Here is a 72,089-nt window from a genome sequence, read left to right on the forward strand (position 1 = left end):
GAGGATATTTGGAGCGTTTTGAGGCCTATGCTGGAAAAGGAAATATCTTCACATAAAAACTAGACAGAAGCATTCTCAGAAACTTCTGTGTGATGAGTGCATTCAACTCACAGACTTGAACGTTTCTCTCGAAAGAGCAGTTTTGAAACACTCCTTTTGTAGAATCTGCAATTGTTTATTTGGAGCGCTTTGAGGCCTATGTTGGAAAAGGAAATATCTTCACATAAAAACTAGACAGAAGCATTCTCCGAAACTTCTTTGTGATGAGTGCATTCTACTCACAGTGTTGAAGCTTGCTTTTGATAGAGCAGTTTTGAAACACTCTTTTGGTAGAATCTGCAAGTGGATATTTGGAGGGCTTTGAGGCCTATGCTGGAAAAGGAAATGTCTTCACATAAAAACTAGACAGAAGCATTCCAGGAAACTTCTGTATGATAAGTGCATTCAACTCACAGACTTGAACGTTCCTTTTGATAGAACTCTTTTGAAACACTCCTTTTGTGGAATTTGCAAGTGTTTATTTGGAGCACTTTGAGGCCTAAGCTGGAAAAGGAAATATCTTCACGTAAGAACTAGACAGAAGCATTCTCAGAAACTTCTTTCTGATGAGTGCATTCAACACACAGACTTGAACCTTGCTTTTGAAAGAGCAGCTTTGAAACACTCTTTTCGTAGAATCTGCAAGTGGATATTTGGAGCGCTTTGAGGCCTATGCTGGGAAATGACATCTCTTCACCTAAAAACTAGACAGAAGCATTCTGAGAAACTTCTGTGTGATGAGTGCATTCAACTCACAGACTTGAACGTTCCCTTTGATAGAACAGTTTTGAAACACTCCTTTTGTGGAATCTGCAAGTGTTTATTCGGAGCACCTTGAGGCCTATGTTGGAAAAGGAAATATCTTCACATAAAAACTAGAGAGAAGGATTCTCAGAAACTTCTTTGTGATGAGTTCATTCAACTCACAGAGTTGAACCTACCAATTGATAGAGAAGTTTGGAAACACTCTTTTTGTAGAATCTGCAAGTGGATCTTTGGAGCCGTTTGAGGCCTATGCTGGAAAAGGAAATATCTTCACATAAAAACTGAACAGAAGCATTCTCAGAAACTTCTTTGTGTTGAGTGCATTCAACTCACAGACTTGAACTTACCTATAGAAAGAGCAGTTTTGAAACACTCTTTTGGTAAAATCTGCAAGTGGTTATTTGGAGCACTTCGAGGCCTGTGCTGGGATATGGAATATCTTCACCTAAAAACTACAGAGAAGCATTCTCAGAAAGTTCTTCACGATGCATTCGCTCAACTCACAGAGTTGAACCTTCCTTTTGATAGAACAGTTTTGAAACACTCTTTTTGTAGAATCTGCAAGAGGATATTTGGAGCGTTTTGAGGCCTATGCTGGAAAAGGAAATATCTTCACATAAAAACTAGACAGAAGCATTCTCAGAAACTTCTGTGTGATGAGTGCATTCAACTCACAGACTTGAACGTTCCTCTCGAAAGAGCAGTTTTGAAACACTCCTTTTGTAGAATCTGCAAGTGTTTATTTGGAGCGCTTTGAGGCCTATGTTGGAAAAGGAAATATCTTCACATACAAACTAGACAGAAGCATTCTCCGAAACTTCTTTGTGATGAGTGCATTCTACTCACAGTGTTGAAGCTTGCTTTTGATAGAGCAGTTTTGAAACACTCTTTTGGTAGAATCTGCAAGTGGATATTTGGAGGGCTTTGAGGCCTATGCTGGAAAAGGAAATGTCTTCACATAAAAACTAGACAGAAGCATTCCAGGAAACTTCTGTATGATAAGTGCATTCAACTCACAGACTTGAACGTTCCTTTTGATAGAACTCTTTTGAAACACTCCTTTTGTGGAATTTGCAAGTGTTTATTTGGAGCGCTTTGAGGCCTAAGCTGGAAAAGGAAATATCTTCACGTAAGAACTAGACAGAAGCATTCTCAGAAACTTCTTTCTGATGAGTGCATTCAACACACAGACTTGAACACTGCTTTTGAAAGAGCAGCTTTGAAACACTCTTTTCGTAGAATCTGCAAGTGGATATTTGGAGCGCTTTGAGGCCTATGCTGGGAAATGAAATCTCTTCACCTAAAAACTAGACAGAAGCATTCTGAGAAACTTCTGTGTGATGAGTGCATTCAACTCACAGACTTGAACGTTCCCTTTGATAGAACAGTTTTGAAACACTCCTTTTGTAGAATCTGCAAGTGTTTATTCGGAGCACCTTGAGGCCTATGTTGGAAAAGGAAATATCTTCACATAAAAACTAGACAGAAGCATTCTCAGAAACTTCTTTGTGATGAGTTCATTCAACTCACAGAGTTGAACCTACCAATTGATAGAGAAGTTTGGAAACACTCTTTTTGTAGAATCTGGAAGTGGATATTTGGAGCCGTTTGAGGCCTATGCTGGAAAAGGAAATATCTTCACATAAAAACTGAACAGAAGCATTCTCAGAAACTTCTTTGTGTTGAGTGCATTCAACTCACAGACTTGAACTTACCTATAGAAAGAGAAGTTTTGAAACACTCTTTTGGTAAAATCTGCAAGTGGTTATTTGGAGCACTTCGAGGCCTGTGCTGGGATATGGAATATCTTCACCTAAAAACTACAGAGAAGCATTCTCAGAAAGTTCTTCACGATGCATTCATTCAACTCACAGAGTTGAACCTTCCTTTTGATAGAACAGTTTTGAAACACTCCTTTTGTAGAATTTGCAAGTGTTTATTTGGAGCGCTTTGAGGCCTAAGCTGGAAAAGGAAATATCTTCACGTAAGAACTAGACAGAAGCATTCTCAGAAACTTCTTTCTGATGAGTACATTCAACACACAGACTTGAACCTTGCTTTTGAAAGAGCAGCTTTGAAACACTCTTTTCGTAGAATCTGCAAGTGGATATTTGGAGCGCTTTGAGGCCTATGCTGGGAAATGAAATCTCTTCACCTAAAAACTAGACAGAAGCATTCTGAGAAACTTCTGTGTGATGAGTGCATTCAACTCACAGACTTGAACGTTCCCTTTGATAGAACAGTTTTGAAACACTCCTTTTGTAGAATCTGCAAGTGTTTATTCGGAGCACCTTGAGGCCTATGTTGGAAAAGGAAATATATTCACATAAAAACTAGAGAGAAGGATTCTCAGAAACTTCTTTGTGATGAGTTCATTCAACTCACAGAGTTGAACCTACCCATTGATAGAGAAGTTTGGAAACACTCTTTTTGTAGAATCTGCAAGTGGATATTTGGAGCCGTTTGAGGCCTATGCTGGAAAAAGAAATATCTTCACATAAAAACTGAACAGAAGCATTCTCAGAAACTTCTTTGTGTTGAGTGCATTCAACTCACAGACTTGAACTTACCTATAGAAAGAGAAGTTTTGAAACACTCTTTTGGTAAAATCTGCAAGTGGTTATTTGGAGCACTTCGAGGCCTGTGCTGGGATATGGAATATCTTCACCTAAAAACTACAGAGAAGCATTCTCAGAAAGTTCTTCACGATGCATTCATTCAACTCACAGAGTTGAACCTTCCTTTTGATAGAACAGTTTTGAAACACTCTTTTTGTAGAATCTGCAAGAGGATATTTGGAGCGTTTTGAGGCCTATGCTGGAAAAGGAAATATCTTCACATAAAAACTAGACAGAAGCATTCTCAGAAACTTCTGTGTGATGAGTGCATTCAACTCACAGACTTGAACGTTCCTCTCGAAAGAGCAGTTTTGAAACACTCCTTTTGTAGAATCTGCAAGTGTTTATTTGGAGCGCTTTGAGGCCTATGTTGGAAAAGGAAATATCTTCACATAAAAACTAGACAGAAGCATTCTCCGAAACTTCTTTGTGATGAGTGCATTCTACTCACAGTGTTGAAGCTTGCTTTTGATAGAGCAGTTTTGAAACACTCTTTTGGTAGAATCTGCAAGTGGATATTTGGAGGGCTTTGAGGCCTATGCTGGAAAAGGAAATGTCTTCACATAAAAACTAGACAGAAGCATTCCAGGAAACTTCTGTATGATAAGTGCATTCAACTCACAGACTTGAACGTTCCTTTTGATAGAACTCTTTTGAAACACTCCTTTTGTGGAATTTGCAAGTGTTTATTTGGAGCGCTTTGAGGCCTAAGCTGGAAAAGGAAATATCTTCACGTAAGAACTAGACAGAAGCATTCTCAGAAACTTCTTTCTGATGAGTGCATTCAACACACAGACTTGAACATTGCTTTTGAAAGAGCAGCTTTGAAACACTCTTTTCGTAGAATCTGCAAGTGGATATTTGGAGCACTTTGAGGCCTATGCTGGGAAATGAAATCTCTTCACCTAAAAACTAGACAGAAGCATTCTGAGAAACTTCTGTGTGATGAGTGCATTCAACTCACAGACTTGAACGTTCCCTTTGATAGAACAGTTTTGAAACATTCCTTTTGTAGAATCTGCAAGTGTTTATTCGGAGCACCTTGAGGCCTATGTTGGAAAAGGAAATATCTTCACATAAAAACTAGACAGAAGCATTCTCAGAAACTTCTTTGTGATGAGTTCATTCAACTCACAGAGTTGAACCTACCAATTGATAGAGAAGTTTGGAAACACTCTTTTTGTAGAATCTGCAAGTGGATATTTGGAGCCGTTTGAGGCCTATGCTGGAAAAGGAAATATCTTCACATAAAAACTGAACAGAAGCATTCTCAGAAACTTCTTTGTGTTGAGTGCATTCAACTCACAGACTTGAACTTACCTATAGAAAGAGAAGTTTTGAAACACTCTTTTGGTAAAATCTGCAAGTGGTTATTTGGAGCACTTCGAGGCCTGTGCTGGGATATGGAATATCTTCACCTAAAAACTACAGAGAAGCATTCTCAGAAAGTTCTTCATGATGCATTCGTTCAACTCACAGAGTTGAACCTTCCTTTTGATAGAACAGTTTTGAAACACTCTTTTTGTAGAATCTGCAAGAGGATATTTGGAGCGTTTTGAGGCCTATGCTGGAAAAGGAAATATCTTCACATAAAAACTAGACAGAAGCATTCTCAGAAACTTCTGTGTGATGAGTGCATTCAACTCACAGACTTGAACGTTTCTCTCGAAAGAGCAGTTTTGAAACACTCCTTTTGTAGAATCTGCAATTGTTTATTTGGAGCGCTTTGAGGCCTATGTTGGAAAAGGAAATATCTTCACATAAAAACTAGACAGAAGCATTCTCCGAAACTTCTTTGTGATGAGTGCATTCTACTCACAGTGTTGAAGCTTGCTTTTGATAGAGCAGTTTTGAAACACTCTTTTGGTAGAATCTGCAAGTGGATATTTGGAGGGCTTTGAGGCCTATGCTGGAAAAGGAAATGTCTTCACATAAAAACTAGACAGAAGCATTCCAGGAAACTTCTGTATGATAAGTGCATTCAACTCACAGACTTGAACGTTCCTTTTGATAGAACTCTTTTGAAACACTCCTTTTGTGGAATTTGCAAGTGTTTATTTGGAGCACTTTGAGGCCTAAGCTGGAAAAGGAAATATCTTCACGTAAGAACTAGACAGAAGCATTCTCAGAAACTTCTTTCTGATGAGTGCATTCAACACACAGACTTGAACCTTGCTTTTGAAAGAGCAGCTTTGAAACACTCTTTTCGTAGAATCTGCAAGTGGATATTTGGAGCGCTTTGAGGCCTATGCTGGGAAATGACATCTCTTCACCTAAAAACTAGACAGAAGCATTCTGAGAAACTTCTGTGTGATGAGTGCATTCAACTCACAGACTTGAACGTTCCCTTTGATAGAACAGTTTTGAAACACTCCTTTTGTGGAATCTGCAAGTGTTTATTCGGAGCACCTTGAGGCCTATGTTGGAAAAGGAAATATCTTCACATAAAAACTAGAGAGAAGGATTCTCAGAAACTTCTTTGTGATGAGTTCATTCAACTCACAGAGTTGAACCTACCAATTGATAGAGAAGTTTGGAAACACTCTTTTTGTAGAATCTGCAAGTGGATCTTTGGAGCCGTTTGAGGCCTATGCTGGAAAAGGAAATATCTTCACATAAAAACTGAACAGAAGCATTCTCAGAAACTTCTTTGTGTTGAGTGCATTCAACTCACAGACTTGAACTTACCTATAGAAAGAGCAGTTTTGAAACACTCTTTTGGTAAAATCTGCAAGTGGTTATTTGGAGCACTTCGAGGCCTGTGCTGGGATATGGAATATCTTCACCTAAAAACTACAGAGAAGCATTCTCAGAAAGTTCTTCACGATGCATTCGCTCAACTCACAGAGTTGAACCTTCCTTTTGATAGAACAGTTTTGAAACACTCTTTTTGTAGAATCTGCAAGAGGATATTTGGAGCGTTTTGAGGCCTATGCTGGAAAAGGAAATATCTTCACATAAAAACTAGACAGAAGCATTCTCAGAAACTTCTGTGTGATGAGTGCATTCAACTCACAGACTTGAACGTTCCTCTCGAAAGAGCAGTTTTGAAACACTCCTTTTGTAGAATCTGCAAGTGTTTATTTGGAGCGCTTTGAGGCCTATGTTGGAAAAGGAAATATCTTCACATACAAACTAGACAGAAGCATTCTCCGAAACTTCTTTGTGATGAGTGCATTCTACTCACAGTGTTGAAGCTTGCTTTTGATAGAGCAGTTTTGAAACACTCTTTTGGTAGAATCTGCAAGTGGATATTTGGAGGGCTTTGAGGCCTATGCTGGAAAAGGAAATGTCTTCACATAAAAACTAGACAGAAGCATTCCAGGAAACTTCTGTATGATAAGTGCATTCAACTCACAGACTTGAACGTTCCTTTTGATAGAACTCTTTTGAAACACTCCTTTTGTGGAATTTGCAAGTGTTTATTTGGAGCGCTTTGAGGCCTAAGCTGGAAAAGGAAATATCTTCACGTAAGAACTAGACAGAAGCATTCTCAGAAACTTCTTTCTGATGAGTGCATTCAACACACAGACTTGAACACTGCTTTTGAAAGAGCAGCTTTGAAACACTCTTTTCGTAGAATCTGCAAGTGGATATTTGGAGCGCTTTGAGGCCTATGCTGGGAAATGAAATCTCTTCACCTAAAAACTAGACAGAAGCATTCTGAGAAACTTCTGTGTGATGAGTGCATTCAACTCACAGACTTGAACGTTCCCTTTGATAGAACAGTTTTGAAACACTCCTTTTGTAGAATCTGCAAGTGTTTATTCGGAGCACCTTGAGGCCTATGTTGGAAAAGGAAATATCTTCACATAAAAACTAGACAGAAGCATTCTCAGAAACTTCTTTGTGATGAGTTCATTCAACTCACAGAGTTGAACCTACCAATTGATAGAGAAGTTTGGAAACACTCTTTTTGTAGAATCTGCAAGTGGATATTTGGAGCCGTTTGAGGCCTATGCTGGAAAAGGAAATATCTTCACATAAAAACTGAACAGAAGCATTCTCAGAAACTTCTTTGTGTTGAGTGCATTCAACTCACAGACTTGAACTTACCTATAGAAAGAGAAGTTTTGAAACACTCTTTTGGTAAAATCTGCAAGTGGTTATTTGGAGCACTTCGAGGCCAGTGCTGGGATATGGAATATCTTCACCTAAAAACTACAGAGAAGCATTCTCAGAAAGTTCTTCACGATGCATTCATTCAACTCACAGAGTTGAACCTTCCTTTTGATAGAACAGTTTTGAAACACTCTTTTTGTAGAATCTGCAAGAGGATATTTGGAGCGTTTTGAGGCCTATGCTGGAAAAGGAAATATCTTCACATAAAAACTAGACAGAAGCATTCTCAGAAACTTCTGTGTGATGAGTGCATTCAACTCACAGACTTGAACGTTCCTCTCGAAAGAGCAGTTTTGAAACACTCCTTTTGTAGAATCTGCAAGTGTTTATTTGGAGCGCTTTGAGGCCTATGTTGGAAAAGGAAATATCTTCACATACAAACTAGACAGAAGCATTCTCCGAAACTTCTTTGTGATGAGTGCATTCTACTCACAGTGTTGAAGCTTGCTTTTGATAGAGCAGTTTTGAAACACTCTTTTGGTAGAATCTGCAAGTGGATATTTGGAGGGCTTTGAGGCCTATGCTGGAAAAGGAAATGTCTTCACATAAAAACTAGACAGAAGCATTCCAGGAAACTTCTGTATGATAAGTGCATTCAACTCACAGACTTGAACGTTCCTTTTGATAGAACTCTTTTGAAACACTCCTTTTGTGGAATTTGCAAGTGTTTATTTGGAGCGCTTTGAGGCCTAAGCTGGAAAAGGAAATATCTTCACGTAAGAACTAGACAAAAGCATTCTCAGAAACTTCTTTCTGATGAGTGCATTCAACACACAGACTTGAACATTGCTTTTGAAAGAGCAGCTTTGTAACACTCTTTTCGTAGAATCTGCAAGTGGATATTTGGAGCGCTTTGAGGCCTATGCTGGGAAATGAAATCTCTTCACCTAAAAACTAGACAGAAGCATTCTGAGAAACTTCTGTGTGATGAGTGCATTCAACTCACCGACTTGAACGTTCCCTTTGATAGAACAGTTTTGAAACATTCCTTTTGTAGAATCTGCAAGTGTTTATTCGGAGCACCTTGAGGCCTATGTTGGAAAAGGAAATATCTTCACATAAAAACTAGACAGAAGCATTCTCAGAAACTTCTTTGTGATGAGTTCATTCAACTCACAGAGTTGAACCTACCAATTGATAGAGAAGTTTGGAAACACTCTTTTTGTAGAATCTGGAAGTGGATATTTGGAGCCGTTTGAGGCCTATGCTGGAAAAGGAAATATCTTCACATAAAAACTGAACAGAAGCATTCTCAGAAACTTCTTTGTGTTGAGTGCATTCAACTCACAGACTTGAACTTACCTATAGAAAGAGAAGTTTTGAAACACTCTTTTGGTAAAATCTGCAAGTGGTTATTTGGAGCACTTCGAGGCCTGTGCTGGGATATGGAATATCTTCACCTAAAAACTACAGAGAAGCATTCTCAGAAAGTTCTTCACGATGCATTCATTCAACTCACAGAGTTGAACCTTCCTTTTGATAGAACAGTTTTGAAACACTCCTTTTGTAGAATTTGCAAGTGTTTATTTGGAGCGCTTTGAGGCCTAAGCTGGAAAAGGAAATATCTTCACGTAAGAACTAGACAGAAGCATTCTCAGAAACTTCTTTCTGATGAGTACATTCAACACACAGACTTGAACCTTGCTTTTGAAAGAGCAGCTTTGAAACACTCTTTTCGTAGAATCTGCAAGTGGATATTTGGAGCGCTTTGAGGCCTATGCTGGGAAATGAAATCTCTTCACCTAAAAACTAGACAGAAGCATTCTGAGAAACTTCTGTGTGATGAGTGCATTCAACTCACAGACTTGAACGTTCCCTTTGATAGAACAGTTTTGAAACACTCCTTTTGTAGAATCTGCAAGTGTTTATTCGGAGCACCTTGAGGCCTATGTTGGAAAAGGAAATATATTCACATAAAAACTAGAGAGAAGGATTCTCAGAAACATCTTTGTGATGAGTTCATTCAACTCACAGAGTTGAACCTACCCATTGATAGAGAAGTTTGGAAACACTCTTTTTGTAGAATCTGCAAGTGGATATTTGGAGCCGTTTGAGGCCTATGCTGGAAAAGGAAATATCTTCACATAAAAACTGAACAGAAGCATTCTCAGAAACTTCTTTGTGTTGAGTGCATTCAACTCACAGACTTGAACTTACCTATAGAAAGAGCAGTTTTGAAACACTCTTTTGGTAAAATCTGCAAGTGGTTATTTGGAGCACTTCGAGGCCTGTGCTGGGATATGGAATATCTTCACCTAAAAACTACAGAGAAGCATTCTCAGAAAGTTCTTCACGATGCATTCGTTCAACTCACAGAGTTGAACCTTCCTTTTGATAGAACAGTTTTGAAACACTCTTTTTGTAGAATCTGCAAGAGGATATTTGGGCGTTTTGAGGCCTATGCTGGAAAAGGAAATATCTTCACATAAAAACTAGACAGAAGCATTCTCAGAAACTTCTGTGTGATGAGTGCATTCAACTCACAGACTTCAACGTTCCTCTCGAAAGAGCAGTTTTGAAACACTCCTTTTGTAGAATCTGCAAGTGTTTATTTGGAGCGCTTTGAGGCCTATGATGGAAAAGGAAATATCTTCACATAAAAACTAGACAGAAGCATTCTCAGAAACTTCTGTGTGATGAGTGCATTCAACTCACAGACTTGAACGTTTCTCTCGAAAGAGCAGTTTTGAAACACTCCTTTTGTAGAATCTGCAAGTGTTTATTTGGAGCGCTTTGAGGCCTATGTTGGAAAAGGAAATATCTTCACATAAAAACTAGACAGAAGCATTCTCCGAAACTTCTTTGTGATGAGTGCATTCTACTCACAGTGTTGAAGCTTGCTTTTGATAGAGCAGTTTTGAAACACTCTTTTGGTAGAATCTGCAAGTGGATATTTGGAGGGCTTTGAGGCCTATGCTGGAAAAGGAAATGTCTTCACATAAAAACTAGACAGAAGCATTCCAGGAAACTTCTGTATGATAAGTGCATTCAACTCACAGACTTGAACGTTCCTTTTGATAGAACTCTTTTGAAACACTCCTTTTGTGGAATTTGCAAGTGTTTATTTGGAGCACTTTGAGGCCTAAGCTGGAAAAGGAAATATCTTCACGTAAGAACTAGACAGAAGCATTCTCAGAAACTTCTTTCTGATGAGTGCATTCAACACACAGACTTGAACCTTGCTTTTGAAAGAGCAGCTTTGAAACACTCTTTTCGTAGAATCTGCAAGTGGATATTTGGAGCGCTTTGAGGCCTATGCTGGGAAATGACATCTCTTCACCTAAAAACTAGACAGAAGCATTCTGAGAAACTTCTGTGTGATGAGTGCATTCAACTCACAGACTTGAACGTTCCCTTTGATAGAACAGTTTTGAAACACTCCTTTTGTGGAATCTGCAAGTGTTTATTCGGAGCACCTTGAGGCCTATGTTGGAAAAGGAAATATCTTCACATAAAAACTAGAGAGAAGGATTCTCAGAAACTTCTTTGTGATGAGTTCATTCAACTCACAGAGTTGAACCTACCAATTGATAGAGAAGTTTGGAAACACTCTTTTTGTAGAATCTGCAAGTGGATCTTTGGAGCCGTTTGAGGCCTATGCTGGAAAAGGAAATATCTTCACATAAAAACTGAACAGAAGCATTCTCAGAAACTTCTTTGTGTTGAGTGCATTCAACTCACAGACTTGAACTTACCTATAGAAAGAGCAGTTTTGAAACACTCTTTTGGTAAAATCTGCAAGTGGTTATTTGGAGCACTTCGAGGCCTGTGCTGGGATATGGAATATCTTCACCTAAAAACTACAGAGAAGCATTCTCAGAAAGTTCTTCACGATGCATTCGCTCAACTCACAGAGTTGAACCTTCCTTTTGATAGAACAGTTTTGAACCACTCTTTTTGTAGAATCTGCAAGAGGATATTTGGAGCGTTTTGAGGCCTATGCTGGAAAAGGAAATATCTTCACATAAAAACTAGACAGAAGCATTCTCAGAAACTTCTGTGTGATGAGTGCATTCAACTCACAGACTTGAACGTTCCTCTCGAAAGAGCAGTTTTGAAACACTCCTTTTGTAGAATCTGCAAGTGTTTATTTGGAGCGCTTTGAGGCCTATGTTGGAAAAGGAAATATCTTCACATACAAACTAGACAGAAGCATTCTCCGAAACTTCTTTGTGATGAGTGCATTCTACTCACAGTGTTGAAGCTTGCTTTTGATAGAGCAGTTTTGAAACACTCTTTTGGTAGAATCTGCAAGTGGATATTTGGAGGGCTTTGAGGCCTATGCTGGAAAAGGAAATGTCTTCACATAAAAACCAGACAGAAGCATTCCAGGAAACTTCTGTATGATAAGTGCATTCAACTCACAGACTTGAACGTTCCTTTTGATAGAACTCTTTTGAAACACTCCTTTTGTGGAATTTGCAAGTGTTTATTTGGAGCGCTTTGAGGCCTAAGCTGGAAAAGGAAATATCTTCACGTAAGAACTAGACAGAAGCATTCTCAGAAACTTCTTTCTGATGAGTGCATTCAACACACAGACTTGAACACTGCTTTTGAAAGAGCAGCTTTGAAACACTCTTTTCGTAGAATCTGCAAGTGGATATTTGGAGCGCTTTGAGGCCTATGCTGGGAAATGAAATCTCTTCACCTAAAAACTAGACAGAAGCATTCTGAGAAACTTCTGTGTGATGAGTGCATTCAACTCACAGACTTGAACGTTCCCTTTGATAGAACAGTTTTGAAACACTCCTTTTGTAGAATCTGCAAGTGTTTATTCGGAGCACCTTGAGGCCTATGTTGGAAAAGGAAATATCTTCACATAAAAACTAGACAGAAGCATTCTCAGAAACTTCTTTGTGATGAGTTCATTCAACTCACAGAGTTGAACCTACCAATTGATAGAGAAGTTTGGAAACACTCTTTTTGTAGAATCTGCAAGTGGATATTTGGAGCCGTTTGAGGCCTATGCTGAAAAAGGAAATATCTTCACATAAAAACTGAACAGAAGCATTCTCAGAAACTTCTTTGTGTTGAGTGCATTCAACTCACAGACTTGAACTTACCTATAGAAAGAGAAGTTTTGAAACACTCTTTTGGTAAAATCTGCAAGTGGTTATTTGGAGCACTTCGAGGCCTGTGCTGGGATATGGAATATCTTCACCTAAAAACTACAGAGAAGCATTCTCAGAAGGTTCTTCACGATGCATTCATTCAACTCACAGAGTTGAACCTTCCTTTTGATAGAACAGTTTTGAAACACTCTTTTTGTAGAATCTGCAAGAGGATATTTGGAGCGTTTTGAGGCCTATGCTGGAAAAGGAAATATCTTCACATAAAAACTAGACAGAAGCATTCTCAGAAACTTCTGTGTGATGAGTGCATTCAACTCAGAGACTTGAACGTTCCTCTCGAAAGAGCAGTTTTGAAACACTCCTTTTGTAGAATCTGCAAGTGTTTATTTGGAGCGCTTTGAGGCCTATGTTGGAAAAGGAAATATCTTCACATAAAAACTAGACAGAAGCATTCTCCGAAACTTCTTTGTGATGAGTGCATTCTACTCACAGTGTTGAAGCTTGCTTTTGATAGAGCAGTTTTGAAACACTCTTTTGGTAGAATCTGCAAGTGGATATTTGGAGGGCTTTGAGGCCTATGCTGGAAAAGGAAATGTCTTCACATAAAAACTAGACAGAAGCATTCCAGGAAACTTCTGTATGATAAGTGCATTCAACTCACAGACTTGAACGTTCCTTTTGATAGAACTCTTTTGAAACACTCCTTTTGTGGAATTTGCAAGTGTTTATTTGGAACACTTTGAGGCCTAAGCTGCAAAAGGAAATATCTTCACGTAAGAACTAGACAGAAGCATTCTCAGAAACTTCTTTCTGATGAGTGCATTCAACACACAGACTTGAACCTTGGTTTTGAAAGAGCAGCTTTGAAACACTCTTTTCGTAGAATCTGCAAGTGGATATTTGGAGCGCTTTGAGGCCTATGCTGGGAAATGAAATCTCTTCACCTAAAAACTAGACAGAAGCATTCTGAGAAACTTCTGTGTGATGAGTGCATTCAACTCACAGACTTGAACGTTCCCTTTGATAGAACAGTTTTGAAACACTCCTTTTGTAGAATCTGCAAGTGTTTATTCAGAGCACCTTGAGGCCTATGTTGGAAAAGGAAATATCTTCACATAAAAACTAGATAGAAGCATTCTCAGAAACTTCTTTTTGATGAGTTCATTCAACTCACAGGGTTGAACCTACCCATTGATAGAGAAGTTTGGAAACACTCTTTTTGTAGAATCTGCAAGTGGATATTTGGAGCCGTTTGAGGCCTATGCTGGAAAAGGAAATATCTTCACATAAAAACTGAACAGAAGCATTCTCAGAAACTTCTTTGTGTTGAGTGCATTCAACTCACAGACTTGAACTTACCTATAGAAAGAGAAGTTTTGAAACACTCTTTTGGTAAAATCTGCAAGTGGTTATTTGGAGCACTTCGAGGCCTGTGCTGGGATATGGAATATCTTCACCTAAAAACTACAGAGAAGCATTCTCAGAAAGTTCTTCACGATGCATTCATTTAACTCACAGAGTTGAACCTTCCTTTTGATAGAACAGTTTTGAAACACTCTTTTTGTAGAATCTGCAAGAGGATATTTGGAGCGTTTTGAGGCCTATGCTGGAAAAGGAAATATCTTCACCTAAAAACTAGACAGAAGCATTCTCAGAAACTTCTGTGTGATGAGTGCATTCAACTCACAGACTTGAACGTTCCTCTCGAAAGAGCAGTTTTGAAACACTCCTTTTGTAGAATCTGCAAGTGTTTATTTGGAGCGCTTTGAGGCCTATGTTGGAAAAGGAAATATCTTCACATAAAAACTAGACAGAAGCATTCTCCGAAACTTCTTTGTGATGAGTGCATTCTACTCACAGTGTTGAAGCTTGCTTTTGATAGAGCAGTTTTGAAACACTCTTTTGGTAGAATCTGCAAGTGGATATTTGGAGGGCTTTGAGGCCTATGCTGGAAAAGGAAATGTCTTCACATAAAAACTAGACAGAAGCATTCCAGGAAACTTCTGTATGATAAGTGCATTCAACTCACAGACTTGAACGTTCCTTTTGATAGAACTCTTTTGAAACACTCCTTTTGTGGAATTTGCAAGTGTTTATTTGGAGCGCTTTGAGGCCTAAGCTGGAAAAGGAAATATCTTCACGTAAGAACTAGACAGAAGCATTCTCAGAAACTTCTTTCTGATGAGTGCATTCAACACACAGACTTGAACCTTGCTTTTGAAAGAGCAGCTTTGAAACACTCTTTTCGTAGAATCTGCAAGTGGATATTTGGAGCGCTTTGAGGCCTATGCTGGGAAATGACATCCCTTCACCTAAAAACTAGACAGAAGCATTCTGAGAAACTTCTGTGTGATGAGTGCATTCAACTCACAGACTTGAACGTTCCCTTTGATAGAACAGTTTTGAAACACTCCTTTTGTAGAATCTGCAAGTGTTTATTCGGAGCACCTTGAGGCCTATGTTGGAAAAGGAAATATCTTCACATAAAAACTAGAGAGAAGGATTCTCAGAAACTTCTTTGTGATGAGTTCATTCAACTCACAGAGTTGAACCTACCAATTGATAGAGAAGTTTGGAAACACTCTTTTTGTAGAATCTGAAAGTGGATATTTGGAGCCGTTTGAGGCCTATGCTGGAAAAAGAAATATCTTCACATAAAAACTGAACAGAAGCATTCTCAGAAACTTCTTTGTGTTGAGTGCATTCAACTCACAGACTTGAACTTACCTATAGAAAGAGCAGTTTTGAAACACTCTTTTGGTAAAATCTGCAAGTGGTTATTTGGAGCACTTCGAGGCCTGTGCTGGGATATGGAATATCTTCACCTAAAAACTACAGAGAAGCATTATCAGAAAGTTCTTCACGATGCATTCATTCAACTCACAGTGTTGAACCTTCCTTTTGATAGAACAGTTTTGAAACACTCTTTTTGTAGAATCTGCAAGAGAATATTTGGAGCGTTTTGAGGCCTATGCTGGAAAAGGAAATATCTTCACATAAAAACTAGACAGAAGCATTCTCAGAAACTTCTGTGTGATGAGTGCATTCAACTCACAGACTTGAACGTTCCTCTCGAAAGAGCAGTTTTGAAACACTCCTTTTGTAGAATCTGCAAGTGTTTATTTGGAGCGCTTTGAGGCCTATGTTGGAAAAGGAAATATCTTCACATAAAAACTAGACAGAAGCATTCTCCGAAACTTCTTTGTGATGAGTGCATTCTACTCACAGTGTTGAAGCTTGCTTTTGATAGAGCAGTTTTGAAACACTCTTTTGGTAGAATCTGCAAGTGGATATTTGGAGGGCTTTGAGGCCTATGCTGGAAAAGGAAATGTCTTCACATAAAAACTAGACAGAAGCATTCCAGGAAACTTCTGTATGATAAGTGCATTCAACTCACAGACTTGAACGTTCCTTTTGATAGAACTCTTTTGAAACACTCCTTTTGTGGAATTTGCAAGTGCTTATTTGGAGCGCTTTGAGGCCTAAGCTGGAAAAGGAAATATCTTCACGTAAGAACTAGACAGAAGCATTCTCAGAAACTTCTTTCTGATGAGTGCATTCAACACACAGACTTGAACCTTGCTTTTGAAAGAGCAGCTTTGAAACACTCTTTTCATAGAATCTGCAAGTGGATATTTGGAGCGCTTTGAGGCCTATGCTGGGAAATGACATCTCTTCACCTAAAAACTAGACAGAAGCATTCTGAGAAACTTCTGTGTGATGAGTGCATTCAACTCACAGACTTGAACGTTCCCTTTGATAGAACAGTTTTGAAACACTCCTTTTGTAGAATCTGCAAGTGTTTATTCGGAGCACCTTGAGGCCTATGTTGGAAAAGGAAATATCTTCACATAAAAACTAGAGAGAAGGATTCTCAGAAACTTCTTTGTGATGAGTTCATTCAACTCACAGAGTTGAACCTACCAATTGATAGAGAAGTTTGGAAACACTCTTTTTGTAGAAGCTGCAAGTGCATATTCGGAGCCGTTTGAGGCCTATGCTGGAAAAGGAAATATCTTCACATAAAAACTGAACAGAAGCATTCTCAGAAACTTCTTTGTGTTGAGTGCATTCAACTCACAGACTTGAACTTACCTATAGAAAGAGCAGTTTTGAAACACTCTTTTGGTAAAATCTGCAAGTGGTTATTTGGAGCACTTCGAGGCCTCTGCTGGGATATGGAATATCTTCACCTAAAAACTACACAGAAGCATTCTCAGAAAGTTCCTCACGATGGATTCATTCAACTCACAGAGTTGAACCTTCCTTTTGATAGAACAGTTTTGACACACTCTTTTTGTAGAATCTGCAAGAGGATATTTGGAGCGTTTTGAGGCCTATGCTGGAAAAGGAAATATCTTCACATAAAAACTAGACAGAAGCATTCTCAGAAACTTCTGTGTGATGAGTGCATTCAACTCACAGACTTGAACGTTCCTCTCAAAAGAGCAGTTTTGAAACACTCCTTTTGTAGAATCTGCAAGTGTTTATTTGGAGCGCTTTGAGGCCTATGTTGGAAAAGGAAATATCTTCACATACAAACTAGACAGAAGCATTCTCCGAAACTTCTTTGTGATGAGTGCATTCTACTCACAGTGTTGAAGCTTGCTTTTGATAGAGCAGTTTTGAAACACTCTTTTGGTAGAATCTGCAAGTGGATATTTGGAGGGCTTTGAGGCCTATGCTGGAAAAGGAAATGTCTTCACATAAAAACTAGACAGAAGCATTCCAGGAAACTTCTGTATGATAAGTGCATTCAACTCACAGACTTGAACGTTCCTTTTGATAGAACTCTTTTGAAACACTCCTTTTGTGGAATTTGCAAGTGTTTATTTGGAGCGCTTTGAGGCCTAAGCTGGAAAAGGAAATATCTTCACGTAAGAACTAGACAGAAGCATTCTCAGAAACTTCTTTCTGATGAGTGCATTCAACACACAGACTTGAACCTTGCTTTTGAAAGAGCAGCTTTGAAACACTCTTTTCGTAGAATCTGCAAGTGGATATTTGGAGCGCTTTGAGGCCTATGCTGGGAAATGACATCTCTTCACCTAAAAACTAGACAGAAGCATTCTGAGAAACTTCTGTGTGATGAGTGCATTCAACTCACAGACTGGAACGTTCCCTTTGATAGAACAGTTTTGAAACACTCCTTTTGTAGAATCTGCAAGTGTTTATTCGGAGCACCTTGAGGCCTATGTTGGAAAAGGAAATATCTTCACATAAAAACTAGACAGAAGCAATCTCAGAAACTTCTTTGTGATGAGTTCATTCAACTCACAGAGTTGAACCTACCAATTGATAGAGAAGTTTGGAAACACTCTTTTTGTAGAATCTGCAAGTGGATATTTGGAGCCGTTTGAGGCCTATGCTGGAAAAGGAAATATCTTCACATAAAAACTGAACAGAAGCATTCTCAGAAACTTCTTTGTGTTGAGTGCATTCAACTCACAGACTTGAACTTACCTATAGAAAGAGAAGTTTTGAAACACTCTTTTGGTAAAATCTGCAAGTGGTTATTTGGAGCACTTCGAGGCCTGTGCTGGGATATGGAATATCTTCACCTAAAAACTACAGAGAAGCATTCTCAGAAAGTTCTTCACGATGCATTCATTCAACTCACAGAGTTGAACCTTCCTTTTGATAGAACAGTTTTGAAACACTCTTTTTGTAGAATCTGCAAGAGGATATTTGGAGCGTTTTGAGGCCTATGCTGGAAAAGGAAATATCTTCACATAAAAACTAGACAGAAGCATTCTCAGAAACTTCTGTGTGATGAGTGCATTCAACTCACAGACTTGAACGTTCCTCTCGAAAGAGCAGTTTTGAAACACTCCTTTTGTAGAATCTGCAAGTGTTTATTTGGAGCGCTTTGAGGCCTATGTTGGAAAAGGAAATATCTTCACATAAAAACTAGACAGAAGCATTCTCCGAAACTTCTTTGTGATGAGTGCATTCTACTCACAGTGTTGAAGCTTGCTTTTGATAGAGCACTTTTGAAACACTCTTTTGGTAGAATCTGCAAGTGGATATTTGGAGGGCTTTGAGGCCTATGCTGGAAAAGGAAATGTCTTCACATAAAAACTAGACAGAAGCATTCCAGGAAACTTCTGTATGATAAGTGCATTCAACTCACAGACTTGAACGTTCCTTTTGATAGACCTCTTTGAAACACTCCTTTTGTGGAATTTGCAAGTGTTTATTTGGAGCGCTTTGAGGCCTAAGCTGGAAAAGGAAATATCTTCACGTAAGAACTAGACAGAAGCATTCTCAGAAACTTCTTTCTGATGAGTGCATTCAACACACAGACTTGAACATTGCTTTTGAAAGAGCAGCTTTGAAACACTCTTTTCGTAGAATCTGCAAGTGGATATTTGAAGCGCTTTGAGGCCTATGCTGGGAAATGAAATCTCTTCACATAAAAACTAGACAGAAGCATTCTGAGAAACTTCTGTGTGATGAGTGCATTCAACTCACAGACTTGAACGTTCCCTTTGATAGAACAGTTTTGAAACACTCCTTTTGTAGAATCTGCAAGTGTTTATTCGGAGCACCTTGAGGCCTATGTTGGAAAAGGAAATATCTTCACATAAAAACTAGAGAGAAGGATTCTCAGAAACTTCTTTGTGATGAGTTCATTCAACTCACAGAGTTGAACCTACCAATTGATAGAGAAGTTTGGAAACACTCTTTTTGTAGAATCTGCAAGTGGATATTTGGAGCCGTTTGAGGCCTATGCTGGAAAAAGAAATATCTTCACATAAAAACTGAACAGAAGCATTCTCAGAAACTTCTTTGTGTTGAGTGCATTCAACTCACAGACTTGAACTTACCTATAGAAAGAGCAGTTTCGAAACACTCTTTTGGTAAAATCTGCAAGTGGTTATTTGGAGCACTTCGAGGCCTGTGCTGGGATATGGAATATCTTCACCTAAAAACTACAGAGAAGCATTCTCAGAAAGTTCTTCACGATGCATTCATTCAACTCACAGAGTTGAACCTTCCTTTTGATAGAACAGTTTTGAAACACTCTTTTTGTAGAATCTGCAAGAGGATATTTGGAGCGTTTTGAGGCCTATGCTGGAAAAGGAAATATCTTCACATAAAAACTAGACAGAAGCATTCTCAGAAACTTCTGTGTGATGAGTGCATTCAACTCACAGACTTGAACGTTCCTCTCGAAAGAGCAGTTTTGAAACACTCCTTTTGTAGAATCTGCAAGTGTTTATTTCGAGCGCTTTGAGGCCTATGTTGGAAAAGGAAATATCTTCACATAAAAACTAGACAGAAGCATTCTCCGAAACTTCTTTGTGATGAGTGCATTCTACTCACAGTGTTGAAGCTTGCTTTTGATAGAGCAGTTTTGAAACACTCTTTTGGTAGAATCTGCAAGTGGATATTTGGAGGGCTTTGAGGCCTATGCTGGAAAAGGAAATGTCTTCACATAAAAACTAGACAGAAGCATTCCAGGAAACTTCTGTATGATAAGTGCATTCAACTCACAGACTTGAACGTTCCTTTTGATAGAACTCTTTTGAAACACTCCTTTTGTGGAATTTGCAAGTGTTTATTTGGAGCGCTTTGAGGCCTAAGCTGGAAAAGGAAATATCTTCACGTAAGAACTAGACAGAAGCATTCTCAGAAACTTCTTTCTGATGAGTGCATTCAACACACAGACTTGAACATTGCTTTTGAAAGAGCAGCTTTGAAACACTCTTTTCGTAGAATCTGCAAGTGGATATTTGGAGCGCTTTGAGGCCTATGCTGGGAAATGAAATCTCTTCACCTAAAAACTAGACAGAAGCATTCTGAGAAACTTCTGTGTGATGAGTGCATTCAACTCACAGACTTGAACGTTCCCTTTGATAGAACAGTTTTGAAACACTCCTTTTGTAGAATCTGCAAGAGTTTATTCGGAGCACTTGAGGCCTATGTTGGAAAAGGAAATATATTCACATAAAAACTAGAGAGAAGGATTCTCAGAAACTTCTTTGTGATAAGTTCATTCAACTCACAGAGTTGAACCTACCCATTGATAGAGAAGTTTGGAAACACTCTTTTTGTAGAATCTGCAAGTGGATATTTGGAGCCGTTTGAGGCCTATGCTGGAAAAGGAAATATCTTCACATAAAAACTGAACAGAAGCATTCTCAGAAACTTCTTTGTGTTGAGTGCATTCAACTCACAGACTTGAACTTACCTATAGAAAGAGCAGTTTTGAAACACTCTTTTGGTAAAATCTGCAAGTGGTTATTTGGAGCACTTCGAGGCCTGTGCTGGGATATGGAATATCTTCACCTAAAAACTACAGAGAAGCATTCTCAGAAAGTTCTTCACGATGCCTTCGCTCAACTCACAGAGTTGAACCTTCCTTTTGATAGAACAGTTTTGAAACACTCTTTTTGTAGTATCTGCAATAGGATATTTGGAGCGTTTTGAGGCCTATGCTGGAAAAGGAAATATCTTCACATAAAAACTAGACAGAAGCATTCTCAGAAACTTCTGTGTGATGAGTGCATTCAACTCACAGACTTGAACGTTCCTCTCGAAAGAGCAGTTTTGAAACACTCCTTTTGTAGAATCTGGAAGTGTTTATTTGGAGCGCTTTGAGGCCTATGTTGGAAAAGGAAATATCTTCACATAAAAACTAGACAGAAGCATTCTCCGAAACTTCTTTGTGATGAGTGCATTCTACTCACAGTGTTGAAGCTTGCTTTTGATAGAGCAGTTTTGAAACACTCTTTTGGTAGAATCTGCAAGTGGATATTTGGAGGGCTTTGAGGCCTATGCTGGAAAAGGAAATGTCTTCACATAAAAATTAGACAGAAGCATTCCAGGAAACTTCTGTATGATAAGTGCATTCAACTCACAGACTTGAACGTTCCTTTTGATAGAACTCTTTTGAAACACTCCTTTTGTGGAATTTGCAAGTGTTTATTTGGAGCACTTTGAGGCCTAAGCTGGAAAAGGAAATATCTTCACGTAAGAACTAGACAGAAGCATTCTCAGAAACTTCTTTCTGATGAGTGCATTCAACACACAGACTTGAACCTTGCTTTTGAAAGAGCAGCTTTGAAACACTCTTTTCGTAGAATCTGCAAGTGGATATTTGGAGCGCTTTGAGGCCTATGCTGGGAAATGACATCTCTTCACCTAAAAACTAGACAGAAGCATTCTGAGAAACTTCTGTGTGATGAGTGCATTCAACTCACAGACTTGAACGTTCCCTTTGATAGAACAGTTTTGAAACACTCCTTTTGTGGAATCTGCAAGTGTTTATTCAGAGCACCTTGAGGCCTATGTTGGAAAAGGAAATATCTTCACATAAAAACTAGAGAGAAGGATTCTCAGAAACTTCTTTGTGATGAGTTCATTCAACTCACAGAGTTGAACCTACCAATTGATAGAGAAGTTTGGAAACACTCTTTTTGTAGAATCTGCAAGTGGATATTTGGAGCCGTTTGAGGCCTATGCTGGAAAAGGAAATATCTTCACATGAAAACTGAACAGAAGCATTCTCAGAAACTTCTTTGTGTTGAGTGCATTCAACTCACAGACTTGAACTTACCTATAGAAAGAGCAGTTTTGAAACACTCTTTTGGTAAAATCTGCAAGTGGTTATTTGGAGCACTTCGAGGCCTGTGCTGGTATATGGAATATCTTCACCTAAAAACTACAGAGAAGCATTCTCAGAAAGTTCTTCACGATGCATTCGTTCAACTCACAGAGTTGAACCTTCCTTTTGATAGAACAGTTTTGAAACACTCTTTTTGTAGAATCTGCAAGAGGATATTTGGAGCGTTTTGAGGCCTATGCTGGAAAAGGAATTATCTTCACATAAAAACTAGACAGAAGCATTCTCAGAAACTTCTGTGTGATGAGTGCATTCAACTCACAGACTTGAACGTTTCTCTCGAAAGAGCAGTTTTGAAACACTCCTTTTGTAGAATCTGCAAGTGTTTATTTGGAGCGCTTTGAGGCCTATGTTGGAAAAGGAAATATCTTCACATACAAACTAGACAGAAGCATTCTCCGAAACTTCTTTGTGATGAGTGCATTCTACTCACAGTGTTGAAGCTTGCTTTTGATAGAGCAGTTTTGAAACACTCTTTTGGTAGAATCTGCAAGTGGATATTTGGAGGGCTTTGAGGCCTATGCTGGAAAAGGAAATGTCTTCACATAAAAACTAGACAGAAGCATTCCAGGAAACTTCTGTATGATAAGTGCATTCAACTCACAGACTTGAACGTTCCTTTTGATAGAACTCTTTTGAAACACTCCTTTTGTGGAATTTGCAAGTGTTTATTTGGAGCACTTTGAGGCCTAAGCTGGAAAAGGAAATATCTTCACGTAAGAACTAGACAGAAGCATTCTCAGAAACTTCTTTCTGATGAGTGCATTCAACACACAGACTTGAACCTTGCTTTTGAAAGAGCAGCTTTGAAACACTCTTTTCGTAGAATCTGCAAGTGGATATTTGGAGCGCTTTGAGGCCTATGCTGGGAAATGAAATCTCTTCACCTAAAAACTAGACAGAAGCATTCTGAGAAACTTCTGTGTGATGAGTGCATTCAACTCACAGACTTGAACGTTCCCTTTGATAGAACAGTTTTGAAACACTCCTTTTGTAGAATCTGCAAGTGTTTATTCGGAGCACCTTGAGGCCTATGTTGGAAAAGGAAATATCTTCACATAAAAACTAGATAGAAGCATTCTCAGAAACTTCTTTGTGATGAGTTCATTCAACTCACAGAGTTGAACCTACCCATTGATAGAGAAGTTTGGAAACACTCTTTTTGTAGAATCTGCAAGTGGATATTTGGAGCCGTTTGAGGCCTATGCTGGAAAAGGAAATATCTTCACATAAAAACTGAACAGAAGCATTCTCAGAAACTTCTTTGTGTTGAGTGCATTCAACTCACAGACTTGAACTTACCTATAGAAAGAGAAGTTTTGAAACACTCTTTTGGTAAAATCTGCAAGTGGTTATTTGGAGCACTTCGAGGCATGTGCTGGGATATGGAATATCTTCACCTAAAAACTACAGAGAAGCATTCTCAGAAAGTTCTTCACGATGCATTCATTCAACTCACAGAGTTGAACCTTCCTTTTGATAGAACAGTTTTGAAACACTCTTTTTGTAGAATCTGCAAGAGGATATTTGGAGCGTTTTGAGGCCTATGCTGGAAAAGGAAATATCTTCACATAAAAACTAGACAGAAGCATTCTCAGAAACTTCTGTGTGATGAGTGCATTCAACTCACAGACTTGAACGTTCCTCTCGAAAGAGCAGTTTTGAAACACTCCTTTTGTAGAATCTGCAAGTGTTTATTTGGAGCGCTTTGAGGCCTATGTTGGAAAAGGAAATATCTTCACATAAAAACTAGACAGAAGCATTCTCCGAAACTTCTTTGTGATGAGTGCATTCTACTCACAGTGTTGAAGCTTGCTTTTGATAGAGCAGTTTTGAAACACTCTTTTGGTAGAATCTGCAAGTGGATATTTGGAGGGCTTTGAGGCCTATGCTGGAAAAGGAAATGTCTTCACATAAAAACTAGACAGAAGCATTCCAGGAAACTTCTGTATGATAAGTGCATTCAACTCACAGACTTGAACGTTCCTTTTGATAGAACTCTTTTGAAACACTCCTTTTGTGGAATTTGCAAGTGTTTATTTGGAGCGCTTTGAGTCCTAAGCTGGAAAAGGAAATATCTTCACGTAAGAACTAGACAGAAGCATTCTCAGAAACTTCTTTCTGATGAGTGCATTCAACACACAGACTTGAACCTTGCTTTTGAAAGAGCAGCTTTGAAACACTCTTTTCGTAGAATCTGCAAGTGGATATTTGGAGCGCTTTGAGGCCTATGCTGGGAAATGAAATCTCTTCACCTAAAAACTAGACAGAAGCATTCTGAGAAACTTCTGTGTGATGAGTGTATTCAACTCACAGACTTGAACGTTCCCTTTGATAGAACAGTTTTGAAACATTCCTTTTGTAGAATCTGCAAGTGTTTATTCGGAGCACCTTGAGGCCTATGTTGGAAAAGGAGATATCTTCACATAAAAACTAGACAGAAGCATTCTCAGAAACTTCTTTGTGATGAGTTCATTCAACTCACAGAGTTGAACCTACCAATTGATAGAGAAGTTTGGAAACACTCTTTTTGTAGAATCTGCAAGTGGATATTTGGAGCCGTTTGAGGCCTATGCTGGAAAAGGAAATATCTTCACATAAAAACTGAACAGAAGCATTCTCAGAAACTTCTTTGTGTTGAGTGCATTCAACTCACAGACTTGAACTTACCTATAGAAAGAGAAGTTTTGAAACACTCTTTTGGTAAAATCTGCAAGTGGTTATTTGGAGCACTTCGAGGCCTGTGCTGGGATATGGAATATCTTCACCTAAAAACTACAGAGAAGCATTCTCAGAAAGTTCTTCACGATGCATTCATTCAACTCACAGAGTTGAACCTTCCTTTTGATAGAACAGTTTTGAAACACTCCTTTTGTAGAATTTGCAAGTGTTTATTTGGAGCGCTTTGAGGCCTAAGCTGGAAAAGGAAATATCTTCACGTAACAACTAGACAGAAGCATTCTCAGAAACTTCTTTCTGATGAGTACATTCAACACACAGACTTGAACCTTGCTTTTGAAAGAGCAGCTTTGAAACACTCTTTTCGTAGAATCTGCAAGTGGATATTTGGAGCGCTTTGAGGCCTATGCTGGGAAATGAAATCTCTTCACCTAAAAACTAGACAGAAGCACTCTGAGAAACTTCTGTGTGATGAGTGCATTCAACTCACAGACTTGAACGTTCCCTTTGATAGAACAGTTTTGAAACACTCCTTTTGTAGAATCTGCAAGTGTTTATTCGGAGCACCTTGAGGCCTATGTTGGAAAAGGAAATATATTCACATAAAAACTAGAGAGAAGGATTCTCAGAAACTTCTTTGTGATGAGTTCATTCAACTCACAGAGTTGAACCTACCCATTGATAGAGAAGTTTGGAAACACTCTTTTTGTAGAATCTGCAAGTGGATATTTGGAGCCGTTTGAGGCCTATGCTGGAAAAGGAAATATCTTCACATAAAAACTGAACAGAAGCATTCTCAGAAACTTCTTTGTGTTGAGTGCATTCAACTCACAGACTTGAACTTACCTATAGAAAGAGCAGTTTTGAAACGCTCTTTTGGTAAAATCTGCAAGTGGTTATTTGGAGCACTTCGAGGCCTGTGCTGGGATATGGAATATCTTCACCTAAAAACTACAGAGAAGCATTCTCAGAAAGTTCTTCATGATGCATTCGTTCAACTCACAGAGTTGAACCTTCCTTTTGATAGAACAGTTTTGAAACACTCTTTTTGTAGAATCTGCAAGAGGATATTTGGAGCGTTTTGAGGCCTATGCTGGAAAAGGAAATATCTTCACATAAAAACTAGACAGAAGCATTCTCAGAAACTTCTGTGTGATGAGTGCATTCAACTCACAGACTTGAACGTTCCTCTCGAAAGAGCAGTTTTGAAACACTCCTTTTGTAGAATCTGCAAGTGTTTATTTGGAGCGCTTTGAGGCCTATGTTGGAAAAGGAAATATCTTCACATAAAAACTAGACAGAAGCATTCTCCGAAACTTCTTTGTGATGAGTGCATTCTACTCACAGTGTTGAAGCTTGCTTTTGATAGAGCAGTTTTGAAACACTCTTTTGGTAGAATCTGCAAGTGGATATTTGGAGGGCTTTGAGGCCTATGCTGGAAAAGGAAATGTCTTCACATAAAAACTAGACAGAAGCATTCCAGGAAACTTCTGTATGATAAGTGCATTCAACTCACAGACTTGAACGTTCCTTTTGATAGAACTCTTTTGAAACACTCCTTTTGTGGAATTTGCAAGTGTTTATTTGGAGCACTTTGAGGCCTAAGCTGGAAAAGGAAATATCTTCACGTAAGAACTAGACAGAAGCATTCTCAGAAACTTCTTTCTGATGAGTGCATTCAACACACAGACTTGAACCTTGCTTTTGAAAGAGCAGCTTTGAAACACTCTTTTCGTAGAATCTGCAAGTGGATATTTGGAGCGCTTTGAGGCCTATGCTGGGAAAGGACATCCCTTCACCTAAAAACTAGACAGAAGCATTCTGAGAAACTTCTGTGTGATGAGTGCATTCAACTCACAGACTTGAACGTTCCCTTTGATAGAACAGTTTTGAAACACTCCTTTTGTAGAATCTGCAAGTGTTTATTCGGAGCACCTTGAGGCCTATGTTGGAAAAGGAAATATCTTCACATAAAAACTAGAGAGAAGGATTCTCAGAAACTTCTTTGTGATGAGTTCATTCAACTCACAGAGTTGAACCTACCAATTGATAGAGAAGTTTGGAAACACTCTTTTTGTAGAATCTGCAAGTGGATATTTGGAGCCGTTTGAGGCCTATGCTGGAAAAAGAAATATCTTCACATAAAACTGAACAGAAGCATTCTCAGAAACTTCTTTGTGTTGAGTGCATTCAACTCACAGACTTGAACTTACCTATAGAAAGAGCAGTTTTGAAACACTCTTTTGGTAAAATCTGCAAGTGGTTACTTGGAGCACTTCGAGGCCTGTGCTGGGATATGGAATATCTTCACCTAAAAACTACAGAGAAGCATTCTCAGAAAGTTCTTCACGATGCATTCATTCAACTCACAGAGTTGAACCTTCCTTTTGATAGAACAGTTTTGAAACACTCTTTTTGTAGAATCTGCAAGAGAATATTTGGAGCGTTTTGAGGCCTATGCTGGAAAAGGAAATATCTTCACATAAAAACTAGACAGAAGCATTCTCAGAAACTTCTGTGTGATGAGTGCATTCAACTCACAGACTTGAACGTTCCTCTCGAAAGAGCAGTTTTGAAACACTCCTTTTGTAGAATCTGGAAGTGTTTATTTGGAGCGCTTTGAGGCCTATGTTGGAAAAGGAAATATCTTCACATAAAAACTAGACAGAAGCATTCTCCGAAACTTCTTTGTGATGAGTGCATTCTACTCACAGTGTTGAAGCTTGCTTTTGATAGAGCAGTTTTGAAACACTCTTTTGGTAGAATCTGCAAGTGGATATTTGGAGGGCTTTGAGGCCTATGCTGGAAAAGGAAATGTCTTCACATAAAAATTAGACAGAAGCATTCCAGGAAACTTCTGTATGATAAGTGCATTCAACTCACAGACTTGAACGTTCCTTTTGATAGAACTCTTATGAAACACTCCTTTTGTGGAATTTGCAAGTGTTTATTTGGAGCACTTTGAGGCCTAAGCTGGAAAAGGAAATATCTTCACGTAAGAACTAGACAGAAGCATTCTCAGAAACTTCTTTCTGATGAGTGCATTCAACACACAGACTTGAACCTTGCTTTTGAAAGAGCAGCTTTGAAACACTCTTTTCGTAGAATCTGCAAGTGGATATTTGGAGCGCTTTGAGGCCTATGCTGGGAAATGACATCTCTTCACCTAAAAACTAGACAGAAGCATTCTGAGAAACTTCTGTGTGATGAGTGCATTCAACTCACAGACTTGAACGTTCCCTTTGATAGAACAGTTTTGAAACACTCCTTTTGTGGAATCTGCAAGTGTTTATTCAGAGCACCTTGAGGCCTATGTTGGAAAAGGAAATATCTTCACATAAAAACTAGAGAGAAGGATTCTCAGAAACTTCTTTGTGATGAGTTCATTCAACTCACAGAGTTGAACCTACCAATTGATAGAGAAGTTTGGAAACACTCTTTTTGTAGAATCTGCAAGTGGATATTTGGAGCCGTTTGAGGCCTATGCTGGAAAAGGAAATATCTTCACATGAAAACTGAACAGAAGCATTCTCAGAAACTTCTTTGTGTTGAGTGCATTCAACTCACAGACTTGAACTTACCTATAGAAAGAGCAGTTTTGAAACACTCTTTTGGTAAAATCTGCAAGTGGTTATTTGGAGCACTTCGAGGCCTGTGCTGGTATATGGAATATCTTCACCTAAAAACTACAGAGAAGCATTCTCAGAAAGTTCTTCACGATGCATTCGTTCAACTCACAGAGTTGAACCTTCCTTTTGATAGAACAGTTTTGAAACACTCTTTTTGTAGAATCTGCAAGAGGATATTTGGAGCGTTTTGAGGCCTATGCTGGAAAAGGAAATATCTTCACATAAAAACTAGACAGAAGCATTCTCAGAAACTTCTGTGTGATGAGTGCATTCAACTCACAGACTTGAACGTTTCTCTCGAAAGAGCAGTTTTGAAACACTCCTTTTGTAGAATCTGCAAGTGTTTATTTGGAGCGCTTTGAGGCCTATGTTGGAAAAGGAAATATCTTCACATACAAACTAGACAGAAGCATTCTCCGAAACTTCTTTGTGATGAGTGCATTCTACTCACAGTGTTGAAGCTTGCTTTTGATAGAGCAGTTTTGAAACACTCTTTTGGTAGAATCTGCAAGTGGATATTTGGAGGGCTTTGAGGCCTATGCTGGAAAAGGAAATGTCTTCACATAAAAACTAGACAGAAGCATTCCAGGAAACTTCTGTATGATAAGTGCATTCAACTCACAGACTTGAACGTTCCTTTTGATAGAACTCTTTTGAAACACTCCTTTTGTGGAATTTGCAAGTGTTTATTTGGAGCACTTTGAGGCCTAAGCTGGAAAAGGAAATATCTTCACGTAAGAACTAGACAGAAGCATTCTCAGAAACTTCTTTCTGATGAGTGCATTCAACACACAGACTTGAACCTTGCTTTTGAAAGAGCAGCTTTGAAACACTCTTTTCGTAGAATCTGCAAGTGGATATTTGGAGCGCTTTGAGGCCTATGCTGGGAAATGACATCTCTTCACCTAAAAACTAGACAGAAGCATTCTGAGAAACTTCTGTGTGATGAGTGCATTCAACTCACAGACTTGAACGTTCCCTTTGATAGAACAGTTTTGAAACACTCCTTTTGTGGAATCTGCAAGTGTTTATTCGGAGCACCTTGAGGCCTATGTTGGAAAAGGAAATATGTTCACATAAAAACTAGAGAGAAGGATTCTCAGAAACTTCTTTGTGATGAGTTCATTCAACTCACAGAGTTGAACCTACCAATTGATAGAGAAGTTTGGAAACACTCTTTTTGTAGAATCTGCAAGTGGATATTTGGAGCCGTTTGAGGCCTATGCTGGAAAAGGAAATATCTTCACATAAAAACTGAACAGAAGCATTCTCAGAAACTTCTTTGTGTTGAGTGCATTCAACTCACAGACTTGAACTTACCTATAGAAAGAGCAGTTTTGAAACACTCTGTTGGTAAAATCTGCAAGTGGTTATTTGGAGCACTTCGAGGCCTGTGCTGGGATATGGAATATCTTCACCTAAAAACTACAGAGAAGCATTCTCAGAAAGTTCTTCACGATGCATTCGTTCAACTCACAGAGTTGAACCTTCCTTTTGATAGAACAGTTTTGAAACACTCTTTTTGTAGAATCTGCAAGAGGATATTTGGAGCGTTTTGAGGCCTATGCTGGAAAAGGAAATATCTTCACATAAAAACTAGACAGAAGCATTCTCAGAAACTTCTGTGTGATGAGTGCATTCAACTCACAGACTTGAACGTTTCTCTCGAAAGAGCAGTTTTGAAACACTCCTTTTGTAGAATCTGCAAGTGTTTATTTGGAGCGCTTTGAGGCCTATGTTGGAAAAGGAAATATCTTCACATACAAACTAGACAGAAGCATTCTCCGAAACTTCTTTGTGATGAGTGCATTCTACTCACAGTGTTGAAGCTTGCTTTTGATAGAGCAGTTTTGAAACACTCTTTTGGTAGAATCTGCAAGTGGATATTTGGAGGGCTTTGAGGCCTATGCTGGAAAAGGAAATGTCTTCACATAAAAACTAGACAGAAGCATTCCAGGAAACTTCTGTATGATAAGTGCATTCAACTCACAGACTTGAACGTTCCTTTTGATAGAACTCTTTTGAAACACTCCTTTTGTGGAATTTGCAAGTGTTTATTTGGAGCACTTTGAGGCCTAAGCTGGAAAAGGAAATATCTTCACGTAAGAACTAGACAGAAGCATTCTCAGAAACTTCTTTCTGATGAGTGCATTCAACACACAGACTTGAACCTTGCTTTTGAAAGAGCAGCTTTGAAACACTCTTTTCGTAGAATCTGCAAGTGGATATTTGGAGCGCTTTGAGGCCTATGCTGGGAAATGACATCTCTTCACCTAAAAACTAGACAGAAGCATTCTGAGAAACTTCTGTGTGATGAGTGCATTCAACTCACAGACTTGAACGTTCCCTTTGATAGAACAGTTTTGAAACACTCCTTTTGTGGAATCTGCAAGTGTTTATTCGGAGCACCTTGAGGCCTATGTTGGAAAAGGAAATATGTTCACATAAAAACTAGAGAGAAGGATTCTCAGAAACTTCTTTGTGATGAGTTCATTCAACTCACAGAGTTGAACCTACCAATTGATAGAGAAGTTTGGAAACACTCTTTTTGTAGAATCTGCAAGTGGATATTTGGAGCCGTTTGAGGCCTATGCTGGAAAAGGAAATATCTTCACATAAAAACTGAACAGAAGCTTTCTCAGAAACTTCTTTGTGTTGAGTGCATTCAACTCACAGACTTGAACTTACCTATAGAAAGAGCAGTTTTGAAACACTCTTTTGGTAAAATCTGCAAGTGGTTATTTGGAGCACTTCGAGGCCTGTGCTGGGATATGGAATATCTTCACCTAAAAACTACAGAGAAGCATTCTCAGAAAGTTCTTCACGATGCATTCGCTCAACTCACAGAGTTGAACCTTCCTTTTGATAGAACAGTTTTGAAACACTCTTTTTGTAGAATCTGCAAGAGGATATTTGGAGCGTTTTGAGGCCTATGCTGGAAAAGGAAATATCTTCACATAAAAACTAGACAGAAGCATTCTCAGAAACTTCTGTGTGATGAGTGCATTCAACTCACAGACTTGAACGTTCCTCTCGAAAGAGCAGTTTTGAAACACTCCTTTTGTAGAATCTGCAAGTGTTTATTTGGAGCGCTTTGAGGCCTATGTTGGAAAAGGAAATATCTTCACATAAAAACTAGACAGAAGCATTCTCCGAAACTTCTTTGTGATGAGTGCATTCTACTCACAGTGTTGAAGCTTGCTTTTGATAGAGCAGTTTTGAAACACTCTTTTGGTAGAATCTGCAAGTGGATATTTGGAGGGCTTTGAGGCCTATGCTGGAAAAGGAAATGTCTTCACATAAAAACTAGACAGAAGCATTCCAGGAAACTTCTGTATGATAAGTGCATTCAACTCACAGACTTGAACGTTCCTTTTGATAGAACTCTTTTGAAACACTCCTTTTGTGGAATTTGCAAGTGTTTATTTGGAGCGCTTTGAGGCCTATGCTGGAAAAGGAAATATCTTCACGTAAGAACTAGACAGAAGCATTCTCAGAAACTTCTTTCTGATGAGTGCATTCAACACACAGACTTGAACCTTGGTTTTGAAAGAGCAGCTTTGAAACACTCTTTTCGTAGAATCTGCAAGTGGATATATGGAGCGCTTTGAGGCCTATGCTGGGAAATGAAATCTCTTCACCTAAAAACTAGACAGAAGCATTCTGAGAAACTTCTGTGTGATGAGTGCATTCAACTCACAGACTTGAACGTTCCCTTTGATAGAACAGTTTTGAAACACTCCTTTTGTAGAATCTGCAAGTGTTTATTCGGAGCACCTTGAGGCCTATGTTGGAAAAGGAAATATCTTCACATAAAAACTAGACAGAAGCATTCTCAGAAACTTCTTTGTGATGAGTTCATTCAACTCACAGAGTTGAACCTACCAATTGATAGAGAAGTTTGGAAACACTCTTTTTGTAGAATCTGCAAGTGGATCTTTGGAGCCGTTTGAGGCCTATGCTGGAAAAGGAAATATCTTCACATAAAAACTGAACAGAAGCATTCTCAGAAACTTCTTTGTGTTGAGTGCATTCAACTCACAGACTTGAACTTACCTATAGAAAGAGCAGTTTTGAAACACTCTTTTGGTAAAATCTGCAAGTGGTTATTTGGAGCACTTCGAGGCCTGTGCTGGGATATGGAATATCTTCACCTAAAAACTACAGAGAAGCATTCTCAGAAAGGTCTTCACGATGCGTTCGCTCAACTAACAGAGTTGAACCTTCCTTTTGATAGAACAGTTTTGAAACGCTCTTTTTGTAGAATCTGCAAGAGGATATTTGGAGCGTTTTGAGGCCTATGCTGGAAAAGGAAATATCTTCACATAAAAACTAGACAGAAGCATTCTCAGAAACTTCTGTGTGATGAGTGCATTCAACTCACAGACTTGAACGTTCCTCTCGAAAGAGCAGTTTTGAAACACTCCTTTTGTAGAATCTGCAAGTGTTTATTTGGAGCGCTTTGAGGCCTATGTTGGAAAAGGAAATATCTTCACATAAAAACTAGACAGAAGCATTCTCCGAAACTTCTTTGTGATGAGTGCATTCTACTCACAGTGTTGAAGCTTGCTTTTGATAGAGCAGTTTTGAAACACTCTTTTGGTAGAATCTGCAAGTGGATATTTGGAGGGCTTTGAGGCCTATGCTGGAAAAGGAAATGTCTTCACATAAAAACTAGACAGAAGCATTCCAGGAAACTTCTGTATGATAAGTGCATTCAACTCACAGACTTGAACGTTCCTTTTGATAGAACTCTTTTGAAACACTCCTTTTGTGGAATTTGCAAGTGTTTATTTGGAGCGCTTTGAGGCCTAAGCTGGAAAAGGAAATATCTTCACGTAAGAACTAGACAGAAGCATTCTCAGAAACTTCTTTCTGATGAGTGCATTCAACACACAGACTTGAACCTTGCTTTTGAAAGAGCAGCTTTGAAACACTCTTTTAGTAGAATCTGCAAGTGGATATTTGGAGCGCTTTGAGGCCTATGCTGGGAAAAGACATCCCTTCACCTAAAAACTAGACAGAAGCATTCTGAGAAACTTCTGTGTGATGAGTGCATTCAACTCACAGACTTGAACGTTCCCTTTGATAGAACAGTTTTGAAACACTCCTTTTGTAGAATCTGCAAGTGTTTATTCGGAGCACCTTGAGGCCTATGATGGAAAATGAAATATCTTCACATAAAAACTAGAGAGAAGGATTCTCAGAAACTTCTTTGTGATGAGTTCATTCAACTCACAGAGTTGAACTTACCAGTTGATAGAGAAGTTTGGAACCATTCTTTTTGTAGAATCTGCAAGTGGATATTTGGAGCCGTTTGAGGCCTATGCTGGAAAAAGAAATATCTTCACATAAAAACTGAACAGAAGCATTCTCAGAAACTTCTTGGTGTTGAGTGCATTCAACTCACAGACTTGAACTTACCTGTAGAAAGAGAAGTTTTGAAACACTCTTTTGGTAAAATCTGCAATTGGTTATTTGGAGCACTTCGAGGCCTGTGCTGGGATATGGAATATCTTCACCTAAAAACTACAGAGAAGCATTCTCAGAAATTTCTTCACGATGCATTCATTCAACTCACAGAGTTGAACCTTCCTTTTGATAGAACAGTTTTGAAACACTCTTTTTGTAGAATCTGCAAGAGGATATTTGGAGCGTTTTGAGGCCTATGCTGGAAAAGGAAATATCTTCACATAAAAACTAGACAGAAGCATTCGCAGAAACTTCTGTGTGATGAGTGCATTCAACTCACAGACTTGAACGTTCCTCTCGAAAGAGCAGTTTTGAAACACTCCTTTTGTAGAATCTGCAAGTGTTTATTTGGAGAGCTTTGAGGCCTAGGTTGGAAAAGGAAATATCTTCACATAAAAACTAGACAGAAGCATTCTCCGAAACTTCTTTGTGATGAGTGCATTCTACTCACAGTGTTGAAGCTTGCTTTTGATAGAGCAGTTTTGAAACACTCTTTTGGTAGAATCTGCAAATGGATATTTGGAGGGCTTTGAGGCATATGCTGGAAAAGGAAATGTCTTCACATAAAAACTAGACAGAAGCATTCCAGGAAACTTCTGTATGATAAGTGCATTCAACTCACAGACTTGAACGTTCCTTTTGATAGAACTCTTTTGAAACACTCCTTTTGTGGAATTTGCAAGTGTTTATTTGGAGCGCTTTGAGGCCTAAGCTGGAAAAGGAAATATCTTCACGTAAGAACTAGACAGAAGCATTCTCAGAAACTTCTTTCTGATGAGTGCATTCAACACACAGACTTGAACCTTGCTTTTGAAAGAGCAGCTTTGAAACACTCTTTTCGTAGAATCTCCAAGTGGATATTTGGAGCGCTTTGAGGCCTATGCTGGGAAATGAAATCTCTTCACCTAAAAACTAGACAGAAGCATTCTGAGAAACTTCTGTGTGATGAGTGCATTCAACTCACAGACTTGAACGTTCCCTTTGATAGAACAGTTTTGAAACACTCCTTTTGTAGAATCTGCAAGTGTTTATTCGGAGCACCTTGAGGCCTATGTTGGAAAAGGAAATATCTTCACATAAAAACTAGACAGAAGCATTCTCAGAAACTTCTTTGTGATGAGTTCATTCAACTCACAGAGTTGAACCTACCAATTGATAGAGAAGTTTGGAAACACTCTTTTTGTAGAATCTGCAAGTGGATCTTTGGAGCCGTTTGAGGCCTATGCTGGAAAAGGAAATATCTTCACATAAAAACTGAACAGAAGCATTCTCAGAAACTTCTTTGTGTTGAGTGCATTCAACTCACAGACTTGAACTTACCTATAGAAAGAGCAGTTTTGAAACACTCTTTTGGTAAAATCTGCAAGTGGTTATTTGGAGCACTTCGAGGCCTGTGCTGGGATATGGAATATCTTCACCTAAAAACTACAGAGAAGCATTCTCAGAAAGGTCTTCACGATGCGTTCGCTCAACTGACAGAGTTGAACCTTCCTTTTGATAGAACAGTTTTGAAACACTCTTTTTGTAGAATCTGCAAGAGGATATTTGGAGCGTTTTGAGGCCTATGCTGGAAAAGGAAATATCTTCACATAAAAACTAGACAGAAGCATTCTCAGAAACTTCTGTGTGATGAGTGCATTCAACTCACAGACTTGAACGTTCCTCTCGAAAGAGCAGTTTTGAAACACTCCTTTTGTAGAATCTGCAAGTGTTTATTTGGAGCGCTTTGAGGCCTATGTTGGAAAAGGAAATATCTTCACATAAAAACTAGACAGAAGGATTCTCCGAAACTTCTTTGTGATGAGTGCATTCTACTCACAGTGTTGAATCTTGCTTTTGATAGAGCAGTTTTGAAACACTCTTTTGGTAGAATCTGCAAGTGGATATTTGGAGGGCTTTGAGGCCTATGCTGGAAAAGGAAATGTCTTCACATAAAAACTAGACAGAAGCATTCCAGGAAACTTCTGTATGATAAGTGCATTCAACTCACAGACTTGAACGTTCCTTTTGATAGAACTCTTTTGAAACACTCCTTTTGTGGAATTTGCAAGTGTTTATTTGGAGCGCTTTGAGGCCTAAGCTGGAAAAGGAAATATCTTCACGTAAGAACTAGATAGAAGCATTCTCAGAAACTTCTTTCTGATGAGTGCATTCAACACACAGACTTGAACCTTGCTTTTGAAAGAGCAGCTTTGAAACACTCTTTTCGTAGAATCTGCAAGTGGATATTTGGAGCGCTTTGAGGCCTATGCTGGGAAATGAAATCTCTTCACCTAAAAACTAGACAGAAGCATTCTGAGAAACTTCTGTGTGATGAGTGCATTCAACTCACAGACTTGAACGTTCCCTTTGATAGAACAGTTTTGAAACACTCCTTTTGTAGAATCTGCAAGTGTTTATTCGGAGCACCTTGAGGCCTATGTTGGAAAAGGAAATATCTTCACATAAAAACTAGACAGAAGCATTCTCAGAAACTTCTTTGTGATGAGTTCATTCAACTCACAGAGTTGAACCTACCAATTGATAGAGAAGTTGGAAACACTCTTTTTCTAGAATCTGCAAGTGGATATTTGGAGCCGTTTGAGGCCTATGCTGGAAAAGGAAATATCTTCACATAAAAACTGAACAGAAGCATTCTCAGAAACTTCTTTGTGTTGAGTGCATTCAACTCACAGACTTGAACTTACCTATAGAAAGAGAAGTTTTGAAACACTCTTTTGGTAAAATCTGCAAGTGGTTATTTGGAGCACTTCGAGGCCTGTGCTGGGATATGGAATATCTTCACCTAAAAACTACAGAGAAGCATTCTCAGAAAGTTCTTCATGATGCATTCGCTCAACTCACAGAGTTGAACCTTCCTTTTGATAGAACAGTTTTGAAACACTCTTTTTGTAGAATCTGCAAGAGGATATTTGGAGCGTTTTGAGGCCTATGCTGGAAAAGGAAATATCTTCACATAAAAACTAGACAGAAGCATTCTCAGAAACTTCTGTGTGATGAGTGCATTCAACTCACAGACTTGAACGTTCCTCTCGAAAGAGCAGTTTTGAAACACTCCTTTTGTAGAATCTGCAAGTGTTTATTTGGAGCGCTTTGAGGCCTATGTTGGAAAAGGAAATATCTTCACATAAAAACTAGACAGAAGCATTCTCCGAAACTTCTTTGTGATGAGTGCATTCTACTCACAGTGTTGAAGCTTGCTTTTGATAGAGCAGTTTTGAAACACTCTTTTGGTAGAATCTGCAAGTGGATATTTGGAGGGCTTTGAGGCCTATGCTGGAAAAGGAAATGTCTTCACATAAAAACTAGACAGAAGCATTCCAGGAAACTTCTGTATGATAAGTGCATTCAACTCACAGACTTGAACGTTCCTTTTGATAGAACTCTTTTGAAACACTCCTTTTGTGGAATTTGCAAGTGTTTATTTGGAGCGCTTTGAGGCCTAAGCTGGAAAAGGAAATATCTTCACGTAAGAACTAGATAGAAGCATTCTCAGAAACTTCTTTCTGATGAGTGCATTCAACACACAGACTTGAACCTTGCTTTTGAAAGAGCAGCTTTGAAACACTCTTTTCGTAGAATCTGCAAGTGGATATTTGGAGCGCTTTGAGGCCTATGCTGGGAAATGAAATCTCTTCACCTAAAAACTAGACAGAATCATTCTGAGAAACTTCTGTGTGATGAGTGCATTCAACTCACAGACTTGAACGTTCCCTTTGATAGAACAGTTTTGAAACACTCCTTTTGTAGAATCTGCAAGTGTTTATTCGGAGCACCTTGAGGCCTATGTTGGAAAAGGAAATATCTTCACATAAAAACTAGACAGAAGCATTCTCAGAAACTTCTTTGTGATGAGTTCATTCAACTCACAGAGTTGAACCTACCAATTGATAGAGAAGTTGGAAACACTCTTTTTCTAGAATCTGCAAGTGGATATTTGGAGCCGTTTGAGGCCTATGCTGGAAAAGGAAATATCTTCACATAAAAACTGAACAGAAGCATTCTCAGAAACTTCTTTGTGTTGAGTGCATTCAACTCACAGACTTGAACTTACCTATAGAAAGAGAAGTTTTGAAACACTCTTTTGGTAAAATCTGCAAGTGGTTATTTGGAGCACTTCGAGGCCTGTGCTGGGATATGGAATATCTTCACCTAAAAACTACAGAGAAGCATTCTCAGAAAGTTCTTCATGATGCATTCGCTCAACTCACAGAGTTGAACCTTCCTTTTGATAGAACAGTTTTGAAACACTCTTTTTGTAGAATCTGCAAGAGGATATTTGGAGCGTTTTGAGGCCTATGCTGGAAAAGGAAATATCTTCACATAAAAACTAGACAGAAGCATTCTCAGAAACTTCTGTGTGATGAGTGCATTCAACTCACAGACTTGAACGTTCCTCTCGAAAGAGCAGTTTTGAAACACTCCTTTTGTAGAATCTGCAAGTGTTTATTTGGAGCGCTTTGAGGCCTATGTTGGAAAAGGAAATATCTTCACATAAAAACTAGACAGAAGCATTCTCCGAAACTTCTTTGTGATGAGTGCATTCTACTCACAGTGTTGAAGCTTGCTTTTGATAGAGCAGTTTTGAAACACTCTTTTGGTAGAATCTGCAACTGGATATTTGGAGGGCTTTGAGGCCTATGCTGGAAAAGGAAATGTCTTCACATAAAAACTAGACAGAAGCATTCCAGGAAACTTCTGTATGATAAGTGCATTCAACTCACAGACTTGAACGTTCCTTTTGATAGAACTCTTTTGAAACACTCCTTTTGTGGAATTTGCAAGTGTTTATTTGGAGCGCTTTGAGGCCTATGCTGGAAAAGGAAATATCTTCACGTAAGAACTAGACAGAAGCATTCTCAGAAACTTCTTTCTGATGAGTGCATTCAACACACAGACTTGAACCTTGGTTTTGAAAGAGCAGCTTTGAAACACTCTTTTCGTAGAATCTGCAAGTGGATATATGGAGCGCTTTGAGGCCTATGCTGGGAAATGAAATCTCTTCACCTAAAAACTATACAGAAGCATTCTGAGAAACTTCTGTGTGATGAGTGCATTCAACTCACAGACTTGAACGTTCCCTTTGATAGAACAGTTTTGAAACACTCCTTTTGTAGAATCTGCAAGTGTTTATTCGGAGCACCTTGAGGCCTATGTTGGAAAAGGAAATATCTTCACATAAAAACTAGACAGAAGCATTCTCAGAAACTTCTTTGTGATGAGTTCATTCAACTCACAGAGTTGAACCTACCAATTGATAGAGAAGTTTGGAAACACTCTTTTTGTAGAATCTGCAAGTGGATATTTGGAGCCGTTTGAGGCCTATGCTGGAAAAGGAAATATCTTCACATAAAAACTGAACAGAAGCATTCTCAGAAACTTCTTTGTGTTGAGTGCATTCAACTCACAGACTTGAACTTACCTATAGAAAGAGCAGTTTTGAAACACTCTTTTGGTAAAATCTGCAAGTGGTTATTTGGAGCACTTCGAGGCCTGTGCTGGGATATGGAATATCTTCACCTAAAAACTACAGAGAAGCATTCTCAGAAAGGTCTTCATGATGCGTTCGCTCAACTAACAGAGTTGAACCTTCCTTTTGATAGAACAGTTTTGAAACACTCTTTTTGTAGAATCTGCAAGAGGATATTTGGAGCGTTTTGAGGCCTATGCTGGAAAAGGAAATATCTTCACATAAAAACTAGACAGAAGCATTCTCAGAAACTTCTGTGTGATGAGTGCATTCAACTCACAGACTTGAACGTTCCTCTCGAAAGAGCAGTTTTGAAACACTCCTTTTGTAGAATCTGCAAGTGTTTATTTGGAGCGCTTTGATGCCTATGTTGGAAAAGGAAATATCTTCACATAAAAACTAGACAGAAGCATTCTCCGAAACTTCTTTGTGATGAGTGCATTCTACTCACAGTGTTGAAGCTTGCTTTTGATAGAGCAGTTTTGAAACACTCTTTTGGTAGAATCTGCAAGTGGATATTTGGAGGGCTTTGAGGCCTATGCTGGAAAAGGAAATGTCTTCACATAAAAACTAGACAGAAGCATTCCAGGAAACTTCTGTATGATAAGTGCATTCAACTCACAGACTTGAACGTTCCTTTTGATAGAACTCTTTTGAAACACTCCTTTTGTGGAATTTGCAAGTGTTTATTTGGAGCGCTTTGAGGCCTAAGCTGGAAAAGGAAATATCTTCACGTAAGAACTAGATAGAAGCATTCTCAGAAACTTCTTTCTGATGAGTGCATTCAACACACAGACTTGAACCTTGCTTTTGAAAGAGCAGCTTTGAAACACTCTTTTCGTAGAATCTGCAAGTGGATATTTGGTGCGCTTTGAGGCCTATGCTGGGAAATGAAATCTCTTCACCTAAAAACTAGACAGAAGCATTCTGAGAAACTTCTGTGTGATGAGTGCATTCAACTCACAGACTTGAACGTTCCCTTTGATAGAACAGTTTTGAAACACTCCTTTTGTAGAATCTGCAAGTGTTTATTCGGAGCACCTTGAGGCCTATGTTGGAAAAGGAAATATCTTCACATAAAAACTAGACAGAAGCATTCTCAGAAACTTCTTTGTGATGAGTTCATTCAACTCACAGAGTTGAACCTACCAATTGATAGAGAAGTTGGAAACACTCTTTTTGTAGAATCTGCAAGTGGATATTTGGAGCCGTTTGAGGCCTATGCTGGAAAAGGAAATATCTTCACATAAAAACTGAACAGAAGCATTCTCAGAAACTTCTTTGTGTTGAGTGCATTCAACTCACAGACTTGAACTTACCTATAGAAAGAGAAGTTTTGAAACACTCTTTTGGTAAAATCTGCAAGTGGTTATTTGGAGCACTTCGAGGCCTGTGCTGGGATATGGAATATCTTCACCTAAAAACTACAGAGAAGCATTCTCAGAAAGTTCTTCACGATGCATTCGCTCAACTCACAGAGTTGAACCTTCCTTTTGATAGAACAGTTTTGAAACACTCTTTTTGTAGAATCTGCAAGAGGATATTTGGAGCGTTTTGAGGCCTATGCTGGAAAAGGAAATATCTTCACATAAAAACTAGACAGAAGCATTTTCAGAAACTTCTGTGTGATGAGTGCATTCAACTCACAGACTTGAACGTTCCTCTCGAAAGAGCAGTTTTGAAACACTCCTTTTGTAGAATCTGCAAGTGTTTATTTGGAGCGCTTTGAGGCCTATGTTGGAAAAGGAAATATCTTCACATAAAAACTAGACAGAAGCATTCTCCGAAACTTCTTTGTGATGAGTGCATTCTACTCACAGTGTTGAAGCTTGCTTTTGATAGAGCAGTTTTGAAACACTCTTTTGGTAGAATCTGCAAGTGGATATTTGGAGGGCTTTGAGGCCTATGCTGGAAAAGGAAATGTCTTCACATAAAAACTAGACAGAAGCATTCCAGGAAACTTCTGTATGACAAGTGCATTGAACTCACAGACTTGAACGTTCCTTTTGATAGAACTCTTTTGAAACACTCCTTTTGTGGAATTTGCAAGTGTTTATTTGGAGCGCTTTGAGGCCTATGTTGGAAAAGGAAATATCTTCACGTAAGAACTAGACAGAAGCATTCTCAGAAACTTCTTTCTGATGAGTGCATTCAACACACAGACTTGAACCTTGGTTTTGAAAGAGCAGCTTTGAAACACTCTTTTCGTAGAATCTGCAAGTGGATATATGGAGCGCTTTGAGGCCTATGCTGGGAAATGAAATCTCTTCACCTAAAAACTAGACAGAAGCATTCTGAGAAACTTCTGTGTGATGAGTCCATTCAACTTACAGACTTGAACGTTCCCTTTGATAGAACAGTTTTGAAACACTCCTTTTGTAGAATCTGCAAGTGTTTATTCGGAGCACCTTGAGGCCTATGTTGGAAAAGGAAATATCTTCACATAAAAACTAGACAGAAGCATTCTCAGAAACTTCTTTGTGATGAGTTCATTCAACTCACAGAGTTGAACCTACCAATTGATAGAGAAGTTTGGAAACACTCTTTTTGTAGAATCTGCAAGTGGATCTTTGGAGCCGTTTGAGGCCTATGCTGGAAAAGGAAATATCTTCACATAAAAACTGAACAGAAGCATTCTCAGAAACTTCTTTGTGTTGAGTGCATTCAACTCACAGACTTGAACTTACCTATAGAAAGAGCAGTTTTGAAACACTCTTTTGGTAAAATCTGCAAGTGGTTATTTGGAGCACTTCGAGGCCTGTGCTGGGATATGGAATATCTTCACCTAAAAACTACAGAGAAGCATTCTCAGAAAGTTCTTCACGATGCATTCATTCAACTCACAGAGTTGAACCTTCCTTTTGATAGAACAGTTTTGAAACACTCTTTTTGTAGAATCTGCAAGAGGATATTTGGAGCGTTTTGAGGCCTATGCTGGAAAAGGAAATATCTTCACATAAAAACTAGACAGAAGCATTCTCAGAAACTTCTGTGTGATGAGTGCATTCAACTCACAGACTTGAACGTTCCTCTCGAAAGAGCAGTTTTGAAACACTCCTTTTGTAGAATCTGCAAGTGTTTATTTGGAGCGCTTTGAGGCCTATGTTGGAAAAGGAAATATCTTCACATACAAACTAGACAGAAGCATTCTCCGAAACTTCTTTGTGATGAGTGCATTCTACTCACAGTGTTGAAGCTTGCTTTTGATAGAGCAGTTTTGAAACACTCTTTTGGTAGAATCTGCAAGTGGATATTTGGAGGGCTTTGAGGCCTATGCTGGAAAAGGAAATGTCTTCACATAAAAACTAGACAGAAGCATTCCAGGAAACTTCTGTATGATAAGTGCATTCAACTCACAGACTTGAACGTTCCTTTTGATAGAACTCTTTTGAAACACTCCTTTTGTGGAATTTGCAAGTGTTTATTTGGAGCGCTTTGAGGCCTAAGCTGGAAAAGGAAATATCTTCACGTAAGAACTAGATAGAAGCATTCTCAGAAACTTCTTTCTGATGAGTGCATTCAACACACAGACTTGAACCTTGCTTTTGAAAGAGCAGCTTTGAAACACTCTTTTCGTAGAATCTGCAAGTGGATATTTGGAGCGCTTTGAGGCCTATGCTGGGAAATGAAATCTCTTCACCTAAAAACTAGACAGAAGCATTCTGAGAAACTTCTGTGTGATGAGTGCATTCAACTCACAGACTTGAACGTTCCCTTTGATAGAACAGTTTTGAAACACTCCTTTTGTAGAATCTGCAAGTGTTTATTCGGAGCACCTTGAGGCCTATGTTGGAAAAGGAAATATCTTCACATAAAAACTAGACAGAAGCATTCTCAGAAACTTCTTTGTGATGAGTTCATTCAACTCACAGAGTTGAACCTACCAATTGATAGAGAAGTTGGAAACACTCTTTTTGTAGAATCTGCAAGTGGATATTTGGAGCCGTTTGAGGCCTATGCTGGAAAAGGAAATATCTTCACATAAAAACTGAACAGAAGCATTCTCAGAAACTTCTTTGTGTTGAGTGCATTCAACTCACAGACTTGAACTTACCTATAGAAAGAGAAGTTTTGAAACACTCTTTTGGTAAAATCTGCAAGTGGTTATTTGGAGCACTTCGAGGCCTGTGCTGGGATATGGAATATCTTCACCTAAAAACTACAGAGAAGCATTCTCAGAAAGTTCTTCATGATGCATTCGCTCAACTCACAGAGTTGAACCTTCCTTTTGATAGAACAGTTTTGAAACACTCTTTTTGTAGAATCTGCAAGAGGATATTTGGAGCGTTTTGAGGCCTATGCTGGAAAAGGAAATATCTTCACATAAAAACTAGACAGAAGCATTCTCAGAAACTTCTGTGTGATGAGTGCATTCAACTCACAGACTTGAACGTTCCTCTCGAAAGAGCAGTTTTGAAACACTCCTTTTGTAGAATCTGCAAGTGTTTATTTGGAGCGCTTTGAGGCCTATGTTGGAAAAGGAAATATCTTCACATAAAAACTAGACAGAAGCATTCTCCGAAACTTCTTTGTGATGAGTGCATTCTACTCACAGTGTTGAAGCTTGCTTTTGATAGAGCAGTTTTGAAACACTCTTTTGGTAGAATCTGCAAGTGGATATTTGGAGGGCTTTGAGGCCTATGCTGGAAAAGGAAATGTCTTCACATAAAAACTAGACAGAAGCATTCCAGGAAACTTCTGTATGACAAGTGCATTGAACTCACAGACTTGAACGTTCCTTTTGATAGAACTCTTTTGAAACACTCCTTTTGTGGAATTTGCAAGTGTTTATTTGGAGCGCTTTGAGGCCTATGTTGGAAAAGGAAATATCTTCACGTAAGAACTAGACAGAAGCATTCTCAGAAACTTCTTTCTGATGAGTGCATTCAACACACAGACTTGAACCTTGGTTTTGAAAGAGCAGCTTTGAAACACTCTTTTCGTAGAATCTGCAAGTGGATATATGGAGCGCTTTGAGGCCTATGCTGGGAAATGAAATCTCTTCACCTAAAAACTAGACAGAAGCATTCTGAGAAACTTCTGTGTGATGAGTCCATTCAACTCACAGACTTGAACGTTCCCTTTGATAGAACAGTTTTGAAACACTCCTTTTGTAGAATCTGCAAGTGTTTATTCGGAGCACCTTGAGGCCTATGTTGGAAAAGGAAATATCTTCACATAAAAACTAGACAGAAGCATTCTCAGAAACTTCTTTGTGATGAGTTCATTCAACTCACAGAGTTGAACCTACCAATTGATAGAGAAGTTTGGAAACACTCTTTTTGTAGAATCTGCAAGTGGATCTTTGGAGCCGTTTGAGGCCTATGCTGGAAAAGGAAATATCTTCACATAAAAACTGAACAGAAGCATTCTCAGAAACTTCTTTGTGTTGAGTGCATTCAACTCACAGACTTGAACTTACCTATAGAAAGAGAAGTTTTGAAACACTCTTTTGGTAAAATCTGCAAGTGGTTATTTGGAGCACTTCGAGGCCTGTGCTGGGATATGGAATATCTTCACCTAAAAACTACAGAGAAGCATTCTCAGAAAGTTCTTCACGATGCATTCATTCAACTCACAGAGTTGAACCTTCCTTTTGATAGAACAGTTTTGAAACACTCTTTTTGTAGAATCTGCAAGAGGATATTTGCAGCGTTTTGAGGCCTATGCTGGAAATGGAAATATCTTCACATAAAAACTAGACAGAAGCATTCTCAGAAACTTCTGTGTGATGAGTGCATTCAACTCACAGACTTGAACGTTCCTCTCGAAAGAGCAGTTTTGAAACACTCCTTTTGTAGAATCTGCAAGTGTTTATTTGGAGCGCTTTGAGGCCTATGTTGGAAAAGGAAATATCTTCACATACAAACTAGACAGAAGCACTCTCCGAAACTTCTTTGTGATGAGTGCATTCTACTCACAGTGTTGAAGCTTGCTTTTGATAGAGCAGTTTTGAAACACTCTTTTGGTAGAATCTGCAAGTGGATATTTGGAGGGCTTTGAGGCCTATGCTGGAAAAGGAAATGTCTTCACATAAAAACTAGACAGAAGCATTCCAGGAAACTTCTGTATGATAAGTGCATTCAACTCACAGACTTGAACGTTCCTTTTGATAGAACTCTTTTGAAACACTCCTTTTGTGGAATTTGCAAGTGTTTATTTGGAGCGCTTTGAGGCCTAAGCTGGAAAAGGAAATATCTTCACGTAAGAACTAGACAGAAGCATTCTCAGAAACTTCTTTCTGATGAGTGCATTCAACACACAGACTTGAACCTTGCTTTGGAAAGAGAAGCTTTGAAACACTCTTTTCGTAGAATCTGCAAGTGGATATTTGGAGCGCTTTGGGGCCTATGCTGGGAAATGAAATCTCTTCACCTAAAAACTAGACAGAAGCATTCTGAGAAACTTCTGTGTGATGAGTGCATTCAACTCACAGACTTGAACGTTCCCTTTGATAGAACAGTTTTGAAACACTCCTTTTGTAGAATCTGCAAGTGTTTATTCGGAGCACCTTGAGGCCTATGTTGGAAAAGGAAATATCTTCACATAAAAACTAGACAGAAGCATTCTCAGAAACTTCTTTGGATGAGTTCATTCAACTCACAGAGTTGAACCTACCAATTGATAGAGAAGTTTGGAAACACTCTTTTTGTAGAATCTGCAAGTGGATCTTTGGAGCCGTTTGAGGCCTATGCTGGAAAAAGAAATATCTTCACATAAAAACTGAACAGAAGCATTCTCAGAAACTTCTTTGTGTTGAGTGCATTCAACTCACAGACTTGAACTTACCTATAGAAAGAGCAGTTTTGAAACACTCTTTTGGTAAAATCTGCAAGTGGTTATTTGGAGCACTTCGAGGCCTGTGCTGGGATATGGAATATCTTCACCTAAAAACTACAGAGAAGCATTCTCAGAAAGTTCTTCACGATGCGTTCGCTCAACTCACAGAGTTGAACCTTCCTTTTGATAGAACAGTTTTGAAACACTCTTTTTGTAGAATCTGCAAGAGGATATTTGGAGCGTTTTGAGGCCTATGCTGGAAAAGGAAATATCTTCACATAAAAACTAGACAGAAGCATTCTCAGAAACTTCTGTGTGATGAGTGCATTCAACTCACAGACTTGAACGTTCCTCTCGAAAGAGCAGTTTTGAAACACTCCTTTTGTAGAATCTGCAAGTGTTTATTTGGAGCGCTTTGAGGCCTATGTTGGAAAAGGAAATATCTTCACATAAAAACTAGACAGAAGCATTCTCCGAAACTTCTCTGTGATGAGTGCATTCTACTCACAGTGTTGAAGCTTGCTTTTGATAGAGCAGTTTTGAAACACTCTTTTGGTAGAATCTGCAAGTGGATATTTGGAGGGCTTTGAGGCCTATGCTGGAAAAGGAAATGTCTTCACATAAAAACTAGACAGAAGCATTCCAGGAAACTTCTGTATGATAAGTGCATTCAACTCACAGACTTGAACGTTCCTTTTGATAGCACTCTTTTGAAACACTCCTTTTGTGGAATTTGCAAGTGTTTATTTGGAGCGCTTTGAGGCCTAAGCTGGAAAAGGAAATATCTTCACGTAAGAACTAGACAGAAGCATTCTCAGAAACTTCTTTCTGATGAGTGCATTCAACACACAGACTTGAACCTTGCTTTTGAAAGAGCAGCTTTGAAACACTCTTTTCGTAGAATCTTCAAGTGGATATTTGGAGCGCTTTGAGGCCTATGCTGGGAAATGACATCTCTTCACCTAAAAACTAGACAGAAGCATTCTGAGAAACTTCTGTGTGATGAGTGCATTCAACTCACAGACTTGAACGTTCCCTTTGATAGAACAGTTTTGAAACACTCCTTTTGTAGAATCTGCAAGTGTTTATTCGGAGCACCTTGAGGCCTATGTTGGAAAAGGAAATATCTTCACATAAAAACTAGAGAGAAGGATTCTCAGAAACTTCTTTGGGATGAGTTCATTCAACTCACAGAGTTGAACCTACCAATTGATAGAGAAGTTTGGAAACACTCTTTTTGTAGAATCTGCAAGTGGATCTTTGGAGCCGTTTGAGGCCTATGCTGGAAAAGGAAATATCTTCACATAAAAACTGAACAGAAGCATTCTCAGAAACTTCTTTGTGTTGAGTGCATTCAACTCACAGACTTGAACTTACCTATAGAAAGAGCAGTTTTGAAACACTCTTTTGGTAAAATCTGCAAGTGGTTATTTGGAGCACTTCGAGGCCTGTGCTGGGATATGGAATAACTTCACCTAAAAACTACAGAGAAGCATTATCAGAAAGTTCTTCACGATGCATTCATTCAACTCACAGAGTTGAACCTTCCTTTTGATAGAACAGTTTTGAAACACTCTTTTTGTAGAATCTGCAAGAGGATATTTGGAGCGTTTTGAGGCCTATGCTGGAAAAGGAAATATCTTCACATAAAAACTAGACAGAAGCATTCTCAGAAACTTCTGTGTGATGAGTGCATTCAACTCACAGACTTGAACGTTCCTCTCGAAAGAGCAGTTTTGAAACACTCCTTTTGTAGAATCTGCAAGTGTTTATTTGGAGCGGTTTGAGGCCTATGTTGGAAAAGGAAATATCTTCACATAAAAACTAGACAGAAGCATTCTCCGAAACTTCTTTGTGATGAGTGCATTCTACTCACAGTGTTGAAGCTTGCTTTTGATAGAGCAGTTTTGAAACACTCTTTTGGTAGAATCTGCAAGTGGATATTTGGAGGGCTTTGAGGCCTATGCTGGAAAAGGAAATGTCTTCACATAAAAACTAGACAGAAGCATTCTAGGAAACTTCTGTATGATAAGTGCATTCAACTCACAGACTTGAACGTTCCTTTTGATAGAACTCTTTTGAAACACTCCTTTTGTGGAATTTGCAAGTGTTTATTTGGAGCGCTTTGAGGCCTAACCTGGAAAAGGAAATATCTTCACGTAAGAACTAGACAGAAGCATTCTCAGAAACTTCTTTCTGATGAGTGCATTCAACACACAGACTTGAACCTTGCTTTTGAAAGAGCAGCTTTGAAACACTCTTTTCGTAGAATCTTCAAGTGGATATTTGGAGCGCTTTGAGGCCTATGCTGGGAAATGACATCTCTTCACCTAAAAACTAGACAGAAGCATTCTGAGAAACTTCTGTGTGATGAGTGCATTCAACTCACAGACTTGAACGTTCCCTTTGATAGAACAGTTTTGAAACACTCCTTTTGTAGAATCTGCAAGTGTTTATTCGGAGCACCTTGAGGCCTATGTTGGAAAAGGAAATATCTTCACATAAAAACTAGAGAGAAGGATTCTCAGAAACTTCTTTGTGATGAGTTCATTCAACTCACAGAGTTGAACCTACCAATTGATAGAGAAGTTTGGAAACACTCTTTTTGTAGAATCTGCAAGTGGATCTTTGGAGCCGTTTGAGGCCTATGCTGGAAAAGGAAATATCTTCACATAAAAACTGAACAGAAGCATTCTCAGAAACTTCTTTGTGTTGAGTGCATTCAACTCACAGACTTGAACTTACCTATAGAAAGAGAAGTTTTGAAACACTCTTTTGGTAAAATCTGCAAGTGGTTATTTGGAGCACTTCGAGGCCTGTGCTGGGATATGGAATATCTTCACCTAAAAACTACAGAGAAGCATTCTCAGAAAGTTCTTCACGATGCATTCATTCAACTCACAGAGTTGAACCTTCCTTTTGATAGAACAGTTTTGAAACACTCTTTTTGTAGAATCTGCAAGAGGATATTTGCAGCGTTTTGAGGCCTATGCTGGAAAAGGAAATATCTTCACATAAAAACTAGACAGAAGCATTCTCAGAAACTTCTGTGTGATGAGTGCATTCAACTCACAGACTTGAACGTTCCTCTCGAAAGAGCAGTTTTGAAACACTCCTTTTGTAGAATCTGCAAGTGTTTATTTGGAGCGCTTTGAGGCCTATGTTGGAAAAGGAAATATCTTCACATACAAACTAGACAGAAGCACTCTCCGAATCTTCTTTGTGATGAGTGCATTCTACTCACAGTGTTGAAGCTTGCTTTTGATAGAGCAGTTTTGAAACACTCTTTTGGTAGAATCTGCAAGTGGATATTTGGAGGGCTTTGAGGCCTATGCTGGAAAAGGAAATGTCTTCACATAAAAACTAGACAGAAGCATTCCAGGAAACTTCTGTATGATAAGTGCATTCAACTCACAGACTTGAACGTTCCTTTTGATAGAACTCTTTTGAAACACTCCTTTTGTGGAATTTGCAAGTGTTTATTTGGAGCGCTTTGAGGCCTAAGCTGGAAAAGGAAATATCTTCACGTAAGAACTAGACAGAAGCATTCTCAGAAACTTCTTTCTGATGAGTGCATTCAACACACAGACTTGAACCTTGCTTTGGAAAGAGAAGCTTTGAAACACTCTTTTCGTAGAATCTGCAAGTGGATATTTGGAGCGCTTTGGGGCCTATGCTGGGAAATGAAATCTCTTCACCTAAAAACTAGACAGAAGCATTCTGAGAAACTTCTGTGTGATGAGTGCATTCAACTCACAGACTTGAACGTTCCCTTTGATAGAACAGTTTTGAAACACTCCTTTTGTAGAATCTGCAAGTGTTTATTCGGAGCACCTTGAGGCCTATGTTGGAAAAGGAAATATCTTCACATAAAAACTAGACAGAAGCATTCTCAGAAACTTCTTTGGATGAGTTCATTCAACTCACAGAGTTGAACCTACCAATTGATAGAGAAGTTTGGAAACACTCTTTTTGTAGAATCTGCAAGTGGATCTTTGGAGCCGTTTGAGGCCTATGCTGGAAAAAGAAATATCTTCACATAAAAACTGAACAGAAGCATTCTCAGAAACTTCTTTGTGTTGAGTGCATTCAACTCACAGACTTGAACTTACCTATAGAAAGAGCAGTTTTGAAACACTCTTTTGGTAAAATCTGCAAGTGGTTATTTGGAGCACTTCGAGGCCTGTGCTGGGATATGGAATATCTTCACCTAAAAACTACAGAGAAGCATTCTCAGAAAGTTCTTCACGATGCGTTCGCTCAACTAACAGAGTTGAACCTTCCTTTTGATAGAACAGTTTTGAAACACTCTTTTTGTAGAATCTGCAAGAGGATATTTGGAGCGTTTTGAGGCCTATGCTGGAAAAGGAAGTATCTTCACATAAAAACTAGACAGAAGCATTCTCAGAAACTTCTGTGTGATGAGTGCATTCAACTCACAGACTTGAACGTTCCTCTCGAAAGAGCAGTTTTGAAACACTCCTTTTGTAGAATCTGCAAGTGTTTATTTGGAGCGCTTTGAGGCCTATGTTGGAAAAGGAAATATCTTCACATAAAAACTAGACAGAAGCATTCTCCGAAACTTCTTTGTGATGAGTGCATTCTACTCAAAGTGTTGAAGCTTGCTTTTGATAGAGCAGTTTTGAAACACTCTTTTGGTAGAATCTGCAAGTGGATATTTGGAGGGCTTTGAGGCCTATGCTGGAAAAGGAAATGTCTTCACATAAAAACTAGACAGAAGCATTCCAGGAAACTTCTGTATGATAAGTGCATTCAACTCACAGACTTGAACGTTCCTTTTGATAGAACTCTTTTGAAACACTCCTTTTGTGGAATTTGCAAGTGTTTATTTGGAGCGCTTTGAGGCCTAAGCTGGAAAAGGAAATATCTTCACGTAAGAACTAGACAGAAGCATTCTCAGAAACTTCTTTCTGATGAGTGCATTCAACACACAGACTTGAACATTGCTTTTGAAAGAGCAGCTTTGAAACACTCTTTTCGTAGAATCTGCAAGTGGATATTTGGAGCGCTTTGAGGCCTATGCTGGGAAATGAAATCTCTTCACCTAAAAACTAGACAGAAGCATTCTGAGAAACTTCTGTGTGATGAGTGCATTCAACTCACAGACTTGAACGTTCCCTTTGATAGAACAGTTTTGAAACACTCCTTTTGTAGAATCTGCAAGTGTTTATTCGGAGCACCTTGAGGCCTATGTTGGAAAAGGAAATATCTTCACATAAAAACTAGACAGAAGCATTCTCAGAAACTTCTTTGTGATGAGTTCATTCAACTCACAGAGTTGAACCTACCAATTGATAGAGAAGTTTGGAAACACTCTTTTTGTAGAATCTGCAAGTGGATATTTGGAGCCGTTTGAGGCCTATGCTGGAAAAGGAAATATCTTCACATAAAAACTGAACAGAAGCATTCTCAGAAACTTCTTTGTGTTGAGTGCATTCAACTCACAGACTTGAACTTACCTATAGAAAGAGAAGTTTTGAAACACTCTTTTGGTAAAATCTGCAAGTGGTTATTTGGAGCACTTCGAGGCCTGTGCTGGGATATGGAATATCTTCACCTAAAAACTACAGAGAAGCATTCTCAGAAAGTTCTTCACGATGCATTCGTTCAACTCACAGAGTTGAACCTTCCTTTTGATAGAACAGTTTTGAAACACTCTTTTTGTAGAATCTGCAAGAGGATATTTGGAGCGTTTTGAGGCCTATGCTGGAAAAGGAAATATCTTCACATAAAAACTAGACAGAAGCATTCTCAGAAACTTCTGTGTGATGAGTGCATTCAACTCACAGACTTGAACGTTCCTCTCGAAAGAGCAGTTTTGAAACACTCCTTTTGTAGAATCTGCAAGTGTTTATTTTGAGCGCTTTGAGGCCTATGTTGGAAAAGGAAATATCTTCACATAAAAACTAGACAGAAGCATTCTCCGAAACTTCTTTGTGATGAGTGCATTCTACTCACAGTGTTGAAGCTTGCTTTTGATAGAGCAGTTTTGAAACACTCTTTTGGTAGAATCTGCAAGTGGATATTTGGAGGGCTTTGAGGCCTATGCTGGAAAAGGAAATGTCTTCACATAAAAACTAGACAGAAGCATTCCAGGAAACTTCTGTATGATAAGTGCATTCAACTCACAGACTTGAACGTTCCTTTTGATAGAACTCTTTTGAAACTCTCCTTTTGTGGAATTTGCAAGTGTTTATTTGGAGCGCTTTGAGGCCTAAGCTGGAAAAGGAAATATCTTCACGTAAGAACTAGACAGAAGCATTCTCAGAAACTTCTTTCTGATGAGTGCATTCAACACACAGACTTGAACCTTGCTTTTGAAAGAGCAGCTTTGAAACACTCTTTTCGTAGAATCTGCAAGTGGATATTTGGAGCGCTTTGAGGCCTATGCTGGGAAATGACATCTCTTCACCTAAAAACTAGACAGAAGCATTCTGAGAAACTTCTGTGTGATGAGTGCATTCAACTCACAGACTTGAACGTTCCCTTTGATAGAACAGTTTTGAAACACTCCTTTTGTAGGATCTGCAAGTGTTTATTCGGAGCACCTTGAGGCCTATGTTGGAAAAGGAAATATCTTCACATAAAAACTAGAGAGAAGGATTCTCAGAAACTTCTTTGTGATGAGTTCATTCAACTCACAGAGTTGAACCTACCAATTGATAGAGAAGTTTGGAAACACTCTTTTTGTAGAATCTGCAAGTGGATATTTGGAGCCGTTTGAGGCCTATGCTGGAAAAGGAAATATCTTCACATGAAAACTGAACAGAAGCATTCTCAGAAACTTCTTTGTGTTGAGTGCATTCAACTCACAGACTTGAACTTACCTATAGAAAGAGCAGTTTTGAAACACTCTTTTGGTAAAATCTGCAAGTGGTTATTTGGAGCACTTCGAGGCCTGTGCTGGTATATGGAATATCTTCACCTAAAAACTACAGAGAAGCATTCTCAGAAAGTTCTTCACGATGCATTCGTTCAACTCACAGAGTTGAACCTTCCTTTTGATAGAACAGTTTTGAAACACTCTTTTTGTAGAATCTGCAAGAGGATATTTGGAGCGTTTTGAGGCCTATGCTGGAAAAGGAAATATCTTCACATAAAAACTAGACAGAAGCATTCTCAGAAACTTCTGTGTGATGAGTGCATTCAACTCACAGACTTGAACGTTTCTCTCGAAAGAGCAGTTTTGAAACACTCCTTTTGTAGAATCTGCAAGTGTTTATTTGGAGCGCTTTGAGGCCTATGTTGGAAAAGGAAATATCTTCACATACAAACTAGACAGAAGCATTCTCCGAAACTTCTTTGTGATGAGTGCATTCTACTCACAGTGTTGAAGCTTGCTTTTGATAGAGCAGTTTTGAAACACTCTTTTGGTAGAATCTGCAAGTGGATATTTGGAGGGCTTTGAGGCCTATGCTGGAAAAGGAAATGTCTTCACATAAAAACTAGACAGAAGCATTCCAGGAAACTTCTGTATGATAAGTGCATTCAACTCACAGACTTGAACGTTCCTTTTGATAGAACTCTTTTGAAACACTCCTTTTGTGGAATTTGCAAGTGTTTATTTGGAGCACTTTGAGGCCTAAGCTGGAAAAGGAAATATCTTCACGTAAGAACTAGACAGAAGCATTCTCAGAAACTTCTTTCTGATGAGTGCATTCAACACACAGACTTGAACCTTGCTTTTGAAAGAGCAGCTTTGAAACACTCTTTTCGTAGAATCTGCAAGTGGATATTTGGAGCGCTTTGAGGCCTATGCTGGGAAATGACATCTCTTCACCTAAAAACTAGACAGAAGCATTCTGAGAAACTTCTGTGTGATGAGTGCATTCAACTCACAGACTTGAACGTTCCCTTTGATAGAACAGTTTTGAAACACTCCTTTTGTGGAATCTGCAAGTGTTTATTCGGAGCACCTTGAGGCCTATGTTGGAAAAGGAAATATGTTCACATAAAAACTAGAGAGAAGGATTCTCAGAAACTTCTTTGTGATGAGTTCATTCAACTCACAGAGTTGAACCTACCAATTGATAGAGAAGTTTGGAAACACTCTTTTTGTAGAATCTGCAAGTGGATATTTGGAGCCGTTTGAGGCCTATGCTGGAAAAGGAAATATCTTCACATAAAAACTGAACAGAAGCATTCTCAGAAACTTCTTTGTGTTGAGTGCATTCAACTCACAGACTTGAACTTACCTATAGAAAGAGCAGTTTTGAAACACTCTTTTGGTAAAATCTGCAAGTGGTTATTTGGAGCACTTCGAGGCCTGTGCTGGGATATGGAATATCTTCACCTAAAAACTACAGAGAAGCATTCTCAGAAAGTTCTTCACGATGCATTCGTTCAACTCACAGAGTTGAACCTTCCTTTTGATAGAACAGTTTTGAAACACTCTTTTTGTAGAATCTGCAAGAGGATATTTGGAGCGTTTTGAGGCCTATGCTGGAAAAGGAAATATCTTCACATAAAAACTAGACAGAAGCATTCTCAGAAACTTCTGTGTGATGAGTGCATTCAACTCACAGACTTGAACGTTTCTCTCGAAAGAGCAGTTTTGAAACACTCCTTTTGTAGAATCTGCAAGTGTTTATTTGGAGCGCTTTGAGGCCTATGTTGGAAAAGGAAATATCTTCACATACAAACTAGACAGAAGCATTCTCCGAAACTTCTTTGTGATGAGTGCATTCTACTCACAGTGTTGAAGCTTGCTTTTGATAGAGCAGTTTTGAAACACTCTTTTGGTAGAATCTGCAAGTGGATATTTGGAGGGCTTTGAGGCCTATGCTGGAAAAGGAAATGTCTTCACATAAAAACTAGACAGAAGCATTCCAGGAAACTTCTGTATGATAAGTGCATTCAACTCACAGACTTGAACGTTCCTTTTGATAGAACTCTTTTGAAACACTCCTTTTGTGGAATTTGCAAGTGTTTATTTGGAGCACTTTGAGGCCTAAGCTGGAAAAGGAAATATCTTCACGTAAGAACTAGACAGAAGCATTCTCAGAAACTTCTTTCTGATGAGTGCATTCAACACACAGACTTGAACCTTGCTTTTGAAAGAGCAGCTTTGAAACACTCTTTTCGTAGAATCTGCAAGTGGATATTTGGAGCGCTTTGAGGCCTATGCTGGGAAATGACATCTCTTCACCTAAAAACTAGACAGAAGCATTCTGAGAAACTTCTGTGTGATGAGTGCATTCAACTCACAGACTTGAACGTTCCCTTTGATAGAACAGTTTTGAAACACTCCTTTTGTGGAATCTGCAAGTGTTTATTCGGAGCACCTTGAGGCCTATGTTGGAAAAGGAAATATGTTCACATAAAAACTAGAGAGAAGGATTCTCAGAAACTTCTTTGTGATGAGTTCATTCAACTCACAGAGTTGAACCTACCAATTGATAGAGAAGTTTGGAAACACTCTTTTTGTAGAATCTGCAAGTGGATATTTGGAGCCGTTTGAGGCCTATGCTGGAAAAGGAAATATCTTCACATAAAAACTGAACAGAAGCTTTCTCAGAAACTTCTTTGTGTTGAGTGCATTCAACTCACAGACTTGAACTTACCTATAGAAAGAGCAGTTTTGAAACACTCTTTTGGTAAAATCTGCAAGTGGTTATTTGGAGCACTTCGAGGCCTGTGCTGGGATATGGAATATCTTCACCTAAAAACTACAGAGAAGCATTCTCAGAAAGTTCTTCACGATGCATTCGCTCAACTCACAGAGTTGAACCTTCCTTTTGATAGAACAGTTTTGAAACACTCTTTTTGTAGAATCTGCAAGAGGATATTTGGAGCGTTTTGAGGCCTATGCTGGAAAAGGAAATATCTTCACATAAAAACTAGACAGAAGCATTCTCAGAAACTTCTGTGTGATGAGTGCATTCAACTCACAGACTTGAACGTTCCTCTCGAAAGAGCAGTTTTGAAACACTCCTTTTGTAGAATCTGCAAGTGTTTATTTGGAGCGCTTTGAGGCCTATGTTGGAAAAGGAAATATCTTCACATAAAAACTAGACAGAAGCATTCTCCGAAACTTCTTTGTGATGAGTGCATTCTACTCACAGTGTTGAAGCTTGCTTTTGATAGAGCAGTTTTGAAACACTCTTTTGGTAGAATCTGCAAGTGGATATTTGGAGGGCTTTGAGGCCTATGCTGGAAAAGGAAATGTCTTCACATAAAAACTAGACAGAAGCATTCCAGGAAACTTCTGTATGATAAGTGCATTCAACTCACAGACTTGAACGTTCCTTTTGATAGAACTCTTTTGAAACACTCCTTTTGTGGAATTTGCAAGTGTTTATTTGGAGCGCTTTGAGGCCTATGCTGGAAAAGGAAATATCTTCACGTAAGAACTAGACAGAAGCATTCTCAGAAACTTCTTTCTGATGAGTGCATTCAACACACAGACTTGAACCTTGGTTTTGAAAGAGCAGCTTTGAAACACTCTTTTCGTAGAATCTGCAAGTGGATATATGGAGCGCTTTGAGGCCTATGCTGGGAAATGAAATCTCTTCACCTAAAAACTAGACAGAAGCATTCTGAGAAACTTCTGTGTGATGAGTGCATTCAACTCACAGACTTGAACGTTCCCTTTGATAGAACAGTTTTGAAACACTCCTTTTGTAGAATCTGCAAGTGTTTATTCGGAGCACCTTGAGGCCTATGTTGGAAAAGGAAATATCTTCACATAAAAACTAGACAGAAGCATTCTCAGAAACTTCTTTGTGATGAGTTCATTCAACTCACAGAGTTGAACCTACCAATTGATAGAGAAGTTTGGAAACACTCTTTTTGTAGAATCTGCAAGTGGATCTTTGGAGCCGTTTGAGGCCTATGCTGGAAAAGGAAATATCTTCACATAAAAACTGAACAGAAGCATTCTCAGAAACTTCTTTGTGTTGAGTGCATTCAACTCACAGACTTGAACTTACCTATAGAAAGAGCAGTTTTGAAACACTCTTTTGGTAAAATCTGCAAGTGGTTATTTGGAGCACTTCGAGGCCTGTGCTGGGATATGGAATATCTTCACCTAAAAACTACAGAGAAGCATTCTCAGAAAGGTCTTCACGATGCGTTCGCTCAACTAACAGAGTTGAACCTTCCTTTTGATAGAACAGTTTTGAAACGCTCTTTTTGTAGAATCTGCAAGAGGATATTTGGAGCGTTTTGAGGCCTATGCTGGAAAAGGAAATATCTTCACATAAAAACTAGACAGAAGCATTCTCAGAAACTTCTGTGTGATGAGTGCATTCAACTCACAGACTTGAACGTTCCTCTCGAAAGAGCAGTTTTGAAACACTCCTTTTGTAGAATCTGCAAGTGTTTATTTGGAGCGCTTTGAGGCCTATGTTGGAAAAGGAAATATCTTCACATAAAAACTAGACAGAAGCATTCTCCGAAACTTCTTTGTGATGAGTGCATTCTACTCACAGTGTTGAAGCTTGCTTTTGATAGAGCAGTTTTGAAACACTCTTTTGGTAGAATCTGCAAGTGGATATTTGGAGGGCTTTGAGGCCTATGCTGGAAAAGGAAATGTCTTCACATAAAAACTAGACAGAAGCATTCCAGGAAACTTCTGTATGATAAGTGCATTCAACTCACAGACTTGAACGTTCCTTTTGATAGAACTCTTTTGAAACACTCCTTTTGTGGAATTTGCAAGTGTTTATTTGGAGCGCTTTGAGGCCTAAGCTGGAAAAGGAAATATCTTCACGTAAGAACTAGACAGAAGCATTCTCAGAAACTTCTTTCTGATGAGTGCATTCAACACACAGACTTGAACCTTGCTTTTGAAAGAGCAGCTTTGAAACACTCTTTTAGTAGAATCTGCAAGTGGATATTTGGAGCGCTTTGAGGCCTATGCTGGGAAAAGACATCCCTTCACCTAAAAACTAGACAGAAGCATTCTGAGAAACTTCTGTGTGATGAGTGCATTCAACTCACAGACTTGAACGTTCCCTTTGATAGAACAGTTTTGAAACACTCCTTTTGTAGAATCTGCAAGTGTTTATTCGGAGCACCTTGAGGCCTATGATGGAAAATGAAATATCTTCACATAAAAACTAGAGAGAAGGATTCTCAGAAACTTCTTTGTGATGAGTTCATTCAACTCACAGAGTTGAACTTACCAGTTGATAGAGAAGTTTGGAACCATTCTTTTTGTAGAATCTGCAAGTGGATATTTGGAGCCGTTTGAGGCCTATGCTGGAAAAAGAAATATCTTCACATAAAAACTGAACAGAAGCATTCTCAGAAACTTCTTGGTGTTGAGTGCATTCAACTCACAGACTTGAACTTACCTGTAGAAAGAGAAGTTTTGAAACACTCTTTTGGTAAAATCTGCAATTGGTTATTTGGAGCACTTCGAGGCCTGTGCTGGGATATGGAATATCTTCACCTAAAAACTACAGAGAAGCATTCTCAGAAATTTCTTCACGATGCATTCATTCAACTCACAGAGTTGAACCTTCCTTTTGATAGAACAGTTTTGAAACACTCTTTTTGTAGAATCTGCAAGAGGATATTTGGAGCGTTTTGAGGCCTATGCTGGAAAAGGAAATATCTTCACATAAAAACTAGACAGAAGCATTCGCAGAAACTTCTGTGTGATGAGTGCATTCAACTCACAGACTTGAACGTTCCTCTCGAAAGAGCAGTTTTGAAACACTCCTTTTGTAGAATCTGCAAGTGTTTATTTGGAGAGCTTTGAGGCCTAGGTTGGAAAAGGAAATATCTTCACATAAAAACTAGACAGAAGCATTCTCCGAAACTTCTTTGTGATGAGTGCATTCTACTCACAGTGTTGAAGCTTGCTTTTGATAGAGCAGTTTTGAAACACTCTTTTGGTAGAATCTGCAAATGGATATTTGGAGGGCTTTGAGGCATATGCTGGAAAAGGAAATGTCTTCACATAAAAACTAGACAGAAGCATTCCAGGAAACTTCTGTATGATAAGTGCATTCAACTCACAGACTTGAACGTTCCTTTTGATAGAACTCTTTTGAAACACTCCTTTTGTGGAATTTGCAAGTGTTTATTTGGAGCGCTTTGAGGCCTAAGCTGGAAAAGGAAATATCTTCACGTAAGAACTAGACAGAAGCATTCTCAGAAACTTCTTTCTGATGAGTGCATTCAACACACAGACTTGAACCTTGCTTTTGAAAGAGCAGCTTTGAAACACTCTTTTCGTAGAATCTCCAAGTGGATATTTGGAGCGCTTTGAGGCCTATGCTGGGAAATGAAATCTCTTCACCTAAAAACTAGACAGAAGCATTCTGAGAAACTTCTGTGTGATGAGTGCATTCAACTCACAGACTTGAACGTTCCCTTTGATAGAACAGTTTTGAAACACTCCTTTTGTAGAATCTGCAAGTGTTTATTCGGAGCACCTTGAGGCCTATGTTGGAAAAGGAAATATCTTCACATAAAAACTAGACAGAAGCATTCTCAGAAACTTCTTTGTGATGAGTTCATTCAACTCACAGAGTTGAACCTACCAATTGATAGAGAAGTTTGGAAACACTCTTTTTGTAGAATCTGCAAGTGGATCTTTGGAGCCGTTTGAGGCCTATGCTGGAAAAGGAAATATCTTCACATAAAAACTGAACAGAAGCATTCTCAGAAACTTCTTTGTGTTGAGTGCATTCAACTCACAGACTTGAACTTACCTATAGAAAGAGCAGTTTTGAAACACTCTTTTGGTAAAATCTGCAAGTGGTTATTTGGAGCACTTCGAGGCCTGTGCTGGGATATGGAATATCTTCACCTAAAAACTACAGAGAAGCATTCTCAGAAAGGTCTTCACGATGCGTTCGCTCAACTGACAGAGTTGAACCTTCCTTTTGATAGAACAGTTTTGAAACACTCTTTTTGTAGAATCTGCAAGAGGATATTTGGAGCGTTTTGAGGCCTATGCTGGAAAAGGAAATATCTTCACATAAAAACTAGACAGAAGCATTCTCAGAAACTTCTGTGTGATGAGTGCATTCAACTCACAGACTTGAACGTTCCTCTCGAAAGAGCAGTTTTGAAACACTCCTTTTGTAGAATCTGCAAGTGTTTATTTGGAGCGCTTTGAGGCCTATGTTGGAAAAGGAAATATCTTCACATAAAAACTAGACAGAAGGATTCTCCGAAACTTCTTTGTGATGAGTGCATTCTACTCACAGTGTTGAATCTTGCTTTTGATAGAGCAGTTTTGAAACACTCTTTTGGTAGAATCTGCAAGTGGATATTTGGAGGGCTTTGAGGCCTATGCTGGAAAAGGAAATGTCTTCACATAAAAACTAGACAGAAGCATTCCAGGAAACTTCTGTATGATAAGTGCATTCAACTCACAGACTTGAACGTTCCTTTTGATAGAACTCTTTTGAAACACTCCTTTTGTGGAATTTGCAAGTGTTTATTTGGAGCGCTTTGAGGCCTAAGCTGGAAAAGGAAATATCTTCACGTAAGAACTAGATAGAAGCATTCTCAGAAACTTCTTTCTGATGAGTGCATTCAACACACAGACTTGAACCTTGCTTTTGAAAGAGCAGCTTTGAAACACTCTTTTCGTAGAATCTGCAAGTGGATATTTGGAGCGCTTTGAGGCCTATGCTGGGAAATGAAATCTCTTCACCTAAAAACTAGACAGAAGCATTCTGAGAAACTTCTGTGTGATGAGTGCATTCAACTCACAGACTTGAACGTTCCCTTTGATAGAACAGTTTTGAAACACTCCTTTTGTAGAATCTGCAAGTGTTTATTCGGAGCACCTTGAGGCCTATGTTGGAAAAGGAAATATCTTCACATAAAAACTAGACAGAAGCATTCTCAGAAACTTCTTTGTGATGAGTTCATTCAACTCACAGAGTTGAACCTACCAATTGATAGAGAAGTTGGAAACACTCTTTTTCTAGAATCTGCAAGTGGATATTTGGAGCCGTTTGAGGCCTATGCTGGAAAAGGAAATATCTTCACATAAAAACTGAACAGAAGCATTCTCAGAAACTTCTTTGTGTTGAGTGCATTCAACTCACAGACTTGAACTTACCTATAGAAAGAGAAGTTTTGAAACACTCTTTTGGTAAAATCTGCAAGTGGTTATTTGGAGCACTTCGAGGCCTGTGCTGGGATATGGAATATCTTCACCTAAAAACTACAGAGAAGCATTCTCAGAAAGTTCTTCATGATGCATTCGCTCAACTCACAGAGTTGAACCTTCCTTTTGATAGAACAGTTTTGAAACACTCTTTTTGTAGAATCTGCAAGAGGATATTTGGAGCGTTTTGAGGCCTATGCTGGAAAAGGAAATATCTTCACATAAAAACTAGACAGAAGCATTCTCAGAAACTTCTGTGTGATGAGTGCATTCAACTCACAGACTTGAACGTTCCTCTCGAAAGAGCAGTTTTGAAACACTCCTTTTGTAGAATCTGCAAGTGTTTATTTGGAGCGCTTTGAGGCCTATGTTGGAAAAGGAAATATCTTCACATAAAAACTAGACAGAAGCATTCTCCGAAACTTCTTTGTGATGAGTGCATTCTACTCACAGTGTTGAAGCTTGCTTTTGATAGAGCAGTTTTGAAACACTCTTTTGGTAGAATCTGCAAGTGGATATTTGGAGGGCTTTGAGGCCTATGCTGGAAAAGGAAATGTCTTCACATAAAAACTAGACAGAAGCATTCCAGGAAACTTCTGTATGATAAGTGCATTCAACTCACAGACTTGAACGTTCCTTTTGATAGAACTCTTTTGAAACACTCCTTTTGTGGAATTTGCAAGTGTTTATTTGGAGCGCTTTGAGGCCTAAGCTGGAAAAGGAAATATCTTCACGTAAGAACTAGATAGAAGCATTCTCAGAAACTTCTTTCTGATGAGTGCATTCAACACACAGACTTGAACCTTGCTTTTGAAAGAGCAGCTTTGAAACACTCTTTTCGTAGAATCTGCAAGTGGATATTTGGAGCGCTTTGAGGCCTATGCTGGGAAATGAAATCTCTTCACCTAAAAACTAGACAGAATCATTCTGAGAAACTTCTGTGTGATGAGTGCATTCAACTCACAGACTTGAACGTTCCCTTTGATAGAACAGTTTTGAAACACTCCTTTTGTAGAATCTGCAAGTGTTTATTCGGAGCACCTTGAGGCCTATGTTGGAAAAGGAAATATCTTCACATAAAAACTAGACAGAAGCATTCTCAGAAACTTCTTTGTGATGAGTTCATTCAACTCACAGAGTTGAACCTACCAATTGATAGAGAAGTTGGAAACACTCTTTTTCTAGAATCTGCAAGTGGATATTTGGAGCCGTTTGAGGCCTATGCTGGAAAAGGAAATATCTTCACATAAAAACTGAACAGAAGCATTCTCAGAAACTTCTTTGTGTTGAGTGCATTCAACTCACAGACTTGAACTTACCTATAGAAAGAGAAGTTTTGAAACACTCTTTTGGTAAAATCTGCAAGTGGTTATTTGGAGCACTTCGAGGCCTGTGCTGGGATATGGAATATCTTCACCTAAAAACTACAGAGAAGCATTCTCAGAAAGTTCTTCATGATGCATTCGCTCAACTCACAGAGTTGAACCTTCCTTTTGATAGAACAGTTTTGAAACACTCTTTTTGTAGAATCTGCAAGAGGATATTTGGAGCGTTTTGAGGCCTATGCTGGAAAAGGAAATATCTTCACATAAAAACTAGACAGAAGCATTCTCAGAAACTTCTGTGTGATGAGTGCATTCAACTCACAGACTTGAACGTTCCTCTCGAAAGAGCAGTTTTGAAACACTCCTTTTGTAGAATCTGCAAGTGTTTATTTGGAGCGCTTTGAGGCCTATGTTGGAAAAGGAAATATCTTCACATAAAAACTAGACAGAAGCATTCTCCGAAACTTCTTTGTGATGAGTGCATTCTACTCACAGTGTTGAAGCTTGCTTTTGATAGAGCAGTTTTGAAACACTCTTTTGGTAGAATCTGCAACTGGATATTTGGAGGGCTTTGAGGCCTATGCTGGAAAAGGAAATGTCTTCACATAAAAACTAGACAGAAGCATTCCAGGAAACTTCTGTATGATAAGTGCATTCAACTCACAGACTTGAACGTTCCTTTTGATAGAACTCTTTTGAAACACTCCTTTTGTGGAATTTGCAAGTGTTTATTTGGAGCGCTTTGAGGCCTATGCTGGAAAAGGAAATATCTTCACGTAAGAACTAGACAGAAGCATTCTCAGAAACTTCTTTCTGATGAGTGCATTCAACACACAGACTTGAACCTTGGTTTTGAAAGAGCAGCTTTGAAACACTCTTTTCGTAGAATCTGCAAGTGGATATATGGAGCGCTTTGAGGCCTATGCTGGGAAATGAAATCTCTTCACCTAAAAACTATACAGAAGCATTCTGAGAAACTTCTGTGTGATGAGTGCATTCAACTCACAGACTTGAACGTTCCCTTTGATAGAACAGTTTTGAAACACTCCTTTTGTAGAATCTGCAAGTGTTTATTCGGAGCACCTTGAGGCCTATGTTGGAAAAGGAAATATCTTCACATAAAAACTAGACAGAAGCATTCTCAGAAACTTCTTTGTGATGAGTTCATTCAACTCACAGAGTTGAACCTACCAATTGATAGAGAAGTTTGGAAACACTCTTTTTGTAGAATCTGCAAGTGGATATTTGGAGCCGTTTGAGGCCTATGCTGGAAAAGGAAATATCTTCACATAAAAACTGAACAGAAGCATTCTCAGAAACTTCTTTGTGTTGAGTGCATTCAACTCACAGACTTGAACTTACCTATAGAAAGAGCAGTTTTGAAACACTCTTTTGGTAAAATCTGCAAGTGGTTATTTGGAGCACTTCGAGGCCTGTGCTGGGATATGGAATATCTTCACCTAAAAACTACAGAGAAGCATTCTCAGAAAGGTCTTCATGATGCGTTCGCTCAACTAACAGAGTTGAACCTTCCTTTTGATAGAACAGTTTTGAAACACTCTTTTTGTAGAATCTGCAAGAGGATATTTGGAGCGTTTTGAGGCCTATGCTGGAAAAGGAAATATCTTCACATAAAAACTAGACAGAAGCATTCTCAGAAACTTCTGTGTGATGAGTGCATTCAACTCACAGACTTGAACGTTCCTCTCGAAAGAGCAGTTTTGAAACACTCCTTTTGTAGAATCTGCAAGTGTTTATTTGGAGCGCTTTGATGCCTATGTTGGAAAAGGAAATATCTTCACATAAAAACTAGACAGAAGCATTCTCCGAAACTTCTTTGTGATGAGTGCATTCTACTCACAGTGTTGAAGCTTGCTTTTGATAGAGCAGTTTTGAAACACTCTTTTGGTAGAATCTGCAAGTGGATATTTGGAGGGCTTTGAGGCCTATGCTGGAAAAGGAAATGTCTTCACATAAAAACTAGACAGAAGCATTCCAGGAAACTTCTGTATGATAAGTGCATTCAACTCACAGACTTGAACGTTCCTTTTGATAGAACTCTTTTGAAACACTCCTTTTGTGGAATTTGCAAGTGTTTATTTGGAGCGCTTTGAGGCCTAAGCTGGAAAAGGAAATATCTTCACGTAAGAACTAGATAGAAGCATTCTCAGAAACTTCTTTCTGATGAGTGCATTCAACACACAGACTTGAACCTTGCTTTTGAAAGAGCAGCTTTGAAACACTCTTTTCGTAGAATCTGCAAGTGGATATTTGGTGCGCTTTGAGGCCTATGCTGGGAAATGAAATCTCTTCACCTAAAAACTAGACAGAAGCATTCTGAGAAACTTCTGTGTGATGAGTGCATTCAACTCACAGACTTGAACGTTCCCTTTGATAGAACAGTTTTGAAACACTCCTTTTGTAGAATCTGCAAGTGTTTATTCGGAGCACCTTGAGGCCTATGTTGGAAAAGGAAATATCTTCACATAAAAACTAGACAGAAGCATTCTCAGAAACTTCTTTGTGATGAGTTCATTCAACTCACAGAGTTGAACCTACCAATTGATAGAGAAGTTGGAAACACTCTTTTTGTAGAATCTGCAAGTGGATATTTGGAGCCGTTTGAGGCCTATGCTGGAAAAGGAAATATCTTCACATAAAAACTGAACAGAAGCATTCTCAGAAACTTCTTTGTGTTGAGTGCATTCAACTCACAGACTTGAACTTACCTATAGAAAGAGAAGTTTTGAAACACTCTTTTGGTAAAATCTGCAAGTGGTTATTTGGAGCACTTCGAGGCCTGTGCTGGGATATGGAATATCTTCACCTAAAAACTACAGAGAAGCATTCTCAGAAAGTTCTTCACGATGCATTCGCTCAACTCACAGAGTTGAACCTTCCTTTTGATAGAACAGTTTTGAAACACTCTTTTTGTAGAATCTGCAAGAGGATATTTGGAGCGCTTTGAGGCCTATGCTGGAAAAGGAAATATCTTCACATAAAAACTAGACAGAAGCATTTTCAGAAACTTCTGTGTGATGAGTGCATTCAACTCACAGACTTGAACGTTCCTCTCGAAAGAGCAGTTTTGAAACACTCCTTTTGTAGAATCTGCAAGTGTTTATTTGGAGCGCTTTGAGGCCTATGTTGGAAAAGGAAATATCTTCACATAAAAACTAGACAGAAGCATTCTCCGAAACTTCTTTGTGATGAGTGCATTCTACTCACAGTGTTGAAGCTTGCTTTTGATAGAGCAGTTTTGAAACACTCTTTTGGTAGAATCTGCAAGTGGATATTTGGAGGGCTTTGAGGCCTATGCTGGAAAAGGAAATGTCTTCACATAAAAACTAGACAGAAGCATTCCAGGAAACTTCTGTATGACAAGTGCATTGAACTCACAGACTTGAACGTTCCTTTTGATAGAACTCTTTTGAAACACTCCTTTTGTGGAATTTGCAAGTGTTTATTTGGAGCGCTTTGAGGCCTATGTTGGAAAAGGAAATATCTTCACGTAAGAACTAGACAGAAGCATTCTCAGAAACTTCTTTCTGATGAGTGCATTCAACACACAGACTTGAACCTTGGTTTTGAAAGAGCAGCTTTGAAACACTCTTTTCGTAGAATCTGCAAGTGGATATATGGAGCGCTTTGAGGCCTATGCTGGGAAATGAAATCTCTTCACCTAAAAACTAGACAGAAGCATTCTGAGAAACTTCTGTGTGATGAGTCCATTCAACTTACAGACTTGAACGTTCCCTTTGATAGAACAGTTTTGAAACACTCCTTTTGTAGAATCTGCAAGTGTTTATTCGGAGCACCTTGAGGCCTATGTTGGAAAAGGAAATATCTTCACATAAAAACTAGACAGAAGCATTCTCAGAAACTTCTTTGTGATGAGTTCATTCAACTCACAGAGTTGAACCTACCAATTGATAGAGAAGTTTGGAAACACTCTTTTTGTAGAATCTGCAAGTGGATCTTTGGAGCCGTTTGAGGCCTATGCTGGAAAAGGAAATATCTTCACATAAAAACTGAACAGAAGCATTCTCAGAAACTTCTTTGTGTTGAGTGCATTCAACTCACAGACTTGAACTTACCTATAGAAAGAGCAGTTTTGAAACACTCTTTTGGTAAAATCTGCAAGTGGTTATTTGGAGCACTTCGAGGCCTGTGCTGGGATATGGAATATCTTCACCTAAAAACTACAGAGAAGCATTCTCAGAAAGTTCTTCACGATGCATTCATTCAACTCACAGAGTTGAACCTTCCTTTTGATAGAACAGTTTTGAAACACTCTTTTTGTAGAATCTGCAAGAGGATATTTGGAGCGTTTTGAGGCCTATGCTGGAAAAGGAAATATCTTCACATAAAAACTAGACAGAAGCATTCTCAGAAACTTCTGTGTGATGAGTGCATTCAACTCACAGACTTGAACGTTCCTCTCGAAAGAGCAGTTTTGAAACACTCCTTTTGTAGAATCTGCAAGTGTTTATTTGGAGCGCTTTGAGGCCTATGTTGGAAAAGGAAATATCTTCACATACAAACTAGACAGAAGCATTCTCCGAAACTTCTTTGTGATGAGTGCATTCTACTCACAGTGTTGAAGCTTGCTTTTGATAGAGCAGTTTTGAAACACTCTTTTGGTAGAATCTGCAAGTGGATATTTGGAGGGCTTTGAGGCCTATGCTGGAAAAGGAAATGTCTTCACATAAAAACTAGACAGAAGCATTCCAGGAAACTTCTGTATGATAAGTGCATTCAACTCACAGACTTGAACGTTCCTTTTGATAGAACTCTTTTGAAACACTCCTTTTGTGGAATTTGCAAGTGTTTATTTGGAGCGCTTTGAGGCCTAAGCTGGAAAAGGAAATATCTTCACGTAAGAACTAGATAGAAGCATTCTCAGAAACTTCTTTCTGATGAGTGCATTCAACACACAGACTTGAACCTTGCTTTTGAAAGAGCAGCTTTGAAACACTCTTTTCGTAGAATCTGCAAGTGGATATTTGGAGCGCTTTGAGGCCTATGCTGGGAAATGAAATCTCTTCACCTAAAAACTAGACAGAAGCATTCTGAGAAACTTCTGTGTGATGAGTGCATTCAACTCACAGACTTGAACGTTCCCTTTGATAGAACAGTTTTGAAACACTCCTTTTGTAGAATCTGCAAGTGTTTATTCGGAGCACCTTGAGGCCTATGTTGGAAAAGGAAATATCTTCACATAAAAACTAGACAGAAGCATTCTCAGAAACTTCTTTGTGATGAGTTCATTCAACTCACAGAGTTGAACCTACCAATTGATAGAGAAGTTGGAAACACTCTTTTTGTAGAATCTGCAAGTGGATATTTGGAGCCGTTTGAGGCCTATGCTGGAAAAGGAAATATCTTCACATAAAAACTGAACAGAAGCATTCTCAGAAACTTCTTTGTGTTGAGTGCATTCAACTCACAGACTTGAACTTACCTATAGAAAGAGAAGTTTTGAAACACTCTTTTGGTAAAATCTGCAAGTGGTTATTTGGAGCACTTCGAGGCCTGTGCTGGGATATGGAATATCTTCACCTAAAAACTACAGAGAAGCATTCTCAGAAAGTTCTTCATGATGCATTCGCTCAACTCACAGAGTTGAACCTTCCTTTTGATAGAACAGTTTTGAAACACTCTTTTTGTAGAATCTGCAAGAGGATATTTGGAGCGTTTTGAGGCCTATGCTGGAAAAGGAAATATCTTCACATAAAAACTAGACAGAAGCATTCTCAGAAACTTCTGTGTGATGAGTGCATTCAACTCACAGACTTGAACGTTCCTCTCGAAAGAGCAGTTTTGAAACACTCCTTTTGTAGAATCTGCAAGTGTTTATTTGGAGCGCTTTGAGGCCTATGTTGGAAAAGGAAATATCTTCACATAAAAACTAGACAGAAGCATTCTCCGAAACTTCTTTGTGATGAGTGCATTCTACTCACAGTGTTGAAGCTTGCTTTTGATAGAGCAGTTTTGAAACACTCTTTTGGTAGAATCTGCAAGTGGATATTTGGAGGGCTTTGAGGCCTATGCTGGAAAAGGAAATGTCTTCACATAAAAACTAGACAGAAGCATTCCAGGAAACTTCTGTATGACAAGTGCATTGAACTCACAGACTTGAACGTTCCTTTTGATAGAACTCTTTTGAAACACTCCTTTTGTGGAATTTGCAAGTGTTTATTTGGAGCGCTTTGAGGCCTATGTTGGAAAAGGAAATATCTTCACGTAAGAACTAGACAGAAGCATTCTCAGAAACTTCTTTCTGATGAGTGCATTCAACACACAGACTTGAACCTTGGTTTTGAAAGAGCAGCTTTGAAACACTCTTTTCGTAGAATCTGCAAGTGGATATATGGAGCGCTTTGAGGCCTATGCTGGGAAATGAAATCTCTTCACCTAAAAACTAGACAGAAGCATTCTGAGAAACTTCTGTGTGATGAGTCCATTCAACTCACAGACTTGAACGTTCCCTTTGATAGAACAGTTTTGAAACACTCCTTTTGTAGAATCTGCAAGTGTTTATTCGGAGCACCTTGAGGCCTATGTTGGAAAAGGAAATATCTTCACATAAAAACTAGACAGAAGCATTCTCAGAAACTTCTTTGTGATGAGTTCATTCAACTCACAGAGTTGAACCTACCAATTGATAGAGAAGTTTGGAAACACTCTTTTTGTAGAATCTGCAAGTGGATCTTTGGAGCCGTTTGAGGCCTATGCTGGAAAAGGAAATATCTTCACATAAAAACTGAACAGAAGCATTCTCAGAAACTTCTTTGTGTTGAGTGCATTCAACTCACAGACTTGAACTTACCTATAGAAAGAGAAGTTTTGAAACACTCTTTTGGTAAAATCTGCAAGTGGTTATTTGGAGCACTTCGAGGCCTGTGCTGGGATATGGAATATCTTCACCTAAAAACTACAGAGAAGCATTCTCAGAAAGTTCTTCACGATGCATTCATTCAACTCACAGAGTTGAACCTTCCTTTTGATAGAACAGTTTTGAAACACTCTTTTTGTAGAATCTGCAAGAGGATATTTGCAGCGTTTTGAGGCCTATGCTGGAAATGGAAATATCTTCACATAAAAACTAGACAGAAGCATTCTCAGAAACTTCTGTGTGATGAGTGCATTCAACTCACAGACTTGAACGTTCCTCTCGAAAGAGCAGTTTTGAAACACTCCTTTTGTAGAATCTGCAAGTGTTTATTTGGAGCGCTTTGAGGCCTATGTTGGAAAAGGAAATATCTTCACATACAAACTAGACAGAAGCACTCTCCGAAACTTCTTTGTGATGAGTGCATTCTACTCACAGTGTTGAAGCTTGCTTTTGATAGAGCAGTTTTGAAACACTCTTTTGGTAGAATCTGCAAGTGGATATTTGGAGGGCTTTGAGGCCTATGCTGGAAAAGGAAATGTCTTCACATAAAAACTAGACAGAAGCATTCCAGGAAACTTCTGTATGATAAGTGCATTCAACTCACAGACTTGAACGTTCCTTTTGATAGAACTCTTTTGAAACACTCCTTTTGTGGAATTTGCAAGTGTTTATTTGGAGCGCTTTGAGGCCTAAGCTGGAAAAGGAAATATCTTCACGTAAGAACTAGACAGAAGCATTCTCAGAAACTTCTTTCTGATGAGTGCATTCAACACACAGACTTGAACCTTGCTTTGGAAAGAGAAGCTTTGAAACACTCTTTTCGTAGAATCTGCAAGTGGATATTTGGAGCGCTTTGGGGCCTATGCTGGGAAATGAAATCTCTTCACCTAAAAACTAGACAGAAGCATTCTGAGAAACTTCTGTGTGATGAGTGCATTCAACTCACAGACTTGAACGTTCCCTTTGATAGAACAGTTTTGAAACACTCCTTTTGTAGAATCTGCAAGTGTTTATTCGGAGCACCTTGAGGCCTATGTTGGAAAAGGAAATATCTTCACATAAAAACTAGACAGAAGCATTCTCAGAAACTTCTTTGGATGAGTTCATTCAACTCACAGAGTTGAACCTACCAATTGATAGAGAAGTTTGGAAACACTCTTTTTGTAGAATCTGCAAGTGGATCTTTGGAGCCGTTTGAGGCCTATGCTGGAAAAAGAAATATCTTCACATAAAAACTGAACAGAAGCATTCTCAGAAACTTCTTTGTGTTGAGTGCATTCAACTCACAGACTTGAACTTACCTATAGAAAGAGCAGTTTTGAAACACTCTTTTGGTAAAATCTGCAAGTGGTTATTTGGAGCACTTCGAGGCCTGTGCTGGGATATGGAATATCTTCACCTAAAAACTACAGAGAAGCATTCTCAGAAAGTTCTTCACGATGCGTTCGCTCAACTCACAGAGTTGAACCTTCCTTTTGATAGAACAGTTTTGAAACACTCTTTTTGTAGAATCTGCAAGAGGATATTTGGAGCGTTTTGAGGCCTATGCTGGAAAAGGAAATATCTTCACATAAAAACTAGACAGAAGCATTCTCAGAAACTTCTGTGTGATGAGTGCATTCAACTCACAGACTTGAACGTTCCTCTCGAAAGAGCAGTTTTGAAACACTCCTTTTGTAGAATCTGCAAGTGTTTATTTGGAGCGCTTTGAGGCCTATGTTGGAAAAGGAAATATCTTCACATAAAAACTAGACAGAAGCATTCTCCGAAACTTCTCTGTGATGAGTGCATTCTACTCACAGTGTTGAAGCTTGCTTTTGATAGAGCAGTTTTGAAACACTCTTTTGGTAGAATCTGCAAGTGGATATTTGGAGGGCTTTGAGGCCTATGCTGGAAAAGGAAATGTCTTCACATAAAAACTAGACAGAAGCATTCCAGGAAACTTCTGTATGATAAGTGCATTCAACTCACAGACTTGAACGTTCCTTTTGATAGCACTCTTTTGAAACACTCCTTTTGTGGAATTTGCAAGTGTTTATTTGGAGCGCTTTGAGGCCTAAGCTGGAAAAGGAAATATCTTCACGTAAGAACTAGACAGAAGCATTCTCAGAAACTTCTTTCTGATGAGTGCATTCAACACACAGACTTGAACCTTGCTTTTGAAAGAGCAGCTTTGAAACACTCTTTTCGTAGAATCTTCAAGTGGATATTTGGAGCGCTTTGAGGCCTATGCTGGGAAATGACATCTCTTCACCTAAAAACTAGACAGAAGCATTCTGAGAAACTTCTGTGTGATGAGTGCATTCAACTCACAGACTTGAACGTTCCCTTTGATAGAACAGTTTTGAAACACTCCTTTTGTAGAATCTGCAAGTGTTTATTCGGAGCACCTTGAGGCCTATGTTGGAAAAGGAAATATCTTCACATAAAAACTAGAGAGAAGGATTCTCAGAAACTTCTTTGGGATGAGTTCATTCAACTCACAG

This window comes from Pongo pygmaeus, chromosome 13, assembly GCF_028885625.2.
Source record: "Pongo pygmaeus isolate AG05252 chromosome 13, NHGRI_mPonPyg2-v2.0_pri, whole genome shotgun sequence".
NCBI lineage: Eukaryota > Metazoa > Chordata > Mammalia > Primates > Hominidae > Pongo > Pongo pygmaeus.